The sequence below is a fragment of the Lepus europaeus genome, chromosome 10, assembly GCF_033115175.1.
Source record: "Lepus europaeus isolate LE1 chromosome 10, mLepTim1.pri, whole genome shotgun sequence".
NCBI classification, from domain to species: Eukaryota; Metazoa; Chordata; class Mammalia; order Lagomorpha; family Leporidae; genus Lepus; species Lepus europaeus.
The window spans coordinates 10,920,217-10,984,609 of record NC_084836.1 but is presented as its reverse complement, the minus strand read 5'-3'; the positions used below and the strand labels follow the sequence as shown (position 1 = coordinate 10,984,609).

The window sequence follows — 64,393 nt, the reverse complement described above, 5'->3', positions numbered from 1 at the left end:
TATTTTCTTCATCCATTCCTCTGTCCATGTCGATTTATATCCTAAAGAATAAATAGGGGCTTTCTAGCCGCAGAGTTGGCAAAAGTGGCGGACCACAGGGGACAGGTCAGACAAGGACACTGTGTCCCACGGCGTGGACAACCGATGAGGCACCCCATGCCGAGAGAACAGAAGACGGTGTGGGTGTCAGGAGCTGGGTCTCAAGGGTTGCACAGAATCCAGGCTGGAAGGGAATACGGCACACTTGATAGGCTCGCTTGCTGCTACCATACACCAGAAGAAGGTTGTACGTGGGTCATGGGCACCAGGGAACAGCCCCATCCCCAGGGAATGCCCAAGGTTCACGCATCCCGGAGGCCAGCACCAGCATTCTCATTCACAAAGTAACCAACCCCTCTCCATCGCAGGCTGCCCAGGAGCCTTCTCATTTCTCTGCAAGCTTCAAGAATACAAAGACACGCCAGAGAATAGTCTTCCTTCCATCCAGGCCCCCAGGAGGGAGTAGAACCTGCTCAAGGAGCTGTGATCTCCTGGCTCCCAGCATCCACCGGCTTCCAGCTGAGCACCGCTGCGAAGTAGTCCTCACCAGAAAAGCCTGCCCCAACTGCTATTTTAAAGAAAAACCCCCTCTCGTCCTTACCCAATCTGGGACTCTCAGGTCCTCCTCCACCCCCACCCCTAGCATTGTCTTATCTTTCTCCACCACTGACCATCACCTACCAGAGTATCTATTTATTTTTCTGCCCTTTAATCCAACTGGAATGTAAGCACCAGAGGGTCAAGGACTCTGGATTTTGTTCACTGTTCTACCAGCAATGGCTAGAACAGTGCCTGACACTTGCTGTGTTTCTGACAAGTCTTTGTTCAATGAATGAATGCATGTGCAGTGACCCAAGACAAGCAAGCAGGTTACTGGAGTTTAAGATGAGCAAGAACTTCATCCTCACGTAGGACAAAAGAAGGATATTACAACAGGACTCATGAGGCATCAGGTCCAAGCTGGTGGTACCTTGGGTGGTCAGGGCAGCTACTGTTTCATCCATCACCCTCAGACAGCCACCCTGGTGCTCCCTGAGTCTACTTCAGTATACTTTTGGGGGTGAGAGGGTGACCTCACTTAGTTAGCACACCTATATCTTTGTTCATAGAAATGACTTTGTTTGGACACATGATCCAACGGCAGCAATACGCGTCAGCCTCATGACTTTTGCCAAAGCAAAAGTAAAAAGTAAGACCACCGGCCGGCGCCGTGGCTCAACAGGCTAATCCTCCGCCTTGCGGCGCCGGCACACCGGGTTCTAGTCCCTGTCGGGGCACCGATCCTGTCCCGGTTGCCCCTCTTCCAGGCCAGCTCTCTGCTGTGGCCAGGGAGTGCAGTGGAGGATGGCCCAAGTGCTTGGGCTCTGCACCCCATGGGAGACCAGGATAAGCACCTGGCTCCTGCCATCGGAACAGCTCGTTGCGCCGGCCGCAGCGCGCTACCACGGCGGCCATTGGAGGGTGAACCAACGGCAAAAGGAAGACCTTTCTCTCTGTCTCTCCCTCACTGTCCACTCGGCCTGTCAAAAATAAAAAAAAAAAAAAGTAAGACCACCATGCACTCCTGCCCACCCCCTCCACCCCACCAGGCGCACTGCTAGCAGCAAATATGATGGTTCCTGGGGCTGGTGGAGTCGTTACCTGATTCTGAGAATAAAGCCAGCAGAGGGAGATCAAGTGGCCAGCCAGAGTCCTTCCCGGGATCCATGCCTGAAGGTGCTGGACATTTCAATAATGCAAGCCAACACATTCCCCTTCACTGATGAACTATTTTGAACGAGGTTTCTGTCTCTGACAACTGAAAACACCCTGACCAGTAGATTGGAGGTATAGAAGAACAAAAAAAGAAACACATCCCCACAGCTCTTAAACACCTCAAAGCAAAGACCAGCTTCAGGCGACGCCATCTAGAAATGCAATCTAACACCTTTTGGTGAAACCCATTGCCTGTCACCTTGGCACATAGGACAGAGGCCAAGGAGAAGGATATTAGTTATTTATTTTTACTTTTTATTTGTTTATTTATTTATCTTGGGAGGCAGAGAGGTAGAGAGAGCTCCCATCCCCTGGATCACTCCCCAAATGCCCACAACAGCCCCCCGCCCCTAGGAGCCAGGAACTCAGTGTAGGCATCCCACGTGGATGGCAGAGCCTCTACTACTTGAGCCATGCCGCATCAGCTGCAAGCTGGAACTGGGAGGAGCCAGCATTGGAGCCCGGCTACTCTCCCGCAGCACATGGGCACCCCAGGTGGCGTCTTCACTACGGTGCCAAACTCCTGGGCCACTCATTTCATTTATTTATATATTGTTTGAATTTACATTTTGGGAATACGCTCAGCAACCCTGTCTCAGGTACCTTAACATCTCAGCATCTCACCACTGTAGGAGCAGCGATGAAACAGAATTTAATCTACTCGGCAAAGAAGGAAAGAGAAGGTGACGTGGCTAAAGGAGCCCTGAACCAGGAGTCCGGGAATCTGGCTTCGCATCGTTAGCACGCACTAGCACATCACCCTGCCTCTCTTGGCCTCCTGACTACACCGTTCTCAAGCACCCACTGCAGTATGGAACAGAAAGCCCACTAACACAGGGTCCTCTATCTCCGCAGGGGCCCAGGCCCCCAGAAAAATACACCTGTGCACAGACACACGATTCTGCATGGAGTTTAGAAGTGCAGGAGCCAGTCTGTATCTCTAACCTCCCTGCTCTACAGTAACCAGGACATCATTTTCTGTTCTGTGACAGGGAGCTCACTCTCACTTGCAGCCCATTTTACTACACTGAGCTGTGCAAGCAACATCAGCACTTCTCCATCTCAAACCAAGTTCTGCACACCATCATCTCCACCCACTGGCCCAACTTCCCCACAGCAAATCGGGAAGTCCAGCTCTCTCCTGTATGTAACTCTTCATCTCACTCAAGATTGAGTCTTTTTTTTTTTTTTAAGAATTATTTTATTTATTTGAAAGACAGAGTTACAGAGAGAAGTAGAGCCAGAGAGAGGTTTTCCATTCTGCTGGTTCACTCCCCAAATGACCGCAACAGCCAGAGCTGAGCCAATCCAAAGCCAGGAGCCAGGAGTTTCTTCCAGGTCTCCCATGTGGGCACAGGAGCCCAGGGACTTGGGCCATCCTCTACTGCTTTCCCAGGCTATAGGCGAGAACTGGATAGGAAGTGGAGCAGCCGGGACTCGAACAGGCGCCCATATGGGATGCCAGCGCTGCACGCTGGGGCTTTATAGGAAGGAACATGGATGATTAGCAATGCAAATTGCTATTTCACAGTGCTCTGTTACAAAGATAAGTTGGTCCACTTCACTCCAGGTATGCCAAACATCCAAATACAGATGCTAGAATTCCAAAGAGGCACCACGACTATTAATCTGCATGGATCAGGGCTTGCAAAGGGGGGTTACCGCTGCATTAAAATATCTTGAAAGAAACCGCATAGGCTTTTGGGAAAAGAACTGCATTGAGTATCAGAGCAGTACCCTGCCTCCCATTCCAACTACCTGGGCATTGCTAGAAAAGTCACTCAACCGCTCTGAGCCTGTTTGTCTGCTGCACAACGCGACAGAACCGATCTCACGGGGGTGCACTGAAGACCAAACGGTATACTGTTCGTGATTCCAGCCCTAGCCTGGCACAGGGCACATTCTCAGTGACTACCAGCTTCCAGCTCTGCGAGCTCCGAGTTTCATTCGATGCGCTCGGCGCTCTTGCTCGAGCGGGATTCCCCCGGAGCCGGAGTCTGCGCTCTGGGCTCGACTGAGGCTCCCTGGCTGCTCGCGCTTTTCTCTCCTTGTCCAAGATGGCGGTGGTCGGCGGCGCTGAGGCGGGATCCGAGCGAGCCCAGTGAAGGTAGCGGCGAGCGGAGCCCCCACGAGGGCGGGCCGGGCGCCCACCCCGAGGCCACAGCGGCCCCGCCCTGTCGCCACCCGCCGCCCTGGGCCCGCGACACCGCCGCGGGGGCGCCCCAGGCCCGTCGAGGCCTAGCCCAAGGGCCGAGCCGGGGACTGGAGTAGCGGCCGCGGCCGCCCCGGGGAGGGGGCTGGAGCGGGCCGAAGGAGGACGGCGGGCGGGAGCTGTTCAAACGGGGAAGGCGGGAAAGCCGCGGGGCCGGGAGGGGGCGTGCGGCCGCCCCGGGGGCTGCGGGCCGGGCCGCCCCTCCCCCTGCGCGGGCCGTCTCCGCCCTCGGGGGCGCGGGGAGGCCGCCGGGGCCGCGGGAGCCCGCGCCGGGGCCCGACTGCGGCCCGGGGGCGGGCGGCGGGGGTCCCCGGGGCCGTCAGGTGGCCGGGGCGCCGGGGCGGCGGGAGGGCTGGGTCCTCGGCTGGCAGGAGAGGATGCGAGGCGCTGTCTTCTTTTCCTCTTCGCAGAGCTTTGTTGAACTAGCTGTCGCTGCAAAACCTGCCGGGAGAGTCCCGTTGGTTTGCCGTGGGGCCCGCAAAAAAAAAAAAAAAAAAAAAAACCACGGTGGTCCCGGGGGCTGTTGGTCTTATCACCCGGTGTTGCGTGTGTCCCGTGCGTGCGGCCGCTACGATCGCGCCTCCGTAGGGGCAGTCTCCTCCACACAGGCCCATTTTCCCTCCACAACTACTTGTAGATTCACTGCAATTTTTTTTTTTTTTTACTATTATGCAAAAGAAAAAGATCTGCCTCCCTCCCCTTTCTGTTGGCTGAGTTGGTGGCTCCTAGCAGAATAAGTAAAAAAAATAAATAAAAATAAAAGCTGACTCGAGATCGGACATAGAGCCTGTTGATCGGAGGAGGCTTGTGAGTAATCGGCACTGCTGGTGTGTGGTCAGCGTGCGGTGACCGCCATGGGAGGATTCAGTGCCCATCCCAGGCTGCCGGCATCCCTGCTGCTTCCAGAGCTGGCAGGGGCTGTGAGTGCTGCATAGGTAGGTCCTTGGACAAGGTGGGGGGGGCCCAGAATTCGGAGTCGATGTGTTGGGACCTTGGAGGGAACATGAAAAGCAGAAGACATCAGCTGCTCGGATCCTAGGAGTGACAGCAGCAGAACTTCAGAAACTGGCCAGCGCTGGAAGCGCGTCTGCCTTTGCCTGCCTCGTCTGAGTCCTTCAAGGCACGTGGGGAGGAGAGAGCCTGGGAGCTGGGGCGAGGCGCCCTCACCCTGGACCGCACTGCTTCTGGGGGTTTCACTGGCTGCGGCTGTACATGGCTTCCCCTGAATCGTCTTTGTCAGTGCTCATTTATATTCTGGGATGAAGATGGTTAGAGATGCCTGGGGCTCATCGCACCTCAAAACTCACCTCCAAAGCTTCTCCAGTATTTGTGGCTTGAGTTTCCGGGATAACAGGACACCACATCTGATGATTTGACCTTTTTCCCTCGTTCCATTGGCCATGCTGAAAGCCCGTGCTGGATGTAGCCTGTATCATCTACAAGTGGAAGAGCGCCTTGGCTGCCCTTGTTCACATCCTAAAGAAAATCCCAGGAGAGCGGTTTAGTCGTGAGCAGATTTCACCAGTGTGCGTGTTTTTGGTTTTTTTTTTTTTTTTTTTTATCATGGCTTGTGTCTTCCATAAGCAATATTAAAGAACGAACTTATGTTGTCATTTCTTAGCACACCAAGACAAGCAAAATTGTAAAATCCATCCCCTCCTTGAAGTTGACAGCATGGAAATTTATAAGCTCCAAAAGTACAGAGTTCAGGAGAATGGATTTTAACACCTGTTTTACACTTGCCAACATTTAATGTAATTATGACCTGTTTTCTAATGTGGAAATCAAACCTAGTATTTTTCTGTTTCATTAATTCTCGCAATCTGCTGCCTGTCCCTGAACACTGATTTTTATCACGAATAATACTCAAGACCTGGAAGGAACACGAGGGGTTCATCTGATCTTACGTAAATGTTGCCTAAACTCTGCCTTTCTTTCCTCCTGTTGCATGAGACTTCCTTATCTGGCATCATCTCTCTTCTATGAGTCAACAACCAAACCTAATCTCTGAGCTGCAACACTGCCTTGATCTTAAAGAACCTAGAGACGCAGGGCCCATCAGTCCGCCAAAGCTGTGCGTGGTAGAGTCCGTCACATTTGGTTTTTCAAGCTCTTGGCTACCCCAGCTCTTGGTGAATTGGACTTCATGTCAGGCCCCATTCATTCTTCCCTACAGCTTACCTAACCCTATAATTTATAAAAAGTTCTTTGGTGGTACTAAGACAGTTTAAACAGCAGGCCTAATTCCGGTATACAGTACCAGCTGTGTGGGCCTCTGCCTCATTTTCCAAGGCGGCCGGTGATGGCACCACGAGTGTTTTCCCATGTCTAGTATGTCGGTGGAGTTCTCGTTCTGTCCTCAGAGGCACCCACTGCTGGGGTCAGATGGCGCAGCTCTGATGTGTGTTACTTTAGGTTTCTCCAGAGGGACAGCCTACTTACAAATCCCAGGGCCTGCCCCTGCTCAGCTCAGAACCGCGTTTTGTTGATGACAGATTGATGTCATTGCATAGTTCAGAGTTTCTTTGCCATTATTTCTCATTCTTCACCAGACTTTCACTTAGCATAAAAAGCATTTAATTGAATGCCTCAAGTGTGGTAGTTCTTGGCATCATCAACCCGTGAAAACAATGTGATCTATTTTTTAATAAACTCACTATTTGAGTGCCACCAAGAGGATGTGCTGTTTTCAGATAAAAGGGGCAATTCCCTGCGACCCTCCCTCTCCCCTGCCTTCACCCCTCTGGAGTCAGGACAACTGGGGTGGGAAGGAGAGGATAATGGTTTCTACTTAAGAAAGTTTCATACATAAATGCTGACTTGTGAAAAACTGGCAACATTATATATCTTGTCTCCTCACGTTTTCACGTGGGACCTGGCCTACTGTCCCCTTCATTTCCTGGGAAAAGGCCCTTGGAGCAAGTGGTTCTGCAGTTTCCCTTTAGAAGAAGCCAGTTATTTTAGTTTCTTCATTCCAACTGCTCTTACCTTGAGCACATCCACTCTTTTTTTAAAAAAAAAAAAAAGATTTTTTTATTTATTTGAAAGTCAGAGTTACACAGAGGAGAGGCAAAGAGAGAGAGAGAGGTCTTCTATCTGCTGGTTCACTCCCCAGATAGCCACAATGGCTGGAGCTGCACCAATCCAAAGCCAGGAGCTTCTGGGTCTCCTGTGGGCACAGGAGCCCAGGCACATGGGCCATCTTCCACTGCTTTCCCAGGCCATAGCAGAGAGCTGGATCGGAAGTGGAGCTGCCGGGTCTCAACCGGAGCCCATATGGGATGCCAGCACCCCAGGCCAGGGCGTTAACCCGCTTCATCACAGCACCGGCCTGCAAATCCACGCTTGATTTCACTTCTCAGGGAGGGGGAGAAATGCTTTTTTATGTGTTAATGTAACTGTGACTATGAAAGTTTCCTTTGTTGATCGGATTCAGTTTTCACAGAGGTGACATGTCTCAGGATTGCTGACATCTCTCTGAAGGGAGTTGTAATGTGTCATTAAAGTGGCCTTCAATATTTCTAAATCCCATTATTATAATAAAGGGAAATTAAAATTTAAATGAATGACCAGGCAGATCAACTGCTAAGCCTTTGGCTAACTGGAGAACACTTTAAAAATTTCCTGCAGGTTTTACCTGCAGGGCTTGTGACATTGCTTGCCCTTACGTATTTGAAAAGCTTCACCTTTCGGTGTGTATGGTAATGTCATCTTCCATGTCAAAGTGGGCATCTAGACTGGAATGCCAAGAAGAGTTTTGAAAGTTAAGTCTGCTGTTGGGAATGTCTAAAGCATTGTAACCCTTCTAATTCATGGAAAATCTTAATAGTCACGAAAATGTCATCACCAGTGAACAAGTGATAATTCTCCCTAATTTCCCCTAGCCTTTAAGAAAGACTTGTTGCTGTTGAAAACTGCTGTATGGCCAAGTAGTGTAAGAAGTGGACCTACTTCTGCAGTGTATGAATTTGAGCAAATTCATAGAGCCTACCAAAGTGCATAGAAAAATATTTTTTAAAAATCCTGTGCTCTTAAGAGCTTTAATATCCCTATCCTGCTACCATCTTTTCTGTTTAAATTGCAATGCAATGGATTTTACCATTTCACCTGTCCAGTGGGTAGGGTTTTGTGGTCTTCAAATATCTGTCTTTCTCTGCATCTTGCTTTATCTGTGTATTTTGCAACCATGATTGAATCTTCTCCTCTGACTTAATGTCAGTTTTTACCCTGTCTTGGTGTTGTCAGTCCTGTTGGCAATTCATAAATTCAGTAATTTTGGAAGTCTTTTTAATATAGGGAGTATTTCATATACTTCCCCAAATGACAGCCGTAATTCAGGAATCCGGTCTAATTAAGCCCAGCACGCTTCCTGCAGTTTCGAGCCCGGTATGTTCACAGAGAGAACGAGGAGGTGACGAGACACTCCTGATTTCTTGCCGCCCTCCCAGGCAGCCCTGGATCACTGCACGTTCCGTCTGGAAGGTTGCTTCTCCACAGTGATTGCGCATTACAGGAAGGTTTTCCTTCTTTGTTTCTCAGACCTGGTCCTGTAGACGGGAAGGCGCCTGGACACAGTGACACATTCTCAAAGGCCCTGCAGGACCGCCATGGCTTATGATGACTCCGTGAAGAAAGAAGGTATGACCCCTTTTCTGAGAAGCATTCCAAAGGGGGTATCCTCTTCAGTCCCTGCAGCCCGTGGATCTAGAGCCTGCCGGGTGACAGTCCAGAGCTCTGTTAGGACACTCGGCCTCCACGTCATCCCCAGCCGGGCCCAAGGAAACGAAAACCGAGGCAGGGCTTCCAGCCGCAGAGTCTCAGTTCACTGGGGCGAGCCCCTGCAGCACTCCTGGTCCTTGCCAGCTCCAGTGTGCAGGAGTCTGGGATAGGAATCGCACACTGGACTCCCGCAGCGCAGTTCAGCGCAGCACATGAATCCTTATCCTGTCAGCCTTACCTCAGCAGTCTGTCCACCTGCCACATCGGAGCTGAGAACCCAGGTCTGAGGGTGCACACTGGGCCTTTGCGTGGCTTGGAAGTGTTGTATCTTCAGGTTTGGTTCTTGGGTCTGCAGCCAGGTCATCAAGAAATACTGTTTGTCCGCAGGGTCTCGCCCTGCGTCCCAGGGGACTCTGTGTGACATTCTTTTGATATGAAAATAAAGGGACCATTGCATCACAAGCGTGGTAACTTGCTCGCTACTTATTTGACTTTCTATTTCCTTTCCCACATGAACCTATGCCTCTCAGATTGCTTCGATGGTGACCACAGCTTTGAGGACATAGGACTCGCAGCCGGCCGAAGCCAACGAGAAAAGAAACGTTCTTACAAAGACTTCTTAAGGGAAGAGGAAGAAATTGCTGCTCAGGTCAGGAATTCTTCCAAGAAGAAGTTAAAGGTAGGTTCTAAGCATTGACTTAGGGAAGCTTTAAGCTACTTCTTGACCATATTTCCTAATATTGGAAGAGGGAAGTGTCTTTTTGAAAACTTTAGAAAAGAAAAATAAAGGGGCCGGTGCTGTGGCTCACTTGGTTAACCCTCTGCCTGTGGTGCTGGTATCCCATGTGGGTGCCGGGTTCTAGTCCCGGTTGCTCCTCTTCCAGGCCAGCTCTCTGCTGTGGCCCGGGAGGGCAGTGGAGGATGGCCCAAGTGCTTAGGCCCCTGCACCTGCATGGGAGACCGGGAGGAGGCACCTGGCTCCTGGCTTTGGATCGGCGCAGCACCAGCCATGGCAGCCATTTGGGGAGTGAACCAAAGGAAGGAAGACCTTTCCCTCTGTCTCTCTCTCTCATTGTCTATAACTCTACCTGTCAAATAAATTTAAAAAAAGAAAAGAAAAATCAAATGTTCACACCTATTATTATTTCCTGTATTTTTTCCCCAAAGTCAAAGATCATTAAAGGACAAGAGTAGTTCCACACTGCGCTTGCCTCCTCATCTTCCTAGAGGTCAGCTCTTCCTCCTTCCTTTCAGGACAGCGAACTCTACTTCTTGGGGACGGACACGCACAAGAAGAAGAGGAAGCACTCTGATGACTACTACTATGGAGGTGAGGATGGGGAAGGGCAGCAGGCGGGATGCACACATCGCCGGTTCTTGGAGTCGGGGTAGGGGATGAGGGATCCAGATGTTGCTGACTCAGTGGCCTATTTAACAGGACAGTGGTTCTTGTTCTGAGTGCCGATAAACCAGTGTGAAGGAGGAGAGAGGTGGAGGGCTGGTATTTTGGAGGATTCAGCATAGAAGAACAGTCTTCATTTGTGATACACCAGGTACCAGGTCCCTTCTCCCCCCAATCATCCACTTATCTTGTGCCCATTGTTATCTGGCATCCCTTTTGTCATTTGTAGTCCTTGGACCCTCTGGCCTGCACCTGGGGTCACCTCTCAACCAGTGTGTATCCACTCACAAAACCACTTTTCTTAGCTATGGTATAAGCATAGCTGACAAGACTAACCTTTTACCAGAGTGGGTTTGTCCTGAACGCAGAAACAGATACTATACTCTGCCTGTAACCTAATCTAAATTGTAACTACCCTTAATCCCACAGCTGTAGTCCACCCTTCTGGCTATGTTCTCATTGGTTGCTCGTGAAGACTCAGTGAAGACAAACAACTTTAGTGGCAAGAACTGTCTCCAGGGTCAGAGGCAGACTCTACCAAGCCAAGAAGCACCTGGGCCTCATCTCTGACTGTTAGGAATCAGTAAAGGGTCTCCGCAGATCATTCTGTTAGCCTCTCCTGCGTGTTAGCTGGCTGCTTTTGGTGAAGGAGGACGCTTGTTAGAAGTTGCTTCCTGTCATATTGACAGCACTTCTCTTGATTATTTCCAGACATTCCGTCTTTGGAATCGTCACAGAAGAAAAAGAAAAAGTCCAGCCCGCAGTCTGCCGATAGCGCCATGGACCTGCTGAAAGCTATAACTTCCCCATTGGCGGCAGGCTCCAAGCCCTCCAAAAAGTCAGGGGAGAAATCTTCCAGCTCTTCCAGTCACTCGGAGAGCAAAAAGGAACACCATAGGAAGAAATTCAGTGGGAGCAGTGGGGAGCTGTCCCTGGAAGATGGGGGCTCCCACAAACCCAAAAAGATGAAGCCTCTCTATGTGAACACAGAGACACTCACCCTTCGCGAGCCTGATGGTTTAAAGATGAAACTTATTCTCTCACCAAAGGAGAAAGGAAGCAGCTCAGTTGATGAGGAGTCTTTCCAGTACCCCTCTCAACAAGCAACTGTGAAAAAACCCTCAAAGAAGTCAGCTCGGGACGAGCAAGGTGCTTTACTCCTGGGACACGAGTTACAGAGTTTTCTGAAAACAGCCCGGAAGAAGCACAAGTCCTCCTCGGACCCGCATTCATCTCCCGGCCCAGAAGGCTGTGGCTCGGACGCCTCCCAGTTCCCAGAATCCCACAGTGCTAATCTGGATCTTTCGGGGCTTGAACCTATTCTAGTAGAATCAGACTCCTCCTCCGGTGGGGAGCTAGAGGCCGGGGAGTTGGTGATAGATGATTCTTACCGGGAAGTCAAGAAGAAAAAGAAGTCCAAGAAGAGCAAAAAGAAGAAGGACAAGGAGAAGCACAGGGAGAAGCGTCACTCCAAGTCCAGGAGGAGCTCGGGACTTCCGGCTGCCGTGGTGGGCGAGGTCCCTGTGGCGCCTGGCCCTCCTCCCAGCACCCCGTACCCTGCAGCTGCTGCCACACCCCCACCACTTCCTGGCCTCCACACAGACGGGCATAGTGAGAAAAAAAAGAAAAGAGAAGAGAAGGAGAGAGAAAGGGAGAGAGGAGAAAAGGTAAAACGTTTTAAAGCGTGCTGGGCGGTCAGGGTAAGGCAGGTTCCTCCTGGGTGGTGAGAGGGCGTGGAGTTCAGGCCGAGGGGAAGCACGGGCGTGTCGCAGGGTCGGAAGAACCTGTTGGAAGGATAAAGGGCATGAAGCAGTGCCATGGTGCAGAAGCAGGAGCAGTCCTGAGTATTCATGGGTCGTAATGGAGTTAGTCTCCCATCGTGCTGTGCGTGGCTGTAGGAATGCCGTGGCTTATTCCACTGGTTCTAGAATCCATCAAAGGCATTTCAGTTTCCAGTTTGTTTCCCGTCCAGCACTGTCTCCCCATGGCAGTTGAGAGATAGGGAAAGGTATTCTTTTAGTTCATTTTGAAAAATAGGTGGGCAAAATTAGAATGAGCTAATGGCTTTCCATTCACTGATGTTGACTACTTTCTGGTACTCTTTTTAATGCTAAATGTGTTCTTTCACCATTTGAGTGCTACTATGTGCCAAGGTCAATGTTACAGATGGTGCCAAAAGATGGAAAGATGAACAGGATGTAGGGAGATAGGAATAATAACTCAGTCACCTCCATTTGATTTCTTTTCTCAAAACTCGAGAAACTTTCTAACAGTTGTTCCTTGGGCCTCATGATTGTGTTCTTTAGGTTTCCTTTAAAACATACACTTTTTGTCCCTGTTATCAGAATGACATTTTTGTAGAAATTTTTAAACTCAGAATAGCAGAAAAGAATCACTATTTTGCAACTTAAAGACAACTATTCTCTCCCTCTGTTTATAGTTCTACAAAATGAAGTTTCGGGTAGATCTGAAAGAAAAGCTACTAAGGAAAAGAAAATCAAATGTATTAAGAACCTGAGAATGAGAATTCTGTTTCCATCTGTGAGGTGCAGGTTATTTTTCCCATTACACGAGGTGTGTGAGGCAAAAATCAATGTGAACTTAAAGACCTGGATATTTAAACACTAAGATTGTATTCATTTGTTTATTTGAACTTTTCTTCATGATGGTATATGTTCTATGTAAAACTCTTTATCCTAAGAATGTCATCCTGGTCATTTTTTTTCTTTTAATTTTATTTATTTTATTTTATTTTATTTTTTTATTTTTGACAGGCAGAGTGGATAGTGAGAGAGAGAGAGACAGAGAGAAAGGTCTTCCTTTTTGCTGTTGGTTCACCCTCCAATGGCCACCGCGGCCAGCGCGCTGCAGCCAGCGCAGCGCGCTGATCTGAAGGCAGGAGCCAGGTGCTTCTCCTGGTCTCCCATGTGGGTGCAGAGCCCAAGGACTTGGGCCATCCTCCACTGCGCTCCCGGGCCATAGCAGAGAACTGGCCTGGAAGAGGGACAACCGGGACAGAATCCGGTGCCCCAACCGGGACTAGAACCCGGTGTGCCGGCGCCACTAGGCAGAGGATTAACCTGTTGAGCCACTGCACCGGCCCATCCTGGTCATTATATAATAATGCCATAAAGTCATCATACAGCACTGACCGTGAGAGGACAGGTGGTCAGGGAACACACAAGAGGAGAAAGGACGTGAGTGGAAGAGAACATGTGGAAGCAGAAGGATGTTCGGGAAGTGGCTGAACCCTGGTCCTGTGTTTCCAGGTGGTGTAGAAAAGTGGTTGAACCCTGGTCCAGTGTTTCCAGCCACCTGGTGAATGTTTCTGTTTGGGAGCCTCTGGCACTTCAAACTTTGTATCACTAATTGAGCTCATCATCCAGGGCCCCAAACCCACATCTGTTCCTCAGTCTCTTTTTCTACTCCCCCAGATTCGAAACTGTGTGCTCTTTTTCTCAGCATTTTATTATGGGATTTTTAAAACAAAAAGAAGGTTTGAAAAAGGAGTCTAAGTTAATATTTTATTGTTCGCTTGGTCATATTTCTATCCATCCATGAGTTCATATGACTTTTTTTTTTTAAGATTTATTTATTTATTCTAAAGGAAGAGTTGCAGAGAGAGAGAGAGAGAGAGAGAGAGAGAGGTCTTCCATCCTCTGGTTCACTCCCCAAATGGCCACAGTGGCCGGAGCTGAACAAATCCGAAACCAGGAGCCAGGAGCTTCTTCTGGTCTCCCATGCGGGTGCAGGGGCCCAAGGACTTGGACCATCTTCCACTGCTTTCCCAGGCCATAGCAGAGAGCTGGATTGGAAGAGGGGCAGCTGGGACTCGAACCGGCACCCGAATGAGATGCCAGCACTGCAGGCGATGGCTTTACCTGCTACGCCACAGTACCGGCCCCTCATGACTTTTTAAAAATGTGTTTCAAAATAAGTTGCACTTACTTCACCCCTAAACGCTTTAGCTCACATGTCATTAAATAGAGTTTAGTATTTGTTTTCAGGAATTATTTAAATAAAATTTACATATAGTGAAATGCATAGATACTAAGTGTATCACTTTATAAGTTAGGTTTTTTTGTTGTTTTTTTTTAACTTGAGAGTCTGAGAAAGAGCTCCAAACCACTTCAGTTTCCATATGCCCACAACAGCCGGGGGTCTGAAGCCAGGAGCCAGAGATTCAAAGTAAGTTTCCCATGTCGGTGGCAAGAACCCAAGTACTCAGGTGATCACTGGTGCTTACCAGGGTCTGCACTGGCAGGAAGCAGGGTCAGGAGCTAGAACTGGGAGGGAAACCCGGTACACTGATGTGGGGTGCAGGGTGCAGGGGTCTTAACCCCTAGGCGAAATGCCATTGCCCCGTTTGATGACTGCCTGTGTGACCAAGCCTCTGTCGTGACACAGACGTCAGGGAGGGTGTTTGGCATAGCAGAGGAGACACGGGTCCTGGATGACCCACAGATAGTGACATAAGGCTCTGAGGTACCCAAGGCATCCAAACAAGTACCCACCAGGCTGCTGGAAGTACAGGACCAGGGTTCAGTTAATTTTTGGCACTACTTCCACTTGTGACATCTGCATTGTGGATTTGAGAGCCTGCTCTGCTCTGGATTCCAGCTTCCTATTGAGGTGCACCTTGGGAAGCAGCAGGGGATGGTTCAAGTACGCGGGTCCCTGCCACCCACGTGGGAGACTTGAATTGAATTCCTCTCCTGGCTTGTGCTTGGCCCAGCCCCAGCTATCGTGGCCATTTGTGGCATGAACCAGTGGATGAGAGAGATCTTCTCTCTTTATTTTTCTCTTTCTCAGATAAGATAAATAAATAAAAATTATATGTAAAAAAAAGACAATGATATTACAGTGATCCAGAAAGCTCTCTCATAATACTTCCCAGTCAAATCCCTCCCCTAGAGCCATCCACTATTCAATTTTTTTCCAGCCACTGCCTCTATCTTGGACCTCATTCCTCCATAGACATAATGTTGTAAATGGCTTCCTTTCCATGTCTTCCATCATGCAATTAATCTTACGTGTTGATTCCCGATGACTTTGAGTACCACTTTGAGGGTGACAGCCCTCTTCAGCATCTCCATAGGTCCTTACTGCCTTTATGTTATTAGACAGTAAGCTCAAAGGGAACTGGGCGTGTGTGTCTCTTGTCTCCGCTGGGTCCCTGCTGCTTAACCCGCGACCTGGCCTGTTGTAGTTAGTCAGTAAATACTTGTTGGTTGAGTAAATATCAAGATCCGAGCCATGGCCAGGTATTCATAATTGTCTGAATTTAGCCCCAAACCTCCCCTTTCAGCTCTACCTCATATGCTTCTGCTTTATTTGTAGACTGTGTGTAAACCAAACTTGCTTCCCCTGCATCATTACCGCCCTTCCCTTGCTTATTGTTTGTAGTGAACTTCCCCTTCTCACACACTCTTACCTTTGCTTATGACTGAACCAAGGGACTGGTGCTGTGGCTTAGGTTAAACCTCATCCTACAGTCCCGGCATCCCGTGTGGGTGCCAGTTCAAGTCCCGGTTGCTCTACTTCGATGCAGCCCCCTGCTAATGCACCTGGGAAAGCAATGGAAGGTGCCCCAAGTCCCTGAGCCCATTAACCCATGTGGGAGACCCAGAAGAAGCTCCTGGCTCCTGGTATCAACCTGGCACAGCCCTAGCTGTTGCAGCCATTTGGGGGAATAAACCAGTGGATGGGAGATCTCTCTCTTTTTAAATTTTTATTTATTTTTATAAATTTTTTTTTAATTTGAAAGAGTTACATAGAGAGCTTCCATCCACTGGTTCACTCTCCAAATGGCCAGAGTTGGGAGCCAGAAGTTTCTTCCAGGTCTCTCATGTGGATGCAGGGGCCCAAACACTTGGGCCAACTTTATTTATTAGCAGGGAGCTGGATCAGAAATGGAGCAGCCAGACTGAAACCGGTGCCCATATGGGATGCCAGCACCACAGACAGCAGCTCAACCTGCTATGCAGCAGCACCAGCCCCCTCCCCCCCCTTTTTAAAGATTTATTTATGTATTTGAAAGGCAGAGTTACAGAGGAAGAGACAGATCTTCCATCCACTGGTTCACTCCCCAAATGGCCAAAACAGCTGGAGCTGGGCCAGTCTGAAGCCAGGAGCTTCCTCTGTGACTCCTACATGGGTGCAGAGGCCCAAGCACTTGGGCCGTCCTCCACTGCTTTCCCAGGAGCATCAGCAGGGAGCTAGATCAGAAGTGAAGCAGCAGGGACTCGAACTGGTGCCCATATTGGATGCTGGCCTTGCAGGCAGTGGTTCTATCTGCTACACCACAGCCCCGGCCCTGTGGAGAATCTTAAATACCAAGATAAGGGACTTTGTAGTGGGCACTTTGAGTTTATGAGCAAGGTTTCGGTATAATCTAAATAATAAAAATAAGGGACTTGGTAGTGGGTACTTTGTGGTTTATAAGTAAGGCTTCAATGCAGTCCAAGTAATAATTTAAGAATAAAATGAGGGGCTGGCACTGTGGCGCAGCAGGTTAAAGCCTGAAGTGCTGGCATCCCATATGGGCACCGGTTCTAGTGCCGGCTGCTCTACTTCCGATCCAGCTCTCTGCTGTGGCCTGGGAAAGCAGTAGAAGATGGCCCAAGTCCCTGGGCCCCTGCACCCATGTGGGAGACCTGGAAGAAGCTCCTGGTTTCAGATTGGCGCAGCTCTGGCCGCTGTTGCCATCTAGGGAGTGAACCAGTGGGTGGAAAACCTCTCTGTCTCTATCTCTCTCTGCAACTCTTTCAAATAAATAAAATAAATCTTTAAAAAAATAAAATAAAATGATAGAGGTATACAGGGTGAATTAGACTGAGGAGAGACTCATTTGACAAACTGCTCAGGAAGTCAGTAATAGAAGCCTAAAATAAAGCTGAAGAGACTGATCCAGGAGAAACTCGAAGGAAAAACAGACTTTTGGCAGCTGGCTTCCACGTGGGAAGCCAAAGTGAGTATAGGGATGTCCCTTACAGTGTTGAAAGAGGGTACCTTAGGGACAGCATCATTTTTTTTTAAGATTTATTTATTTGAAAGACAGTTAGAGAGAGGGAGAGACAGAGAGAGAGGTCTTCCAATTCACTGGTTCACTCCCCAGATGGCCGCAACAGCTGGAGCTGCAGCCATCCAAAGCTAAGAGCCAGAAGCTTCTTCCGGGTCTCCCACATGGGTGCAGGACTTGGGCCATCTTCTACTGCTTTCCCAGGCCAGAGCAGCCAGGACTAGAACCGGTGCCCATATGGGATGCTGGTACTGCAGGCAGCGGCTTTACCCGCTATGCCACCATGCCGGCCCCCATACTTTAGAATTTAAGCTTTTTTTTTTTTTTTTTTTTTGACAGAGTTAGACAGTGAGAGAGAGAGAGACAGAGAGAAAGTCTTCCTTCTGTTGGTTCACCCCCCAAATGGCTGCTATGGCCAGGATCCAGGTGCTTCTCCTGGTCTCCCATGCGGGTGCAGGGCCCAAGAACTTGGGCCATCCTCCACTGCCTTCCCAGGCTACAGCAGAGAGCTGGACTGGAAGAGGAGCAACTGGGACAGAATCCGGCGCCCCAACTGGGACTAGAACCCAGGGTGCTGGCGCCACAGGTGGAGGATTAGCCTAGTGAGCCACGGTGCTGGCCTAATTTAAGCATTTATTTATTCAGCAAATATTTTTGTTGCATATACTGTGGGGGTTTTCGTTTATTTTTGGTTTGTTTTGAAAGGCAGAGTCAGAGAGCCCTTCCATCTGCTGGTTCCCTCCCCCAATGGCTAAAATGGCCGGAACTGGGCCAGGCCAAAGCCAAGAACCTGGAACTTCGTCTGGGTCTCCCACACGAGTGGCAGGGGCCCAAGCACTTGGACTGTCTGATGCTTTCCCAGGTGCATTAGCAGGGAGCTGGATCAGAAGTGGAGTAGATGGGACTGGAACCAGTATCCCTATGGAATGCAGGTGTCGCAGGTAGCAGCTTAACCCACTGTGTGTGCCACAGCGCCAGCTCCTATATTATGTTTTGTACACCTGACCCTGGGAATAAAAATTTCCTATGAACCTTAAAGAAACAACTTTCCCTCGGTTTTGTTTCAGTATTTAAAAGAACTGCCTAAAAATCAGGGACAGAATCTACCTGGAGATAGCAAGGAATGCTCTAGGTATAGTGTTCCCTCCCCCAGCTGTGAGCAGAGACTGGGGAACCAACATGTAGATAGGAGCCAAGTAGGAAATATAAGCACAACTCACAACTCAGAGAGAAGTAGAGGAGGTGAGAAGAATTGCTGGTTTGGGAAAAGAGGTAAGTTAGATTTAATTCTGAAGAGTGAGCACCAGGTTTTCAGCATGCTAAGTGGTAGAGAGTACAGACTGTGGAGCCAGACCACCTAGGTCCAAATCCTGCCTCTTCCCTACCACAGTTATGTGATGTTGGACAAGTTGCATAATGTCTCTCTTTCTGTTGAGGATGATAACAGGGTCGTTGAGGATTAAGAATGAGGTAAAAAGGGTAAAAGTGTTTAGGGCTTCAGTGTGCCTAGGCTCTCTGAGAGCCTCATCAACTCACCAGGCACTACCAGATATTTAAACTTTCAAGAGAAACAGCAGTACTTGACATTTGTCAAATATCTCATGAGCTATTGGCTCAGTACTAATCAACATATAATGTTGCATCGCTTTAGATGGTGCTGTGTCTTTGTTAAGCTGGGTCGTCTGATTGCCGTGATTAAAAAAGCGAGCATGGCGTGAAGACCCACATGGGCACTGCAGTGAGCCAAGGAAGTTTGGGCACTTTTGTCTTTGCACAATGCTGAGCTCCTTAGTGAGCTTTTGGTAGTATTAACTGTCATAGTCATCATCTCCGTGGGAATTTCCAGAGAACAATTGGAACTAGGATTAACAATTTAAAGCTAGGTGTTCATGAGTATGGATGTGTGAACAAATAAGGAAATTGAGCCCAGGATCTTGGAGAACACTTACGTTGGGCACTATTGGAGAAGATGGGGCAGAGTTGTGTTGGAAGGGAAACATGGAAAGTGGCAGGCTGGCAAGCCCAGGTGTTCAAGTGCATCGGGGAAGAATGGAGCCCTGTCACTTGACAGGGATGGGAGGAGGGGCCTGACGTGGAAGTGAGTGCAGTGGGGTGCACTCTGGGAAATTTTGATAGACACGAAGAAGGGAAATTGGACTACCTCCTTGCCGAAAGGTAGCCTCTAGGTGTGAAGTTGTGTCTTAGGGGTGGTTTTTGGTTTCTGTGGGCTAGTTTTGGTCCTGCTTTTTAAAGAAGAGTATAGAAATCGTATGTAGCATCTTGATAGTTTCCCACCCATAGCTCATCCCTTTGGAGTGGAAGGTTGTTTTTTTTTTTTTTTTTTTTTTTTTTTTTTTTTTTTTTACAGGCAGAGTGGATAGTGAGAGAGAGAGACAGAGAGAAAGGTCTTCCTTTTTGCCGTTGGTTCACCCTCCAATGGCCGCTGCGGCCGGCGCATCGCGCTGATCCGAAACCAGGAGCCAGGTGCTTCTCCTGATTCCCATGCGGGTGCAGGGCCCAAGGACTTGGGCCATCCTCCACTGCCTTCCCGGGCCATAGCAGAGAGCTGGCCTGGAAGAGGGGCAACCGGGACAGAATCCAGCGCCCCGACCAGGACTAGAACCCGGTGTGCCAGCGCCGCAAGGCAGAGGATTAGCCTGTTAAGCCACGGCGCTGGCCGGAGTGGAAGGTTTTTTATTATATGGGCACCGGTTTGAGTCCTGGCTGCTCCACTTCCATCCAGCTCCCTGCTAATGCACCTGGGAAAGCAGTAGAAGATGGCCCAAGTCCTTGGGTCCCTGCACCCACGTGAGAGACCCAGAAGAAACTCCTGGCTTCAGATTGGCCCAGCTCCGGCCGTTGCAGCCATTTGGGGAGGAACCAGTGGCTGGAAGACTTCTCTCTCCCTAACCCTGCCTTTCAAATAAATAAATAAAATTTTAAAGATTTATTTATTTATTTGAAAGGCAGAGTTACAGAGAGGCAGAGGCAGGAGCTTCTTCCGGTCTCCTACGCGGGTTCAGGGGCCCAAGCACTTGGGCCATCTTCCACTGCTTTCCCAGGCATAAGCAGAGAGCTAAGTCGGAAGAGGAGCAGCCAGGACAAGAACCGGTGCCCATGTGGGATGCCGGCACCGCAGGCAAAGGCCTAGCCTACTACCCCACAGCATTGGCCCCTGTTCTGCACTTCCCTGTGCTTGGCACTTGCCAGGTGCTAAGAGGATGAAGAGGAGTAACGTACATTGTCTGCTCTCAGAGTATCCAGTATGTTGAACCTCAGGAAAGCCTGGGAATGACAGGGTTCCTGGGACAGGTATCTGATCCAGATCTCAAGGCCACGCCAGTGTTCTCAGTGGAAAAGAGCAATAGGGCTTTCCTCGGTGGATGAGAGCGCCAGGTGAAGGCTCGACATGAGAGAACGCAGGGTGTTCGGAGCACCTGAGCTCCGCGTTCTGAAGGGCAGCACAGTAGGTCGCAGGTCACCATCCTGAGAGAGGAAGAGGAGCCGCTGCCGGAGCTGCCTTCTGGAAGGGGCAGAAGCACGGAGTGGGAATCAGCGGTCAGACCGCTGGGTGCGGAGCTCTGTTAATGTGTCTTACACTCACTGCGTTCTGTGTGGTTGGCCATGGGACTGTATCTCACTTCACAGAACTGAAGCAGCCTGCCCGGGACGCACACCTGCGAGTGGCAGAGCAGGGCTTTGAGCTGCTGTTCTTCTGCTGCAGGACCGTGCCCTTTCTGCTGTATACAAAGTATTTAAATTACCATCAGTGGTGTGTCATGAGAGATAGTGGATGTGTAGAGTACATGCTAGAAAGATTTCCATTCAAAATGGTTAAAAAAGCTTTAGTATGGAAACCTTACCCATCTGGTAGCCTTTTCTTTAGCCAGTTCACATTTGAGCATCTTAATCAAGTTGAGCATCTTAATCAAAAAGAGCGTCAGGGGGCTGGCACTGTGGCGTGGCAGGTGAAGCCGCTGCCTGCAGTTGCCAGCATCCCCTATGAGCGCCAGTTCAAGTCCCGGCTGCTCCACTTCTGATCCAGCTCTCTGCTGTGGCCTGGAAAAGTAGTGGAGGATGGCCCGAGTGCTTGGGTCTCTGCACCCTCATGGGAGACCCAGAGGAGGCTCCTGGCTCCTGGCTTCAGATGGATGCAGCTCTGGCCATTGTGGCCAGTTAGGGAGTGAACCAACAGATGGAAGACCTCTCTCTCTCTGCCTCTCCTTCTCTCTCTCTGTAACTCTTTCAAAATAAATAAATAAATCCTAAAAAAAAAAAAAAAAAAAGCATCAGGTAGTCTAATGCTTAGGTCTCAGCCCCAAAGGCAGCCTGCTTGTGCCCTGCTGGACCTGCACTGCCTGGGTTTACTATTGTGGGTCTTGCTTTCCTCCTGGTTACCTCGGCAGCAATGATGGAACTTACCTCCTAGGATAGTTACAAGATTATAGCTCTTAGAACAATGTCTCCTATGTGATGTTAACATCATGTATCATAGGGGTGCAATTATTAGCAATTTATATTGGGGAAATTGAAGGACTGGGTTTCTGTCATTAGCCCAAGAAAACCAAATTTTATTTTCAAGATTCATAAGTGTATTGGTCCTTAACCCCTGGATGTTTTATCCTTTGAAACAGGATCTTGAACCAGAGTTAGGAAGAGGGATTTTCATGAGATTGCCAGAGTTTTGTTACCCAAAAAAGCTGAATAGGACTGCTTTATACAGAACATTAAGAAGGAACATTGAAAACATCTTGATTTTGTGACATAGCTCATGAAGCATTTAAGAGGAGATTCTGGCTGTAAAGTTACATCCTGAGTCACATTTATTAAGTGGAATGACTGAGTGCAGTGATTTGCTACTAACACGTATCCGAGTTTTCAAAATATTAATGCTTTATTAAGTTAAAGCATACTCTGTGTATTCCAGGTGTGATTCCCTGGCTGTCCTGTGTGTTCTTGCTTAGAAAGTATACGGTGGAATGACTGGAATTACTGGAAATGATTGAAATTATTGGAAATCTCTACTCTTTGTATATTTCTCTACTCATTTAGAAAAATGGTGTGTACCCTGGAAAATTTTTAACCCTTATGTTTAAAATCTGAACTTTAGGTCCACAGACCATAGGCTGGCGTTGTATCTTCCACAGTGGTTAGATTCTAAGGTCAGCACATAAAGTGAAGATAGTTTCCCCAGAAAATGTCCTAGAAGGGCTCCTGTTGCAGGCTGACATGTTCTCTGTCCAGCAGGATGTCCCTCCAGAGCTACATTTTCTTTCTCTTCACACCAAATGAGGGAAGTCATCGACATGTAATCAGGAACCATAATTTTCTTAAAGAATTGTAACTGCAGATGTCAGAATCACACTGAGTGAGTTGTCCACATGGAGAGAGACACACAGAAACTATTTGGGGAAAGCAAATTTAGATATCATGTCACATTACCCCAAGGTGTGTGTCCTTAGAGTGGGATAAATGGCAGGTGGAATCACCCAGAATAATCCAAATATAAAATACAATTTAACTGTGTGTGTGTGTGTGTAATGCTGCTCCATTGTATCTTGGGCACAATAAAGGATTTGTAAAGAAGTATCTTAATTAAGACATCGTAGGATGTAAAGCTGCTACTAAATTAATAAAGGAGAATTAGCACCCAGCGCTCACTTCTACAACAGCTCTAAACAGATCTTGCTTTACCAAAAGAATGTTAAAACTGCTCATAGGACCTTTACTATTTAAATGAAAAATTTTATCATGAGTGCTTGCTGGCATTTTCTTTGTTATGGAAAGTTTCAGTCAGGGCCAGCATTGTGGCGTAACAGGTTGAGCTGCCACCTGCAATGCCAGTATCCTATTTGGGTGCCGGTTCGAGTCCCAGCTGCTCCACTTTCATTGCAGCTCCCTGCTAATGCACCTGGGAAAATGGTCCAAGTCCTTGGGTCCCTGTACCCATGTGGGACCCAGATGAAGCCCCTGATTCCTGGCTTCAGCTTGGCCCAGCCCCAGCTGTTGCAGCCATTTAGGGAGTGAACCAGTGGATGGAAGATCTCTCTCAGTCTCTCTTTCAGTACCTGCTTCTCTCTCTCTCTCTCTCTCTCTGTCTTTCAAATAAGATAAATGTAAAAGAAAAACGAAAGTTTTATTCTATCCTTTGCCATAATTTCTATTTTTAAAAAAATTTAGTATTGGCTTTTGGGGTACCGCAACTTCTGTTTTAAGAAATTAAGAGTAGAAAAGAGCTCATATTAGTTTTTCATTGTGGAGTAACAAATTGTCACAAACTTAGTTGTTTAAAACAACATCCATTTATTATTTCACAGTTCTGTAAGGCTTACCCAGGTTCTCTGCTCAGGGTCTACTTTAATGTGGTTTCTCTTACATCTGAAATTTTTGGGAGAGAAATTTTAAGGCTTTATTTTTAGAGCAGTTTTAGATACATAGCAAACTTCAGAGAAAAATACAAAGACATTTCCCATATCCCCTTCCCAAGCCATCCCATGCATGGGTGGCCTGCCCCACTATCAGTATCCACCACCAGAGTGTAGGCTGTTAACAGCTGATGAACCTACCCTGACACATCACATCCTCCAAAGTCCACAGTTCACTCCAGGGCTCAGTCCTGGTGTCGGGCATTCTGTGGGTTTAGACAATGTTTAATGATCTGTGTCTCCTGCTAGAGTGTCACTGCCCTAAAGACCCTGTGTTCTACCTCTTTATGCTTCCCTTGGCAACCGCTGGTCTTTTTCCTTCTGCCACAGTTTCACCTTTTCCAGAATCCTGTGTGGTAGAATCATGTGACACATAGCCTTTCAGATTCGCTCTCACGAACAATATGTACTTCAGTTTCCTCCATGTCTTTTCATGACCTGATAACTCTGTTTTCCTTTAGTGCTAAGTACTATTTTATTACTGGATGTACCACACTTTGTCCATTCAGTGACTGCAGGACATCTGGGTTGCGTTCCAGTTCTGGCAGTTATGAGTAAAGCTGCCGTAAACATCCTTGTGTGGGTTTTTGTGTGGGCACAAGTTTCAGCTTCTTTGAGTAAATACCAAGGTGCACAACTGACACCTTACATGGTAAGAATTGGTTTGGTTTTACAAGAAACCACCATGGGGCCGGCGCCATGGCGCACTAGGTTAATCCTCCACCTGTGGCGCTGGCATCCCATGTGGGCGCCGGGTTCTGGTCCTGGTTGCTCCTCTTCCAGTCCAGCTCTCTGCTATGGTCTGGGAAGGCAGTGGAGGATGGCCCAAGTGCTTGGGCCCTGCACCTGCATGGGAGACCAGGAGGAAGCATCTGGCTCCTGGCTTCAGGTCGGCGCAGCACGCCGGCCGTAGCAGCCATTTGTGGGGTGAACCAATGGAAGGAAGACCTTTCTCTCTGTCTCTCTCTCACTGTCTAACTCTACCTGTCAAATAAATAAAAATCTTAAAAAAAAAAAAAAAGAAAGAAAGAAACCACCAAAGTGGCTGTGTCGTTTTGCTTTCTCACTAGCAGTGACGGAGTCCCTGTTACTGCACATCCTCGCCGGCATTTGGTGGTGTCAGTGTTCTGGACTTTGGCCATTCTGATAGGTGTACACTGGTATCTTAATGTTGTTTTGATTCGCATTTCTCTGATGACATACAATAATGTGGAACGTCTTTTCTTGTTTGCTTATCATCTGTATGTCCTCGATCAGCTGCCTTTCAAGGTCTTTGGTCCAGCTTTTCATTGGGTTGTTTCTTTTCTTACCTTATTCTAAGCTCTTTGAATATTTTGGATAACAATGCTTTATCAGCTATATCTCTTGCACATATTTTCTCCTGATCTGTGTATTGTCTTTTCACTCATCTAACAGTGTCTTTCACAGAGAAGAAGTTTTAATTTTTGTTTTGATTGTTTGTTTTTTGAATTTGGGAAGGAGTTGAGAATTTGAATGATGCCATTGGTTGTCTTTCTTTTTTATTTATTGGAAAGGCAAAAATTTCAGGGGATTGGGAAGAGACACAGAGAGGGAGAGAATTTTCAATTCTCTAGTTCACTTTACAAATGGCTACAACAGCCAGGGCTGGGCCAGGTGAAGCCAGGAGTCAGGAGCTCCATCTGGGTCTCCCATGTGGGTGGCAGGGGCCCAAGCACTTTCCACTCCTTTTCCCAGACACATTACCAAGAAAGCTGGATAGAAAGTGGAGCTGCTAGAACTCAGACCATTGCTCATGGCCTACAGGGGTCACAGGCAATGGCTTAACCTGATGCGCCACAGTTCTGGCCCCAGAAGTTTTAAACTTTTTTTTTTTTCCTAAAGATTTGTTTGTTTATTTGAAAGGTAGAGTTACAGAGAGGCAGAGGCAGAGGTAGAAAGAGGTCTTCCATCCAATGGTTGACTTCCCAGATGGCCGCAATGGCCGAAGCTGTGCCGATCCGGAGCCAGGAGCTTCTTCCAGGTCTCCCACGTGGGTGGAGGGGCCCAAGGACTCGGGCCATCTTCTACTGCTTTCCCAGGCCATAGCAGAGAGCTGGGTAGGAAATGGAGCAGCTGGGACTTGAACCGGTGCCCACTTGGGATGCTGGCACTGCAGGCAGCGGCTTTACCAGCTCAGTGCCAGCCCAGGGAAGTTTTAAACTCTCATAAAATCTAGTTTATCATTTTTTCCTAGGATGGATCGTCCTAAGGTGTCACCCAAAAAATGGTCATTGGTCTGGGTGTTGGACCTGACAGTAAAGATGCTCACTAGGATGCCTGCCTGCATCCCATATCAGAGTGCCTGGATTCAAGTCCTGGCTCTGCTCCTGACTCCAGCCTCCGACTAATGTACACCCTGGGAAGCAGCAGTGATGGCTCAAGCAATTGGGTCCCTGCCACCCACGTGGGAATTGAATTCCCAAGACCGGCTTCAGCCCATCCCAACCCAGCTGTCACAGGCATGTAGAGAGTAAACCAATGAACGGGAGCCTTCTGTGTCTCTCAATTTTTTTTTTTTAATTTTTTTATTTTTTTACAGGCAGAGTGGACAGTGAGAGAGAGAGACAGAGAGAAAGGTCTTCCTTTGCCGTTGGTTCACCCTCCAATGGCCGCTGCGGCCAGCGCACTGCGCTGATCCGAAGCCAGGAGCCAGGTGCTTCCTCCTGGTCTCCCATGCGGGTGTAGGGCCCAAGAACTTGGGCCATCCTCCACTGCACTCCCAAGCCACAGCAGAGAACTGGCCTGGAAGAGGGGCAACCAGGACAGAATCCGGTGCCCCGACCAGGACTAGAACCCCGGGGTGCCAGTGCTGCAAGCAGAGGATTAGCCTATTGAGCTGTGGCGCCAGCCCTTCTGTGTCTATCTCAATCTCTTGAGCTCTCTGATCATTTAAAAAAAAAAAAAAAAAAGTAATTACCAAACCCTAGGTCATCTAGATTTTTCTCCTGAGTTATCTTCTGTGAGTTTTAATAACTTTGTGTTCTGTTTAGGCTTCTGATTCATTTTGGATCAGTTTTTGTGCTGGGTGTAAGGTCTATGACTAGATTTTTTTTTTTTTCCGCATGTGGATGTCTAGTTGTTTTAGTGTCATTCCTTGAAAAGACTGTCTTTGTTCCATTGTGTTGCCTTGCTCCTTTGTCAGAGATAGCTGACTGTTTATGTGCGTGTGTTTTTAGGCTCCCTATTCTGTTCCATTTTTTCTTTTGCTAATACCACACTCTCTTGGTTACTGTAGATTTGTAGTAAGTGCAGAAGTAGGGTAGTGCCAGTTCTTCACCTTGTTACCTCTTCAGTACCGTGTTGGTTCTTTTGGGTCTTTTGCCTTTCCAGATATACTTTAGAATAGATTTATTGGTATCGAAAAAATAACTTTTACTGAGCTTCTTGTCTCTTTTTTAAAAAAAAATTATTTATTTGAATGGCTGAATGACAGAGGGGGAAACAGAGAAGGATCTTCCATCCACTGGTTCACTCCCCAAATGGCTGCAGTGGGTGGGACCAGTCCAGGCTGAAGGCAAGAGCCTGGAACTCCATCTGGGTTTCCCACATGGGTGGCTAGAACCCAAGTAATTGGGCCATCATCTGCTGCTTTCCCAGCTGCATTAGCGGGGAGGTGGATCACAACTGGCCACCTGAGGGGATGCTGACAGCAGCTTAACCTGCTATAGCACAGCGCCAGCCCTACTTCTTGTCAGGCCTCGTCTCACCTTTTGATTAATTCAACATCTGCAAAATCCCCTTTGCCATATAACACAATCCTGGGACTGATAACTCATCATGGTCACCAGGCTTGCCCACAGTTAAGGGGAGAGCAACTCAAAGGACATGTTCCCAGGGACCAGACATCTTGGGGGCCACCTTGAACTTTGCCCACCACTAAAATAACATGGTTTGTACTGCCAGACACCATTTGATTAATTTCTACCCTCCTGTTAAGTGGTCTTATCCCAGTCTACCTTGGAGTGAAACTAAGCTTCTCAGAAGTGCGGCAGTAGTAATTAGTATGCTCAGGGTTCTAACCCAGCTCTGTTGCTCTCCAAAGGCCAGGCTCTTCCATTCTGACACATTATTTCCGACAGGTAGGCCACTGCTCTCCCTTCCAATCTTTGCTTTTCTCTAGCAGCTGTCTTGGCTGCAGGCTGGCATCCCCTGCCCAGCGCTCCTGCAGCAGCTTCCTGGGTGGTCTTCCCCTACACTGTTCTCTGCAGTCCTGAAGGGCAGTTCTCCCTGTGTAACTTCCCACTGAGAATGCTGCTCCTTCCAGTCTGGCTCTAAAGTTCTACGGGGCCTATGTGTATGGGTCCTGCCTGCTTCTCTAACGTCATCTCTTACCTCTCTTCTTCTTCATTCCCTCTGCCTATAATACCCTTCACCTCTCTCCATCTGCCTGCTCCTCCCCACATTCAGGTGGAGATTCGTCGTCACCCTCCCTGACAGGTGAGGCACTCCTGTTATCTGTTGCCGTGGCACCCAGTACTTTCCCTGTGATAGCAGTGCGCTTTGCCATGATGTGTTGATCTGCCGTAGCTGTGCGATCACAGGTCTGGCTGTGTTCCCAGTGTCTGCCATGGTGAACACTCAGTGGATGCTTGTTAACAGACGAATGCCAGAGCACTTTAGGAAGGGGCTTTTTTTTTTTCTGTTACCCTTGAAATCTTTCCTTCTTTTTAGTCTCTACTCTTCCTTCTTGGCCGTTGAAATACTTTTAGTATCAAATGTCAGAAAAGCTATCTGCTTCTCGTGTGTTTTATTCAGTATCAAATAATTAGTATATGGGTTAGTTGGGACAAAATGGTGGCCCTTTAAACTTTGAATTTATGTGTTTTGTACTATTTTATGTTCTCCCAAAAAAATAAGATCTGAGCTCGAAAGTTCATCCTCATAGTTACTTATAATACTACCACCCAGTAAAGTTTCTCAACTAATGCTAGTTTATTTCCTATACATTTGAATAAAGTCCTTTGTAAGGGTTATGAGGGGACCCCTTTCTTCATTGTGTGAGTTTGGAACTGCTATATTGGCTAAGAAGTGTTAATAATTTTATACACGTCATTTTAATTTTATGTTTTCAGCTGTAGACAGCTTTGTGGAATAGGGACCATTAACCTTTGACTATATTGTGTTTGAGAAAACATTGTTAAAATACCTTCCTTGCAAGTTTTATGATGTGGCCAGATGAACTGTGAAAGCTCTCAAGCACATATTCTTTCTAATGCTGTCGATTGATTCTGCAGTTGGGAAAAACTGGACAATGTATAGACTTCCACATGTTATTCTTTCATTGTGTGCTCTAGTAAATGTCAGGCATATAGATAAGCCATTTTAAAAAGACTAATATTAAATTTTGAAGGTATATTTTTAATAAGCATGCCACAGTTTTTCAAATAAGTGCCATCTCGTTCAAAACATTTCCCTTGGAAGCTGTATAGGAATGTTTCCATTCCTCAAAATGATTTTAGAATTCCATTTGGCGTAAAAGAGCCATCACTCAATTCTTTCATTGTCACCAGTCCTTGGAAGGTAGTTGATAGAAACAACGGTCAGAACTAGGCAGAGAAACAAAGTGCACAATAACCTTCTTTAAAACAAGTGCAACTCTGAAGGTAGGTGGCAGGACTGTGTTCCTTGGTGTGGTTTTGTTCAAAAAATCTCACTCAAGGCAAGCAGAAGTTCCCGGGAGTGTTGAAAGTCCCGTGGGTTCCTACCATTGTAACAAAACCGGAGCGGAGATGGGAACTGATCATCACTGCTTACAGATGAGCTTGTGAGGAAAGTGGCACTGACAACATCTCTGGTTAAAAAGCAATAACCTTTTCTGAAGATTAAGTAATAGCTTTATCTTTAAGGACATTTTGTCTCTTTGGCCCATAATGCATTGCTCTGGGAGTCAGGACTTGTGGAAGTCAGGGTTGTAGTCATTGTGGTATTGCAAGTCACTTAGTTGTGGGACTCTTGACAACTCCCTATGTCTCTTAGTTTATTTTTTTTCATCCTCAAAATGAGAAATTTGGGCAGATAATGTCTAATGCCCCCTTCCAGGTAGCAAAACTTAACTTTTTTCCCTCGATCTATGGATAGTTACATATTAGAATGTATGGTAATATAATCTTTTATCAGATAGGTAGATAGATCGTTATATAATCTTTTATCAGATAGATAGTGATATAATCTTTTATCAGCTAGATAGATGCCTTTTATCAGCTAGATAGATCAATTGATCCATCGATCCCCTTTTGGACTGGCTTTTAAGTAGATTTGATTTTGTTTCTCAAAAATCGAACATTGCTTTTGGCATTGTCATAATACAGTGAAAAGCATGGCCTCAAGTAATGTGAACCTGTTTGTGGAGGTGAAAGTAGTCCATCTGACATTGACTGTCTAAGAATTATCTTCAGTTATTCATTTACTTCTCAACTTTAACCAGAAGAATGCAAATAGTAAAGTAATGATAATATACAACTGATAATAAAAATAGAAACAGGGAAATTATAAAACTAGAAATGAAAATTCCAGAAACAAAAGGACATAGATTTGGCTCTTGGGTGTCTGGCTCTAAATTTTTTAAAAAATATTTATTTATTGTTTATTTATTTGAAAGGTAGAGGTACAGAGATGGAAAGGCAGAGAGAGAGATTTTCCATCCATTGGTTCACTCCCCAAATGGCCACAACGGCCAGGACTGGGCCAGGCCGAAACCAAGAGCCAGAAGCTTTATCCGGCTCTCCCATGTGAGTGCAGGGGCCCAAGCACTTGGACCATCTTCTGCTGCTCTCCAGGCACATTAGCAGGGAGCTGGACCAGAAGTGGAGTAGCTGGGACCCCAACCAATACCCACATCGATGCTGGCACTGCAGACAGCAGCTTAACCCATTGCACCACAGCGCCAGTCCTGGGCCCTAAATTTTAAAAGGAAATTAAGTTACTCTAGTTTTCAAAGGTGAACAAAATATACACTTCAGAATATGTGGATTCTCTTAGCACTTAGTTCTTTTTAAATATATATATATTTATATATTTGTTTATCTGTTTGAAAGAGGAAGATCTTTCATCTGGGTCTCCCTCATGATTATGAGGGATTATGACAATGCAGGGGCCCAAACACTTGGGCCATCCTCTGCTGCTTTGCCCAGGCCATTAAGGAGCTGGATCAGAAGTGGAGCAGCCAGGAAATGAACCGGCACCCATAGAGGATGCCAACATCACAGGTGGTGGCTTTACTTGCTACACCACAATGTATTGCTGGCCCTATGAATGAGTGGATAGAAGAGCTCGCTCTCTCTCTCTCTCTCTCTCTCCCTCTCCCTCTCTCCCTCTCCCCCTCCCCCTCCTCCCTCCCTCCCCTCCCTCCCTCCTTCTCTCTCTGTAACTCTGACTTCCAAATAAATAAATAAAAATCTTTTAAAAATGAATAAATTTATAGTGTGGGGTTGCCTATAGAAGAATGAAACGCCATACTGCTTATGAGCCTATAGCTGCTATAACCTGAGAATTTTAAAAATAATTTAGCACATGGCTTTTACTTGATAAAAGTAGTATTCATTTCTGAGCTATAAGTAGCATGGAGGAAAAATTACCCTTTTTAGAAAAGATGGTTGGAACCCTTTCCTGGATGAAAAAAAGTATAGGTGTGCTTTCTGTTTTGTCACCATGGATTGAGGATTACTAATAGTAGCTTGGGTTCTAATCATGTCTTGCCCTGTTCTGTCTCCTCTGTGGCACTAGCCAAAAAAGAAGAACATGTCGGCCTACCAGGTGTTCTGTAAAGAGTATCGTGTAACCATTGTGGCTGACCACCCAGGTATAGGTAAGAACGTTTCTGATCTTCAGTTTTCTACTTTGCGTTCATCTTTCTGAAGCAGTGCAGTTTCAGTCAGCAGGAGATTTCTTCCCACAGTGTTGTAAAACAAATCTCCTTTCTTTGCTCAGTTCTGCAAATCATTTTGGATTTTCCCTTAGCTCACCATTGATGACAGAGATGAGCTGTCCGTACATGCTAAGTGAGAAACTGTGTAACATTCAGTGTTACAGAGCATGGTGCGTTTGTAAATGCACTTCAACATACATTCCCAAGAACCTACAGCTGACTGTTACAGCTGCCCTTGGGTATGCAGGTAGACTGAGATGACTTGTATCATATTATTTGTCTTCGTCTCCCTTTAGAAGTTAGATGAGAAAAACGTTAGACCGAAGACCCTGGACAAGTCACTTAACCTCTACAACTGTCATTTGCCCAGTGTGTGAAACAGCTGCTCTACCCACTGCACAAGGTTGCCATGGGGCACACATACGAATGTGCTTTGTAAAGTGTAAAACCGGGACTTGAATGGCAAGGGGGTGCTCCACATGGCTTCTGAGGGACTGTCACGAGGTGCTTCTTTGATTCTGGTTGCTCAGAAAGTTGGTAAAAACCTAGTGTCCTTTGTCAGATTGTTTATAGCATATTGTCGTTAACCTAAGTTGACAGATTTTATGTTGTGGAATCAAATAAAAAGAAAGATGCTTAAGGAAGAAACCCCTAGAGACCACAGATGGGAGGCTTTGAGCCCACCTCGTGACCACCAAAACATTTCGATTGCAATAGAGAAAAATCAGACAAGAAGTGATGGAGTTGGCTTTTGTTTTCTGAAAGAAGCTTGTGGTGTGTAAATCTGTTCTTCAAGACCCTTTTTCTAATTGTTGCTCCCATAAATCTTCTGTATTGTTGATAGTAGTTAACCCTTTACTGTATCGGGCTTTTTACTCTTTTATGCCAGATTTTGGGGAACTTAGTAAAAAACTGGCTGAGGTGTGGAAGCAACTGCCAGAAAAGGACAAACTGGTAAGTACACTCTACACACAGCTGTGTTTCCATTGTTTTTTGCCTTCCAAAATTTTCAATTTCCCATAGACCATGCAGCCAGACGATGCTAAAAACAGTGAAAAAAATTACAAATCACTGGAAAGTGGTTTAGCAGAGGGCATTAACACCACTGCTGTCTGTCGACTCTCAGCGAGGATTTGGCTGTGGGTAGGCCGTCTTTGCTAACTTTGTCTCATCTTTTTTCCAAAAAAGTGACTTTTGAGCCAAAATGTGCCCTAACTTGGACGATGATTAAAGTGTTAAAAGAGTCTGAACATGGACTCTTCAGCCCTGGCCTGAAAACCAGGGAACGCGTGTGGACGCGCGCACTGGCCAGGTCGTGTGCCCACTGCCCAGAAGATGAGACGGCAGCGGCAGATCTCATAGCCAGGTCCCTCACGGTCACTTCGCAGTTGGGTGGTAGGAGGTGGTGTCAGAGTCGCTGTCTTGCCTTAAGGCACAATTCATCTAGATGAAACAACAGTGTCTCACCCAGAACGTTGATCGGTGGTGTCTGTTTTCCCTGTCATCGCTATCCTGCTACTGGCATTGGGACAGTCTGTTGAGCCAGATGTTGGCTCGATGATTTCACATTTCAGTGATCTGAAAGTCAGAACTGAACTTGGCCATCAGCCCTGAGGAATGTTCCTCGTCCCCTGCTCAGAAGTCAATAGTCACCTGTCTGAGCTGACCCAGGGCCCGCGGCTTAGAGTGAGCATGGACCCTCTCTGCCCCCTCCTCACTGTCCTGCCACGACTGCCTTCCTTTGGCTCCTTTGTCCTCCTTGCCCACTGAGCACTAATGTGGTTACAGATTTGGAAGCAGAAAGCTCAGTATCTACAACACAAGCAGAACAAAGCGGAAGCTACAACTGTGAAGAGAAAAGCGTCCGGCTCCGAAGGGTCCGTGAAAGTGAAAGGTGACGACCACACTGCCCTGCTGCTCTGAGTTCTTTCTGGGAGGCACTGTGCGCTTTGCTTCCTTGGTAGGAAACTGGGAAAGCAGCTGCTCGTAGCAGCAGGCCTTGGTACCCAGGTATTATTACCAGAGTTACAGTCTGCAAAGAAAGATGTTCAGATTGAGAAATGTGAAGCAGGGGTCAGCACACTTTTTGTAAAAGTTCAGAGAGTGAATATTAGAGGCCTTGTTTGCCATTTGCTTTCTTTGTTTTCTCTACAACCATTTAAAAATTTAGAACTATTCTTAGCTAGCAGACCCCACAGAGGTCATGGGCTACATTTACCCCCAGGCTGTTGTTTTGCTAATGCCTGGTATAGTTCATAAAAGGGAAAATCAGAAAGAAAGTCTCTGTGGTGCTCAAGACTGTAGGCAAGTTTCTCAACTTCCCCTCTCTGCTCTCAGCTGCTTCTTCAGGAGTACTGTCACCCCAGAAGAAGTCCCCGCCCACCACCATGCTGCTACCAGCCTCGCCAGCCAAAGCCCCTGAGACCGAGCCCATTGATGTTGCTGCTCACCTGCAGCTCCTGGGCGAGTCCCTCAGCCTCATTGGCCACCGCCTGCAGGAGACAGAGGTGGGTACAGCAGTCAGCGGCATGGCTGCTCGCCTGTGTAATGGGATCCATTCACTCATTTCACACCCTTACATTGAGCAACTACGTTATGCTAAGTATTGCCAGGACCTAGGCTACAGTGGAAAAGACAGCATGGCACTAGAAACATCTCGAGATTTGGGTTTGACTTACGGGCTCTCAGACTTTACACTAATACCATCCTATTGAAACCATGCCACGAAAAGAAAGTAGAATGCCCTGTAGCTAATTTTTTTTAATTTATTTTAAAGGTTTATTTTATTTATTTGAAAGGCGGAGTTACAAAGACAGAGAGATCTTCCATCCGCTGGTTCACTCTCCAGTTGGCCGCCATGGCCGGAGCTGCACCAATCCGAAGCCAGGAGCCAGGAGCTTCTTCCGGGTCTCCCACATGGGTGTAGGAGACCATGCACCTAGGCCATTTTCTACCACTTTCCAAGGTGCATTAGCAAGGAGCTGGATTGGAGTGGAGCAGATGGAACTCAAACTGGCGCGCACATGGGATGCCAGCATCCCAGGAGGCGGCCCTTCCTTTTTTTTTTAAATGTAGTGTCGGGGCCGTACTGTGGCATAGCCGGTAAAGCTGCTGCCTGCAGTGCCAGGCGGCAAACTTTAGTTCTAATAAGACATTTCAGCAAAGAAATCAATCTAAGCTACTGAAGCCATTTTTAAGCTAAGAAATCAGTGTGGGAATATAAAACTAATCACTTGCTTCTCTGTGGAAGTTGAATTACTCACAAAATGCAGTTTAAAAGGCCACAAAAGAGGGACATGTGTCTTAACTACTTTGGCTAGTTTCTGAAAACCCAGCAGGTGTCAGAAGAACTTGTGTGTTTTTTGTATGGGCCCAGATAACTAAATGAATAAAGATAGTTTCAGAATAAAGTATTCGATGATGCTGAGTTATTTTTCATGTTTAATCATTCCTACTTTTCCTAAAAAGTTAAAAGCAAAAATGGTTTATTTTAAACTCTTTCATACTCCAGATTTTCAGAGATATTTCTGTTTGCTTTTGCAGATATGTGTTAGGTGCCTGGGCATTATTCTAAAAACTTGGGGAATAGAAACCTGAGTAGCACAGACAGTATTCTTGTCATGAGAAACAGCATAATAGAAGCAATAGAATATGTACATAACTAACGAACTGGAACAAGCCAGGTTCTGCGAGCAGTTGCTAAGAAAGAGTCGCACACATGTAGTCCAGTAGTCCCTTGTTGGCTCTGGGATTACCTTCCAAGACCTCCAGTGGATCCCAGAAGCCACAGATAGTGTGCAACACCATATACCAGCGCAGGGTAAAGGGATGGTTCATGTTCCAGGCAGGACAGAAAGAGCATCAATTGTTTACTTCTGAAATTTTCCATGTAATACTTTTGGACTGAGGTTGATTGTGGGTACCTGAACCTATAGAAAGGGGAACCATGGGCCAGCGCCGTGGCTCAACAGGCTAATCCTCCGCCTTGCGGCGCCGGCACACCGGGTTCTAGTCCCAGTCGGGGCACCGATCCTGTCCCGGTTGCCCCTCTTCCAGGCCAACTCTCTGCTGTGGCTAGGGAGTGCAGTGGAGGATGGCCCAAGTCCTTGGGTCCTGCACCCCATGGGAGACCAGGAGAAGCACCTGGCTCCTGCCATCGGAACAGCGCGGTGCGCCGGCCGCAGCGCGCTACCACGGCAGCCATTGGAGGGTGAACCAACGGCAAAAGGAAGACCTTTCTCTCTGTCTCTCTCTCTCACTGTCCACTCTGCCTGTCAAAAAAAAAAAAAAAAGAAAGGGGAACCATGGAGAGAGAGAGCTTTGCAGCTTCTCCAGTCTACTTACTGTAACACTCTCACTGAGATAGAATTTGCGTACTGTAAAGTTCCCCCTTGAAAATGCAGGATTGGTGGGTTTTAGTATACTCACAAAGCTGTGGGCCCACCACAACTGTCTCAGTTCTCAAACATTCTCATCACCCCTAAGGAAACCTCTTATGCTTTAGTAGCCATTGCCTGTCACCCTCTAGTCCGTGGCTTCAGTCCTTTGCATAGGGCTTCACAGTACTGCAGTTCCTGTGTACCATTTACTTACAGTTTTCTTTAAATAACTCTGTGCCTTTACAGTGATAGCCCTGATGTCCCATGGGTGATATTCCAACTTTTTTCTAAAGCACATCCTAATAGATATATAACTATCAGAATCATTCATGTTCACCTTAATCCACCTGAAATTACAAGCCACACCTTAAGGAACACTGATCTATTCAGCCGGCTCATTTAATGAAATTAAGTGAGGAAAACATTTGCACAGCTGTCGTGGTGGCTTCTCATCTTGTCACCCTTCCCAAGCGTAGCAGTTGGCATGCTACTGGAGGACACTGAGCTGGGGAGTCAGGAGAGGCCTGGTGAGAGGGAGGTGGCATTCACACCGCACTCTAGAGGAATCCTAGAACTGCGTCCTGGGCAATGTTGGAGAGAGACGTCCCACGCCAAGAAAGCGGCGTGCATCTGGTTCTCAGCCGCACAGTTTCCTGCAGAGAAAGATGACAGGAAGCCCAGGAGCGCTCTAAACTCTCACCCCAGCTTAACCACACCTCGGAACTGTTTCAGACATTGGCAAGGCCTGTGTCCCGTGTCAGAGCACCGGGGTTTGGTGCCCGGCTCCGTTCCTGCTCCAGCTTCCTGCCCCTGTGCACCCTGAGAGCCAGTGGTGATACTCAGGTGGTTGAGTCTCTGCCCCCATGTAAGAGCCTGGATTGAGTTTCTGGCTCCAAGTTTCAGCCTGGCCTGTCCCTGTCTGTTGTGGGCATTTAGGGAGGGAACCAACAGATAGGGTTGCTCACGCTTCCTCTCCCTTCCTCTCTCTTTCTCTATCACCCTGCCTCTCAAGTATCTTATTTTAAAAATGAACCATAGGTTTCATCATTTTAGCAGTAAAACTCAAACATGGAATGCATGCAATAGAAAATGAAGATAAGAACCCAAGTTACAGAGATTCTTCATGGACATTTTGCAGTGTTAATATTTTGCCATTCAAAACCATAAGGATTTTTTGGTTGGGGAGGGATGTAATCAGAGCTGTCCTTTGGTTTTCTCTAAGAACGTCTTCTATTTATATATTTAATTTTTTTTTAAGATGTATTTATTTATTTGAAAGGCAGTTACACAGAGAAAGGACAGGCAGAGAGAGAGAGAGAGGTCTTCCATCCGATGGTTCACTCCCCAGTTGCCACAATGGCTGGAGCTGTGCTGATCCAAAGCCAGGAGCCAGGAGCTTCTTCTGGGTCTCCCATGTGGGTACAGGGGCCCGAGGACTTGGGCCATCTTCTACTGCTTTCCCAGGCCATAGCAGAGAGCTAGGTTGGAAGAGGAGCAGCCAGGACTAGAACTGGCGCCCATAAGGGATGCTGGCACTGCAGGCCAGGACATTAACCCACTGCGCCACAGCACCGGCCCCAAGAATGTCTTCTATTTAAATTGGGCTAAGGCCAGTGCTGTGGCACAGTGGGTTAAGCCCCTGCCTGCGGCGCCTGCATCCCATATGGGTGCTGGTTTGAGTCCTGGGCCCTTGCACCCATGTGGGAGACCCGGCAGAGGCTCCTCTCTTGGCTTCAGACCGGCCCAGCTCCACAGCCATTTGGGGAGTGAACAGCGGATGGAAGACCTTTCTCTCTGTCTCTCCTCTCTGCCTGTGGCTCTACGTCTCATATAAATAAGTAAAATTTTTAGTAAAATAAAATAGATAAATTTGGAGTGGAAAGAGTCTAGAATTGGGGAGAGATTACAACAATAATCTGGTCTAGACCTGACAGATTTTTTTAATTCACAAACGCTTGTTGAAAGCTTACTCCGTTTCACCTGAGTAAATTCAAGTTTCCCCAGGGCCTCCCCTGGTTATAGTATGGAGAACATCATTACCAAGAGGATGCAACGAGGCGTCAGATATGCACCTGCCCTTAAGGAACTTAGGATCTACTGCAGAGCCAGACAGAAAATGTTAGCTGCAGTGGACTACAAGGCAAAAGTAATAGAATAATATTACTAACAGTTACTGGATACTTACAGTGCATTTTATGGATTATTTCATGTAATTTACATGCAGCTCTCTGAGACGGAATTTTTTCCCCCAATTTTACAAAAGTTTACTAAAGACTAGGGGACAGTTCTGTGATGTAGTAGGTAAAGCCTCCACCTGCAGCACCAGCATCCCATATGTGTGCTGGTTCGAGTCCTAGCTGCTCCACTTCTAATCCTGCTCCCTGCTGATAGCCTGGGAAAGCAGTGGAAGACGGCCCAAGTGCTTGGGCCCCTGTGCCCATGTGGGAGACCTGGGAGAGGATCCTGGTTCCTGGTTTCAGATCAGTCCAGCTCCAGCCATTGCAGGCATCTGGGGAGTGAACCAGTGGATGGAAGACCTCTCTCTCTCTCTCTCTCTCTCTCTCTCTCTCTGGCTCTACCTCTCTCTGTAACTCTTTCAAATAAATAAAATAAATCTTAAAAAAAAAAAATAGCTAGAAACTCAGAGAAGTTGTCACTTGCTCTAAAGTTCAGCCCCTGGGTGTTGAAGCAGAGACTTGAATTTGCAGTGTGGCCTCCAGGTCCGTGTTCTTAGCCACGTGCTGTGCTGCCCTCGGAAAATGCAGAGGGAAGACAGTGGGAAGGAGGAGGGGGGGGGAGGAGCCGAGGCTGGGAAGGAGGAGAGGGGCGGAGGAGCGAGGCTGGCCAAGGCTTTGAGACTGGGAAGCCGTGTTAATGTGGAGACGCAGGTTCGGAGGAGCGAGGTTCGGAGGTTCGGAGGAGAAGGTTCTTCCTCTTGCTGGCGTGTGGAGAGTGAAAATATCCTGGAGAAGACACCCAGCAGGCAGCCAGAAATGGGCGTTAGAAATGAAGTTGTTAGTACAGGAGTCACCACGGCCCCATCCAGACACTTTATTATCTCAGTCCTGTCCATGCTGCAGATGCTATTAGTGCTGTTTTACAGGTGCAGCCGAATCAGCAGCTTGCCCAGGTACAAAAACAGTGAGTGACAGCCAGGATCTGGGCCTGGACAGTCTTCTCCAGAGCTCATTCTTTTTTTTTTTTTTTTTTTTTTTTAAGATTTATCTATTTGAAAGTCAGAGTTACAGAGAAGGGAAGCAGAGAGAGAGAGGTCTTCCATCCACTGGCTCACCCCCTAAATGGCCACAACGGCCAGGGCTGGGCCAGGCCAAAGCCAAGAGCCAGGAGCTTCATCCAGGTCTTCCATGTGAGTACAGAGGCCAAAGCACCTGGGCTGTCTTCTGCTGTTTTCCCAGGCACATAAGCAGGGAGCTGGATCAGAAGTAGAGCAGCCGGGACTCGAACCGGTGCCCATACTGGATGCTGGCGTCGCAGGTGGTGGTTTTACCTGCTACGCCACAGTGCCAGCCCCAGATCTCATTCTTTTAAGGACTCTGCTGTGCTGCCTCCTAGGGTGACCCCTTGCAGTGCCTGTAGTTAAAGCAGGTTGTGCAAGAGCTGGGCAGGGGTATGTGCAGTATGCAAATTTCTTTCTCTTATCTCTTTGAATCACAATGTACAGACAATCTGAACTACATAGGAGGTTAAATTTTTTAAAATAATCCCAATTCACTTCTTTTTGGGAGTAAAAACCTCAGCCCAGCAAAATGGTGTCTTCAGCTGTCAAAAGCCACATAGTGGGAAAGTCCCTGTGTGTTTGTACTAAATGTGAATGTGAGGACTGGCGCTGTGGTGTAGCAGGTGAGGCTGCTGCCTGCAGTGCTGGCATCCCATGTCGGCACTGGGTTAGGTCCCGGCTGCTCTGCTTCCGATCCAGCTCTCTGCTGTGGCCTGGGGAAGCTGTGGAAGATGGCCCAAGTGCTTGGGCTCCTGTACCCATGTGGGAGACCTGGAGGAGGCTCCTGGCTTTGTATCAGCCCAGCTCCAGCCGTTGGCGGCCATTTGGGAGGTGAACCAGCGGATGGAAGACCTCAATCTCTCTGCTGCCTCTGCCTCTCTGTAACTCTGCCTTCCAAATTTAAAAAAAAAAAAAAATCTGGATGCGAAGGGTTGTGGAATTCTCAGAGCCGTCACACGTGAGCTCTGCCTGTCTCCGGTGTTCGTCACAGGTGAACGTTTGCACGTGGGACCTTGCAGCAGCCCCCTTCAATAGGAGTAGCACAGGCATTTTTCACTGTTGTGTTAAGGAAGGAGCAGTTAGTGGGAAGCAAGATAGGTTAGACATATACAAAGGAGCGTATCGTCTAAGTTTTCTTTTTAAACAATTTAGAGAGTAGTCCAAGTGGAGACCCTCCGTTTGTGCTGGAACTTTCCAGATTATAAGTGCGCGGGATTTACAGAACCAGGTGAGGCAGTCGGCCAGAACGTGAGAGCGCCTCAGATCGAGTCACAGTCTGCTCTCCTTCCAGGGCATGGTGGCTGTGTCTGGCAGCTTGTCAGTGCTTCTGGATTCCATCATCTGCGCACTGGGCCCCTTGGCATGTCTGACCACACAACTGCCTGAATTGAATGGCTGTCCCAAACAGGTCTTGGTGAGTTTTCCCTGTTTTCCTTGGATTTTAAGGGCCAGACTTTCTTGGCACAGGGCTTCCTTCATCTGTCAGCCCCTGGGACACGTGTTGATCCTGTTTTATTAAATGCATGCTGTTTCCCAAAGCAGTGCTTTGGAGAGAAGCATTCTAGCCCTGGGGTCCTATAACTCCTGCATCTCCTGTTTGCTCTTCTACACAGAGACAATGCAGGGATTTTCTGCTGCTTGTTACTGGGATTAATGGGAGAAGTCAGCAGAAAAGCTCCTAGCATAACAGACAACAGGATGCCATCTTCATTCTCATCTGTTTTCTCTAACTCCACCTCTTCCTTCTCATCTCCTTCCCCTGAACAAAGTACCGTGTCTCAGGAAACCAAGACCAATTGAACCGTTTTTCCTTGTTTTGCAGTCAAACACACTAGACAACATTGCTTACATCATGCCTGGACTGTGACAGCAAAGCATCCTGGGACAGAAACCTTGTCCTATCCCCTTGCTGGTTTGTGTATATATAACTGTTCCAGACCCCTCCGCTGGCCTCTGGGTGTAGGTTTTAAATTTTTATATATCTATACACACATATATATATAATGTACAATATATACATAAGACTGTAACTATGTTGCTTTTAATAATTTGATGAAATGACAAAGGTTTAGCCAAGAGGAAACTTTGGCTTGAATGTGGGCTTGGGATTCTTTTTTTCTCCTATGGTGGACAAATCTGCCTTAAAAATCAGTGTAACCTGGGGGCTGGGGGCTTGTCTGGGTGCCAAGTGCATCTCTATACGGACAGCTAAAATTTTCTTTCCAAGCTCAGCTACACCTCCAGACTCATCACTGACCATTTGCCTTACCTGTCTTACAGTTAGAAACGTGATAGAAAAGATTATGGGAGGAGGCCAATTGACTAAAGTACAAAACCTTTCAACCTGAGGTGACCTAGGTGGAAGGTGACAAAACCATTCCCATTGTAGTTATTAAGATGGCTTGGGTGAACTGAGTAGGGGTTCATTCCAGTTCCTACAATACAGGCGTCCATGTCTCCAATCTTATTGTAATCTTATTGTAATCATTGGTACCATTGGTGGCCTCAGTAGAGGCCGCAGAGTGAATTTGAGCCCTGGCAGCAAAAACTACCTTAGAAAGGACAAAGCTGCTGGTGCCACCAGTTGAGCCTGCACGTGCTCTGAGCTGACCCAGAGTGTCTGGTGTGCACAGCTAAGAGCTGGTGTCTCATTGGCAGCAGTAGGTTGGCCACAAAGTCCTTGCAAGGTCTGCTCTGCCCAGCAGTTGTGGAAGGTAAACCTGCCCGGCGTGATTCCTGGGCCCCTCTTACTCGTCCCGCTCGTGGGCAGGTGCAGTCTGTTCTGCATTCCACATGGAAGTGAACTGCAAAAAAGTGTGCTCACGTGGGTTTATTTATATGTGTGTGTGAATGTGTATTTTAATTATGTGTATTTAACTCTTTAAAATCTCTCAGACCTTAATTTATCCTGTAAATTTCTGTGTTGTATATATAATTTAATAACAAAGCCTCCACCAGCAACAGCATGTGGAAGACACAAATTTATCTTTTCTCCCTTTCTTCCTCCCCCGATCTGTTCCAAAACTCCCAAGTCGTCTGTATTTTAAGGTATTGTACCTCAAAAAGGAGTCATTATGTTGGGATTCTGATTCTTTATGAAGAACTTCATGGCCTCCAATTATGTCAGGAAAGTGGAAGAAAAAGGCCTGTGACCGTTCCCAGCTGCCCTGCCCTCCCGAGACCAGGCTGGGCTTCCTAGTGGCTGAGAGAGAGCTGACCACTGCAGGGTTGACGCTGCCTCTGAGACCGAGTGGGGAGGTCACCGTGCTTCCCTCCGGCCCGGGTGGAGTTCCACAGCATCCAGGTGAATCCGGGGTGCGGTGCAGCCGGCCTGCCTCCTCCTCCCCAGGCGAATCCGGGGTGCGGTGCAGCCGGCCTGCCTCCTCCTCCCCACAGTGGTATCACCGGGCTGTGCTTCTTGAAAGAATTGTGGCTGCTGAATTGCTCTCTCGCCCATAGCGCATTGGGGTTTAGTGAGGGGAGCAGGAAGAGAGGGATGTTCAAGAACCAAAATCAGGGACAGAAGTCAGCTGGATCGCATCTGTCAGGGCCGTAATACTCGGGTCAGGTTCCTGTTTGACACAAGGTGATGGGGCAGGGAGTGGGGGCTGGAACAAACCGGTCCTGCCGCTGTCATATGTGTGCGTTGATGAAATCCTGGGGAGGACCTGCTTTTTGTTGTTTGTTTTCCTTTGAAACCCAGCCCTATTGTATTTGTATTTAAAATTTGTACACATTTGTATAATAATCTGTACCTTGTGGTATTTGGTACTATTAGAGGAAAATCTTTGGATTCAGACCTTCTTGCAGTTTTTATATCATTGTTTTATTTTGTTTTTTAAATAAATTCTAGTGGTTTGATCCAAATCCCATTATGGTTGTATAAAGAAATAAGATTTTGTACTTATATTATTAAAAACCACATTTTTAATATTTGTAGTCCAGTCTCGACTATCTTTTCCCTAATCATGCTAATCATGTTTGCTACAAAGTTATAAAACCAGTTTTCACATTTCATGCTAAATAAACAAACCTAGAGCAGAGGTCAAGTTCCCAATCTCAGCCATTTTCCTAACACCTAACTCTGTTTTCTATTAGTTTTTTTTAAAAATATATATTTGTTTATTTGAAAGGCAGAGAGAGAGGGAGAGATACAGAGATCTTCCATCTGCTAGTTCATTCCCCAACTGGCCACAACAGCCGGGGCTGGGCCAGACCGAAGCCAGGAGCCAGGAGCTTCACGGGCCCAAGATTGGGCCATCTTCCTCTGCTTTCCCAAGTGCATTCAGGGAGCTGGATCGGCAGTGGAGCAGCTGGGACTCCAACCAGTGCCCATATGGGATGCCGGTGTTGCGGGCGGCAGCTCAACCCATTACACCAACGCACCAGAATCTCTGTATGAGTTTTGCTGTTGTAGAAAATTTCATTCTCTTTTGCAAACTGGAAATCCAGTGAATTTAATATTTAATTCTATCAGCAAGTGAAACTATATGTTGTGGTGTTAGCCTGAATAAAGATGTCACTTGGGGCCAGTGCTGTGGCACAGTGGGTAAAGCCAATACCTGCAACACCAGCATCCCATCTGGGCACCGGTTCAAGACGCGGTTGCTGTACTTCCAATCCAGCTCCCTGCTAATACACTCGGAAATCAACAGAAGATGGCCCAAGTGCTTGGCCCCCTGCACCCACGTGGAAGACTTGGAAGAAGCTCCTGGCTTTGGATCTGCCCAGCTCCAGCTGTTGTGGCCATTTGGAGAGTGAGTTGTGTGTCTGTCTCTCTGTAACTCTGCCTTTCAAATAAATAAATCAGTCCTCCCCCAAAATGAAACCAAGATGTGAGTCCTGTGTAAGGGTGGCACCTGAACGCTGTGGTCCATTCCACGCTGTGCAGCACTGCCCTGGCTCAGTTAGTGATGCCGGACAAGCCATGTGACCAGCTCGATGGGCTTCCAGAGTCCCCTCTGTAGAACTGTCCGTGTCACTGCCCTGGCTCCAGGCCGCCAGCCAGCCAGCCTACGTGCACATTTCATCATATCATGGACCTGGGGTAGATGGAGATTTGACCTTTCAAAGTAAAAATTCGGTACATAGAGTGACAAAAGTCATAAATAGTGAAATAGTATGTCTGATTAGAAGGCTGATTTCTTATGGAGAGGAAGCTGAAAAGACTGCCGTATTATACCACTGAGAGACTATTAGAGAGTGAGTGATTGGCATACCTTAATCTTACTTCGTCCCCAAGAACCTGACGAATATCATCCCGCTCGCGCTGGAGATGTGTTTGCACAGCGAGGACACAGCAAAGCCGGGATAAGAACACTGGTCCATCTGACCCCAGACCCTGGGCTTTTTTTTTTTTTTTTTTTTTTTTTTTGACGATTTATTTATTTATTTGAAAGTTGGTTAGAGAGAGAGAGGAGAGAGAGAGAAAGAGAGGTCTTCCATCTGCTCACTCCCCAATTGGCCGCAACAGCCAGAGCTGCACCGATCTGGAGCCAGGAGCCAGGAGCCAGGAGCTTCTTCCGGGTCTCCCACGTGATGCAAGGGCCCAAGGAGTTGGACCATCTTCCACTGCTTTCCCAGCCTCTCTTTACCCTGAGCTACTTCCACATTTAAGTCATGTGTGTAATTCATCTGAATCCTCCTCCACGATCTACAGTCCTTACACATGTGATTATAGGAAGGCTGTGGAGATCTTTCCCATGGTTCAAGTGTCCAGCCGGCTTTCACTTTAGTTCTAGAAGCAGCATATCTTGATTTGTGCCTGACAGTGCGTAAGGGGAGCTGGCATTATGGTGCAGCAGGTAAGTGGCTGCTTGGAATGCCTGCATCCATATCAGAGTGTCTGGGGCCCGGTGCCACCTCCACTTCCCATCCAGCTTCCTGCTCCCGCACCTGGGAGGTGCAGAGTACTTAAGCCCCTGCTATTCCCACACTAGGGAGACTGATGGAGTTCCTGGCCCAGCCCCAGCTGCTGCAGGCGTTTGGGGAGTGAACCAGCAGATGGAAGTGTGTGTGTGTGTGTGTGTGTGTGTGTGAGAGAGATTCTGCCTTTCCAATACAGTGCTTAAGAAATACAGGACACATTTATGCAGTGTGACACTCTTCAAGGAGGTAAACGTTTTTATTCAGTAATGCATATTAATATTGCTAAAACACTTAAAAGGAAAAATAAGATGGCCCAAGTCCTTGGTTCCCTGCACTCAACGTGGGAGACCTCGAAGAAGCTCCTGGTTCCTGGCTTTGCATCAGCGCAGCTCCAGCTGTTGCAGCCAGCTGGGGAGTGAACCAGTAGATGGAATACTCTCTCTCTCTCTGTGTAACTCTGACTTTCAAATAAATAAATAAATATTTCAAAAAAAAAAAAGCTTACAAGAACTCAGGAAATCACCACCCAACATAGGGATATTACAGGTTGCTAATGGGAGGGTGCAAAAGAAGTCCCTGTTACAGGTCCTCCATACAACACAACCAAGTTGTGCCTAAATGAGGAAAGATAGGAAAGTAGTAGACACGGTCATCTGAAATGTACATCCTCCTCCCCATAGTCCAAATACCTGAAAGGTAGAGTGGTCTCTTAAATCTTCATACGCTAGTCAGCATGTTAGACAACAGCGACCAGGAAAACAGCGCGCATCCCAGCCCTGGAGCTTCTCGCCTGGTAGGGAAAGGGCAGTTATTTATAAGCGGGTCTCCGGAACTTTCTGGAAGGTGGTTTTGCATTGTCAAGATGTCAGACCCCGTATGTTCAAACAAGTGAACGTACAGAAGCAATTTAGGTTTTCCAAGTTCAGATTTAAACATCACACCAGGATCAGTGGCCCAAGCGCCCAGGATAGCGTCGGGAATCCACAGACGGGGTCTGTAAGGTGCAGGTGGCGTCTCACACATGGTACACAGCCGGGGACACGAGAAGATACTGGATCACAAGGCTAGGCGAGGCCTTGGAGATTCCTAACTTGGAGGCCACCCTGTGCTACAGGGACCCCAGTAATAATGAGGTTACCAGCAAAACTGAGCCCACTGCCTTTTTTTCTTCAGAAAGTCTTGTGGCTTTCATCAAATTCCCAGAGGAGCCTGTGACCTAAAAAAAAAAAAAGTGCCAAGTCCTTGATCTAATTCCAGGATCCAGAGGAAATGCAGCTCGCTGTTTGGATCTCACAGATGGACGGCAGGGCTGTACCCTGCCCGCGACTGCATCTGTGAGCTCGCGGCCGTGCTGGGCCCTGGACTCTGTCTGCAGGGGACACACACCCCTGCCCCTGGCCTCCTCCTGGGTTGGGGCCGCAAGAGCAGGGGCACCTCGACGTCAAACGGGAAGAGCCAGGGCAGGGAGGCAGCAGGCACGCAGGGTGGTCCCAGGGTCCACGGGCTGAGACGCCAGGAGCGACACTGAGCGCCTGACCTATGTAACCACACCCAGGTCCTGTCCCCGAAGTGCAGACCTGCCGGCCACGCCCCAAAACCTTAACTGACAGCCGGGGGCGTGGCCTAGAGGCCCGGGCTTCCAAGCCCCGCCCCCGGCCCGCCGGAGAGCGAGGCGCCTGCCGGGCCCGAGTCAGAGGCCACGAGGTCAGCGCCCTCCGCCGCGGGGCGTCGGCCTCTCGCGCGCCGGGGCGGGGCCTGAGGCCGAGCGCCGGGCTCCCTTGGCCCCGCCCCCACGGCCCCGCCCCGAGGGCGTTCCGGCGCGTCACGTGACAGGTTGGCGGCGCTGGCGGTTGCTGTCAGCTGATTCTTCGGGGTGGTAGCAGCGGCAGCCGCGGCGATGGACTTTCTCCTGGGGAACCCGTTCAGCTCTCCGGTGGGACAGCGCATCGGTGAGCCCATGGAGCCCCACACGGCCCCGCCCCAGCGCGCCGCAGCCGGCCTCGGTCCCCCGGGAGCCTTCAGGTCTCCAGTCACCGACTCCCCGAGGCTGGCGTGTCGCTCCCCGGAGCCGGCCCCGCCTACTCTCCCGCCCACCTCTGATTGACGGGAACGTGGGCCATTAGGAGTCCTCGGCTCGTGATGGGTGCTTACCGCAGCCAATAGATGACTAGGGAGGGCGGGTCCTGGCGGAGGCTCGGCCAATGTGCATCTGCCGGGGTCCCGGGTGGAGGGAGAAAGTTTTCGGGGTTAAAGGGACTGCGCGGTGGTGTAGTGGTTGGGTCGCGGTCGATCTTCCCCGCGTTTCCCACCGCGTCTTCCTTGGCCAGGGTCCCCGCCGCCAGGCTTCTGGGCCCGGACACCTGAGAAGGGCTGGACGTCCTGCCCCCCGGACCGCGTAGACCGGGGCTTGGCGTCTGGGGGCGACCTGCGGGGGGCGGGGCCGGGCGCCCCACTTCCCCCGGGGCCCCGAGCGCCTGCAGGCCGGGGTCGTAGACCCAGCTGTCAGCGGCGTGTGCCGCGGCGCCTCTCACCGGCCAGCCCCAGCCGGACCCGAGAGCCGAAGCGACCTCGGAGCCGCCGAGCGCGGACAGCCCTGGAGACCGGAGCCTCATCGCGCTGGGACGCAGCCGCCGGCCCGAGGTCGCCTCGCCGGTGAGGCCTGTGTCCGTGGGCTCGGAGATGAGAGTCGCTAACCAGTGCGAGGCCTGCGCTGTGTGACAGCAAGCCCGGCCAGGTGGGGGGCGCCGAGCAGCCCGGCGCTGAGTCCCCGTGAGTCCCCGCCGGCGGGGGCCGAGCCCGGGCAGCGCGGTGAGAGGCTCTGTTGGTCCCTTTGATGGCTTTCAGCCTTCAGGCCGGAGTGGGGAAATTGGATCTTTTAGATAAGACGTTGTTTTCCGTGCTCACTGTCTGGGAAGCCGGCTCCTGTCTCCGCCCAGGCTGGAATGGCCATCGCAGCCCCTGTGGCTCTCTCTCTAGTGGTTTTGGTTGGTTTTGTTTGTTTGTTTGGTTCTGGCAGTCTGGGGTGCACACGGGCCTGGGTGGGGGGCGTGGTCTCAGAGGCCCAGCGCCCTGGCTTCCCGCAGCTCAGAGGGCCAGCACACACGCCCCACCGTGAGTCATTGTTTTGGAGATGAAAAGCTCCAGCAGCTCCCGGCTCACTCCTGGGCCCCTACCGCGGAGTGTCTGACCTGGGAGGGCACGGTGGAACCCCAGGGTCTGCATTCGGGAGGCCACATCTTGGAAAACTCAGTTCTAGCCCAGCCCAGCTCCCTCCCTTCACATGGGAGTAGCCTCCCCCCCCCCCATGATAGCAGAGCTGAGCCCCCCACCCACCCAGAGCCGCTAGAATTTCACCCAAAACTGCAGAGGCTCTCCAGCCGAGTGAAATGGACACACACCACTGAGGTCACGCCCTCCGTGTCCTATGTGCTTCTTTTAGAAAGAGACAGGGGTGCTGCCCGTCAGCTGTGAGGATGGATGACCTGGTAGGAGCTACTTGTATTTCTGGAAGCCAGGCTCATCCTGCAAAGTGCAGGACATCGACACCTCCTCCCTGAAGCCCTCCCGGATCCCGTCAGACCCGCTGTTGCTTTCTTGCTCTCCCAAGCGCCCAGCTCCCCAGGCCGCTGGCTTCCTCCCCTGGAGAATGTGGCAGGCTGGTCCCCGCAGGGTGCCTGGCACTGTGCGCGTGGGCAGTACACGTTCGCTCTTGCTGTCATCGGCCTCCCCACTTTTATTTCCACTATCACACACTGAGCCACTGCTGTGCCTGTCTGTCTCCTCGTGCCCGCCGAATGGCACTTCCGGAGAGTGGGAGCTGCGCCGTGGGTATGGACCCTCAGTCCCTGGCATGGGGCCTGGCGGGGGAGGAAGCTGGTGTTTCTGAGCCAGGGCTGTGCCCCTGATGCTGTGCTGAGACCCGGGGTGTTGTCCGCAGGTTTTGCTGTTTTTCCCCATTGCCCCGAAAGTCAGCCTGAGGCAGAGAGCACTGGGCACCCGGGGTCTCTCCACTGTTCAGGGTCTTCCCTTGGCGCCCTCAGCACACTGCCCCGGGGTGCCCAGTGCTGCTGTGGGGTGAGCAGCCCCCAACCCCTCCGAGATCGAGGCTGGGGGCCACGCCCTCGGTGCCCTGTGCTGTGGCAGGAGTTCAGACCTCCTCCGGGTCTTCTTGAGGACTCTCAAGGGCTGTGTTTGATAGACAGATGCCAGAAGTCAGCCATGTCTGGTGCTTTGAGTCCGAGCCCCAGCTGATGGGTGAAACTGAGCTGCAGACCACAGGGACGGCCGTGTGGGCTGCCCGGCAGGTGGAGGGTGGGGATGGTGGCTGGCTGTGCCCAGACAAGAGCTCAGAGCCTCTTGACTGAATGCTGAGATGGAAGGGGGGGGGGGGGGGAGGAGAGGCAGGGACAGCCGCCCTCGGATCCACCGGGGCCCAGCCAGGGGAGCCACAGAAAGGACTCCTAGGAGACCACCTCAGGCCCTGGGGGGCCGGTGTGGGAGCCATGGGCTGGAAGCTGACGTGGACCCTCACGCACGGTCGTGGCGGGGTCACCAGGCTGCTCCTGGGTCACGCTGCCTCTCCCCCCATCTCCTACTGGAAGTGGGGGTGCCCCAGTCTCCCTGGGTGGGGAAGAAGGCAGCGATGGCGGGGAGGGACCTGACAGCAGGGAGGAGGAGAGGTGCCTCTGACTGCACCAGGCTCCAGGAGCGGAAATGTTGCGGGAGGAAGAGCTGGGGCCGGCTGAGGAAGATGCCACCTGAGTAGTGAGCTCCCCACCGGCAGTGGGAAGGCAGCGGCCGGAGGAGGGAGGCCATGAAGAGGACGCCGCACTGGCCGGATCGAAATCCTAGCAGCCAGCACAGAGCTGGGCGGATGGGTGTGGCTCTGCGCCCCCAGAGCTGCACTTAGACGGGCCCTGAGATTAGAATTTCGCGTGATTTCCACATGCCATGAGACGTTACGCTCCTTTGGCTTTTGTCCCAAGCCTCTGACAGCGTGAAGACCTTCCCCAGGCCGCAGACCTCCAGAAACAGGCTGAATTCGGCACGTGGGCTCGTCGGGCGGGCGCTGCCTGTCAGAGCGTGGCGGAGGCGGGGCAGAGAGAGGGGCCCAGGGCCCTGGGGAGCGAGTGCAGGAGCCAGATGGGCGCTCAGGTGTCCATCTCGAGGGTGATGGGGTCGTGTGGACAGAAGGCTTCGCATCAGCCGTGTGCCCAGCAGGAAGGCCCGGGGCCAGCGCGAGGAGGACCACGGGGTCCTCACCCACTTGGGCCCCAGGAGCAGGCAGCTCAACCTCTGTTCTGCAGGCTCCTCACGTGACAGAGGATGATAGCGCCCCCTCCCGTGGGTTGCGGGCTGCTGTGGTGTGGGCGCCTGGCCCAGGGCCTGCCACTGGGGGGAAGGTGTCCTTTCGGGGCCACCGTGTGAGCGGGTAGCGGCCGAGCTAAGGTGCCAGGCCAGGGCACTGAATGCCAGGCAGCCTCTGTGTGAGTCTGTGTCCCTGGCGAGGGAGCAGTCACAGGTCAGGTTTCAGGCTGGGGGGAGCCCGGTGTCACTTGGGGATTAGGGCCTTTGGATTGGGATCCTGAATAGGTTTTGTTTCCTCAATGAACTCAAATTCCAGTCTTCTGGTTTTAGAGAAAAAAAAAATACAAAACCCCTCAGTGTTGTCTTCTCACTAGCTTGGGGCAGGAGTCAGGCCAAGTTAACTCTTTCCGTCCTTGCCAGGGAGGTCCGATGGGGGCGGGTGCTCTCGGAAGGCCTCTGTGCTGTGGCCATCTGCCCTGCCCCGCCCCCCTCCTGCTACCTTCGCCACTGTCCCGTGGTGTTTGTATCTAGCTGGCTCACCTGCTGTAAGCTGACCCACCGTGTGTAACTCTAGCCGCGGAATCACGGCTTCCATGGGCTGCTTCGGGTTTTGCTCCCGCTGCACATGAAGATAAAGACGGAACTCTGAAGCCGCCCCCACGTTTGCCTGTGAGTCCCCTAGCAGCTCCTGGTGGCCCATTTGGATCTCTTGCATACAAGCAGCTTGGAACTTAGCCTGGGTGTGGGTTCAGGTGCCGGCTCCATCCCCTCCTTTCTGGGTACCCCCCGCCCCGAGTCGGGGTGACAGACCTGAGGAGGGGCCTGGGCTCTGCTCCCTACGGAGAAAGGAAGGAAGGGGCCAGTGGAGGGAGGAAGCAGCCAGGCCACGTGGCCCAGAGTCACGGAGAATTTAGACAGAGGCGCTCGCTGTTCGATTCGAGCTTGTTTGTACGAGTGCAGGGTAAACCCTGCGGCGGTTAGCTGAGTGGCAGCTGTACTGGGCCACAGTCCCCAAGTATTTGGTCAGGCAGCGTGCTGAATGTCTCTGATTTAAATCAGTCTACTCCACCAAAGCAGTGTGGGTGGGCCTCACCCAAGCAGTCGAAGGCCTGACCAGAAAAAGACCAGCCTCCCATGAAGTCCCTGTTCTTGAACTGTTTCTGTGCCCTGGAGCCCTAGCCAGCCTGCCCTATGGGCTTTGTACTTGCCAGGCCTCTACAGTCACCTGAGCCAATCCTTAAAATAAACCTCCATCGCATGCTCTCTCCCTTGCTCTTCTCTTTTGGTCCCGTTTCTCTGGGGAGCCCTGACTGATAGAAACCCCTTCTCCTCGCCACTGCTAGCTTGTCAGTAATATCTTTCATACTCACAAGTGGGAGGACATCATGGTAGGGGCAGGCATTTGGCTCAGTGGCTAAGTCGCTGCTTGGGACACCTGCGTCCCCTGTCAGAGCGCCTGGGTTCAAATCCAGGCTCCCCCGACTCCAGCGTTCTGCTGATGTACCCTGGGAGGCGGCTGGGAGATCCGGGTGTTTTCCAGGCTCCTGGCTTTGGGCCAGCCCAGCCCCAACTGTTGGAGCATTTGCGGGGTGAACTGGTAGATGGAAGAGCTCTTGCTCTCTCTGTCTCTGTCTCTCTCTCTCTGCCTTTCACATAAATACAAATTATTTGAAAAAATAAAAATGAAAAATGCCATCTCCACCTCGGCCTTCACAGCCCTGCTGCCTCTCACTGGGCGGGGCGGGGCAACCCTCCTGCACCCCACAAGCGCGGTCTTCGGCTAGGGGCCAGAGTTTCCCCCATCAGCTTTCACGTCGTGGGCTGCAGAAGTAATGCCCTCCCTAGGGTATTTCAGGGCTGCTCTTGTGGCCTGTGGTTAAAAATGACAGGGGAGAGGCAGCCAGGGTTTTAAGGAAGGGCGGCTCAGCTGCTTGGGAAGCTACTGGAAGTTTCCATGCCAGGGCTGGGAAGAGCTGTCCACTTGGCAAACAGGCTTCAAGACAAGCTGCTGGCTCTGCTTCCGGGATAGAGCGCTAACAATTGTTTCAAGTTTCTAGGTATTTATTTTGAGACTCAAAGAAAGAGACAGAAACTGACAGATTGAGAGAGAGTTCTGTCTGCTGGTTCCCTCTCCAGTACTCAGACTGGCCAGGGCAGGGCTGGGCTGAAGCAGAAGCCAAGGCCTGGGAACCCTACCCAGGTCTCCCACGTAGGCGGCAGGCGCCTCCCCGGGTGCAGTTGGCAGGGAGCTAGTCCGAGGAGGGAAGCCGGGACCGGAACCCAGGCCCTGCCGCGTGGTCATGCCTATCTTGGCTGGCATCTTAACCACTGGAATTTCTGAGCAGGCCTTTCATGGTTGATATTTTCGTGGAGGATGACGTCAGTTTTGTGCCGGGTGGCTGCCACGTGCTTCAAGACACGTGCTCTTGTCTCCACACAGCCCTGGCCAGCGAGAGCTCAGTGGTCCCCATTCTGTAGAGGAGGAACCGGAGCACAGAGAGGCCAAGGAGCTCGCCCAGCGTCACACAGCTGCGGGGTGCTTGGGGCAGGCCTCGAGCTGGGTTCACAGCCGTGTGCTCGTATCCCGTGCTCCTAACTCACCCCACGCTGCCCCTCAGAATTGAAGGGATCCTTGGAGTGGAAACCTCACTGTCTGTCCAGAGTGAGCTTGTGGGGGGTGGCTTTTTCCATAGTCCTGCCTCCCGCCCCCACGGATATCGGTTTCGTCCTGATGCTCTGCCTGTGTCCCTGTGAGCAGGAGCAAACCCTTCCCAGGAGCTGCCCCGCAGACCTCCTCCTGTGTCTCCAGGGCCAGGAGTGACTCCCGGGGCCTGGTGGGGCCTGGAGGAGCCAGTGGCGAGGGCCTCTCCCAGTGGCAAGCTGTCGGAGGGGGCTCCCTGCGGTGGGACAGGGCAGAAGCCTGTGCAAACTCCCGTGCATCCAGAGAGACGCAGCGTGCGGTGAGGGGAGGTCCGAGCAGCCGAGGCCCTGGTGGCGTGGTCGAAGGCGCTGAGGATGCTGGGCGGGGACAGGGAGACAGATCCCGGAGGGACACAGCACTCTGTAAAAATGTCCCAGGACTGTCCACTGGGAGAAAGACCGGGACGTCCATGTGGCAGCTCCAACCGGATCGCGAGTGGCAGGGGTGACAGTGGGTCATGGAAACCCAAGTGTTACAAAGCTTGACTGTGCAGTGTTGGCGGCCTCGTCCCTCATTCAGTCATTCCACAAACAGGTAGTACAGGTTTATCACGGGCCAGCTCCGCTCTGCTGGAGAGAACTGGGCGGCTCCGGGAGAGAGAGAGACATGGAAACGAAGGAATCAGGAGAGTCATGCGCAGAGCTCATACTGTGGTCCGCACAGAGTGCTGTGGGGCCGAGGAGGCAGGACAGGCTCCAGGAGCACACCTGACCTTGGAGCGGGGCCTGGGGGCAGGCGTTCAGGTGGGAGGAGGACAGCTGGACAGCTGTTGGGTCTGGGCCTTCGTCATCCTGAGCCCAGCAGGCCCTCGGGAAAGCCGGGGCAGCTGGCGCTCTGGGCACACAGTGGGGAAACAACACCCCACCAGCAGTGGCTGGAGCTGCTGCCACGTGCGCTGTAGTCACTAGAAGTTTGGGGCCAGGGCGCTGTGGTGCAGCGGGTAAAGCCACCACCTGCAACACCAGCACCCCACATGGGCGCCAGTTCAAGTCCTGGCTGCGCCACTTCTCAACGAGCTCCTGCTAATGCGCCTGGAAACACAGTGGAAAATGGCACCCACACGGGAGACCCAGATGGAGGTCCTGGCTCCCGGCTTTGGCCTGGCTCAGCCCCATCCATTGCAGCCATGGAGGGGAGTGAACCAGCAGATGGAAGACCTCTCCCTCCCCTTCCCCCCCCCCTCCCGGGCAGTCTGGAGGCTCAGCTGTTGTCCCACAAAACTCTGATGACTCCCTCCGCTCTTTCCCGCCCTAAGCAGGTGGAGTCATCCTTGGGGGGAGGGGGTGCAGAGCAGAGTGGAGCGCGCAGGTTTAGAGGCGCACAGGCTGGCTTTGCATCCCAGGCCTGGGGTGAGTCCCTAACCTCTGGGTGGGGGGTGGTGACGCCACAGGAGGCGCACCCCACATCGCACACGTGTGCAGTCATGGTGCGGGGTGACGCTGGCCGAGGGGAGGGACCAGGCAGGTCCTGAGCTCCACCCAGCCAGCTGGGCCAGGACTGCCTCGGCCTGGTCTCTTTTGTCTCGGGGCCTCCCACTGGCCAGGGCAGCTCCTGCGGGCAGGGTCGAGGCTGTTGGAGAGGCTCATCACGCTGTGATGGTCAAGAATCTGACCTCTACTCCGCAGCCAGCAAACTGTGGCCCCGGGCAAGTGACCGGCTGCTCTGTGCCCCTCGATTTTTCCCACCTCTGTGCCCTGGCTGTGTTGAGGGGCCCCTGAGAGTGAGAAGTGTTTCAGGCCCGGTGCTCACGGAGTGTCGGGCAGCACGTGTATGAACCGGGACCTGGCTGAATGAAGGGTGAATGAAGGCTGGCTTTCCAGGCTGAGCCCAGAGCCATGAAGAACGAGCGCTGTGAGGGTTAAGCTGCCACCTGCAGCGCCGGCATCCCATACGGGCACTGATTCAAGTCCTGGCTGCTCCACTTCTTACCCACTCCCTGCGAATGTGCCTGGGAAAGCAGCAGAAGATGGCCCAAGTGCTTGGACCACTGCACCCATGTGGGAGACCTGGATGAAGCTCCTGGCTCCTGGCTTTGGCCTGGCTTGGCCCTGGCTGTTGCAGCCATTTGAGGAGTGAACCAGCAGATGGAAGACTCTCTCTGTCTCTGTCTGTCTATCTCTCTGTCTCTCCCTCTCTGTCACTCTGCCTTTCAAATAAATAAAAATAAATCTTCAAAAAATGGAAAAGCTCAGGTTCTGTACCCTTGGGCAGTGGGGCTCCTGGGTAATTTTTTTACAGAACAGAGCAGTTCTTGGTTTATCCCAGGGTCGCTGAGAAACGTGCTGAGATGGCAATGTGGGGGGGGGAGGGAGAAGCCAGCATGGCAGCAGGGGGTCCGTGTGGCCTGCACCCGTGGAACTGCCCATGGCTGCCCCGAGCACCCACAGAAATGGCCACCTGCAGAGCTGCAGTGGGAACAGGGCTGCCCCCGGATCATGAGGGCGGCTGTCTGGCCTGGGGTCCAAAGCCAGGCCCAAGAACGGGCAGGCTGGCACCAGGGCCTGACTGGCAGGAACACGGCGAAGGGTAACAGTCCTTGGTGAGCGCTCCTCTCTAGGCCCCAGCCGCCATGGTCTCCCACGCGGGTGCAGGGGCCCAAGGACCTGGGCCATCTGCTACTGCTTTCCCAGGCCATAGCAGAGAGCTGGTTCAGAAGTGGAGCAGCCAGGATTTGAACCGGCGCCCATATGGGATGCTGGCATTGCAGGCAGCAGCTTTACCCACTAAGCCACAGCGCCAGCCCCCCTTTTCAACTCTTGACACTGTCTCCCAAGGGAAGAGGGGTGACCCTCATATTGGGGGCCACCAGGGGGCATCAGGGGATCCGTGGGGGACACTGTAGGCCCAGGTGCCTTGGAGGGACACCTCCAGGACCGTGCAGCGTGAGCAGGCATCAGCTGCCTCCCCACCCTCGCCACCGTGTGGCCTTCTCAAGCCACTGACCTCCCTCTGCCTCCTTTCTTCATTGGTTGGGTGAGGCAATGCTGTGAATCTCCTCCCTTCTGGAACAGCCAGCGTTGCTTGGGAGCTGCATGGTGGCATGGGGGGCACGTAGGCCAGGGGAGGATGAGGGAGTCTCAGGTTGGGGGCACGGGAGGGACCTGGTCCCTTTCACGTTCCAGAGCATCCTGTCAGGGCCAGCGCAGGGCTCGGTGAAGTCAGAGGCGGCGTGGAGGACAAGGCAGTGGTGGGCGGAGACTGCTGGGGGCCTGCGGCAGTGGCAGAGGGGACATCAAGAGTGGCTCTCATGGGGCCGGCATTCTGGTATAATGGGTTAAGCTGCCGCCTGCAACACCAGCATCCCATGTGAGCACAAGTTCGAATCCCAGCTGCTCCACTTCCGATCCAGCTTCCTGCTGATGCACCTGAGAAAGTAGTGGAAGATGGCCAGAGTCCTTGGGCCCCTGCACCCACGTGGGAGACCTGGAAGAAGCGCCTGGCTCCTGGCTGGCCCAGCCCCAGCCTTTGTAGCCATCTGGGGAGTGAAGCAGCAGATGAAAGGTATCTGTCTCTCTCCCTCATATCTCCTCTCTCTCTCTCTCTCTCTCTCTCTCACTCTGTCTTCTCTGTCTTTCAAATAGATAAGTCAGAGAGAGAAGGCATGGCTACAATGAGAGAGCTTCAGGCACTGGCTTAGCATTTCACAAGGCAGCATTCACTGTAGGCTGAGTCGGGGCGTCCACACCCTTCTGTCCGTGTGACAGGTTGGCTGGCTGTGGCCTCTGAAGCAGGAGCAGGTCCTGTGTGCTCAGCCCCGCCCCCACCCTCCTCTCAGAGCACCGCTCACCCAGCTGGCCCTGGTTCACCCCAGTCTGTCCAGGTGACTCAGCCTGTGGCTCCTCAAGACACAGAGAAACCACACTCAGTAAACATCATTGAGGGGAAGGAGAGTGTGTGTTTGAACCCTTCCCCCTTTTTTTTTTTTTTTTAATTTATTTATTTTTGACAGGCAGAGTTAGACAGTGAGAGAGAGAGACAGAGAGAAAGGTCTTCCTTTTTGCCGGTGGTTCACCCCCAAAATGGCCGCTACGGCCAGCGCGCTGCACCGATCTGAAGCCAGGAGCCAGGTGCTTCTCCTGGTCTCCCATGCGGGTGCAGGGTCCAAACACTTGGGCCATCCTCCACTGCCTTCCCGGGCCACAGCAGAGAGCTGGCCTGGAAGAGGGGTAACCGGGACAGAATCCGGCACCCCAACCGGGACTAGAACCCGGGGTGCTAGCGCCGTAGGCGGAGGATTAACCAAGTGAGCCACAGCACTGGCCGAACCCTTCCCTTTTTAAAATGATTTACCTGAAAGGCAGAGTTACAGAGAGAGAGAAAGAGATCCTCTGTCTGCTGGTTCACTCCCCAAATGTATGCAAAGGCCGGGACTGGTCCAGGCAGAGGCCAGGAGCCAGGAGCTGCATCCGGATCTCCCATGCGGAGGCAGGGCCCCAGCACCTGGGCCATCTTCTGCTGCCTTCCTGGGTGCATTAACAGGAAGCTGCATCGGAAGCGGGGAAGCCCCCAACCAGCACTCCTATGGGATGCAGTGTCTCAGACAGTGGCTTAACCTGCAGGGCCACAATGCTGGCCCTTGTCTTTGAGCCTTTGTTCCTCTTGTCCTCCAGGCCATAATCCAGGGAGACCGACCAGCCCATCTGCCTCAGCCCCTGGTGTGTGTCCCGGGCCACCCTGGCATCCACGTGGCTTCCAGGACCTGAGGGTAGAAGTGGGGTCAGGCCAGTTCATGGCCAGTGTCTCGGGTGCCGCAGTTTTAGAGCTGGCTGTGCGGGCTCAGCCTGGCCCCATATTCCCTCAGGATGGGCTCGCCTGCCCAGGCACACGGAGACTGCCCTCCTCTGTCCTCCAGCAGCCCTGGGTTGAGGACCTGCTTTATCCTCTGGGGCACCCTAGGGCGGCGTGGTCTTGCCCACCACTGCATCTCGTGCCTGGAGCAGGCCTGGCTTGTACGTAGCCTTGTGGTAAGAGTACGGGAAAGGCATGGTGCTTCTCTTAAAGAACGTTGGTGAAGGCGTCGGCTTCTGTCTGCTCCCTGGCCCATCATAGGCAGGTGCCCTGGGCGCCTCTCTTTTTTTTTTTGACAGGCAGAGTGGATAGTGAGAGACAGAGACAGAGAGAAAGGTCTTCCTTTTTGCCGTTGGTTCACCCTCCAATGGCCGCTGCGGCTGGCGCATCTCGCTGGTCCAAAGCCAGGAGCCAGGTGCTTCTCCTGGTCTCCCATGCAGGCGCAGGGCCCAAGGACTTGGGCCATCCTCACTGCCTTCCTGGGCCATAGCAGAGAGCTGGCCTGGAAGAGGGGCAACCGGGATGGAATCCGGCACCCCAACCGGGACTAGAACCCTGTGTGCCGGCACCGCAAGGCGGAGGATTAGCCTGTTAAGCCACTCCTGGGCGCCTCTCAACACTGGAGCTCACGAAAGGCGGCCAGCCCAGTGCTCGTCCCCCAGCGGATCCCCAGCAGATGGCCACGCGCACGGCTTATTTATTTGACAGGCAGAGTGACAGAGAAAGAGAGAGCGAGAGATGAGAGAGATTTTTTTTTTTTTTTTTTTTGACAGGCAGAGTGGACAGTGAGAGAGAGAGACAGAGAGAAAGGTCTTCCTTTTGCCGTTGGTTCACCCTCCAATGGCCGCCACGGTAGCGCGCTGCGGCCGGCGCACCGCGCTGTTCCGATGGCAGGAGCCAGGTGCTTCTCCTGGTCTCCCATGGGGTGCAGGACCCAAGGACTTGGGCCATCCTCCACTGCACTCCCTAGCCACAGCAGAGAGCTGGCCTGGAAGAGGGGCAACCGGGACAGGATCGGTGCCCCGACCGGGACTAGAACCCGGTGTGCTGGTGCCGCAAGGCGGAGGATTAGCCTAGTGAGCCGCGGCGCCGGCTGAGAGAGATCTTCCATCCACTGGTTCACTCCCCAAATGGCTGGGCCAGTCTGAAGCCAGGAGCCAGGAGCTCCTTCTGGGTCTCCCACGAGGGTGCAGGGGCCCAAGCACTTGGGCCATCCTCCGCTGCTTTCCCAGGCACATCAGCAGGGAGCTGGATTGGAAGTGGAGCAGCCAGGATTTGAACTGGTGTCCAGACGGGATGCTGACGCTGCAGGGAGCTGCTTTACTTGCTGTAACATAGCCATGACCCCCTGGCTGGGAACTTTGACCCTAAAGAGTTCCATAACATGAGTATTGTGCAGCTGGTGGGGGTGGGGAAGGTCCAGCCTATGGCTGTATAAGGCACACAGAATCCTTTGGTGTGGCCGTGCCAAGGCAGCCACAGGCAGTACTGGAAATAGGGTATGTCTACTGCAGGCTGATTTTTAAGTTGATCGTTGTGTGTGGCCCTGGCAGCATAAAGGCTCCCACCCCCAATAGAGAATGGTTCGTGTGTCTTCTGTGACTTTTATCTACAAAGAAAGAATTGCCACCCCCTGTGTTATGCAAACCGTGGGCTGCTGCCTCTTAGGGAGGTGGGGGGGTGGGTTGTCAGAAGCTTGGCCTTAACCCAATCCGTGGATGGAAACCAACTCAAAGGGCCTGGGGAAGGGCAGGTTGCCTGCTGGGGACAGAGCCTTTGCCTCTGGGTGGTGACTGTCCCTAGAACACAACAGAGGAAGCTGGTACAGCAGGTGCCCTGGCGAGTGGGGGAGGGGCAGGGCAGAGGTTGGTTTACCCTCTGCTGTGCAACTCAAACACTGAAGTCAAAGGGATCACCTGACACACGGCAAGGAGCAGCCGCCACGTTGTCGGCTGGGTCCTGTCCCCACTCACCCACTTCCGGGGAGAGTGAGCCTCCTTTTTCTTGGCTCTGGAAGGACAGGGTCACCCCCGGCCACCCATGGCTGCTTTGGGAATCAGGAATCAGGGAGCAAGTGGGAGCGTGTGTGTGAGAGGCACATCATAGGAACACAGGGGCGTCCACCGCCTGCCCTCCCCTCCCCCCTCCACGCCTCCCCCCTCCTCTGTGTAGTTGGCTCACGCAGGCCCAGACAGCCCTTTGTGACTGTGTTTTCTTGTCCTCAGAGAAAGCTACCGATGGCTCCCTGCAGAGCGAGGACTGGGCCCTCAACATGGAGATCTGTGACATCATCAACGAGACTGAGGAAGGGTAAGGCGCTCAAAGGCGGGGTAAAGGCGGGGTGGGGCCCAGACAGGGTTGGCATAGACTCACCCTGGGCCCCTTGCCACAGAGCCCCTGCCCCACCCCTCACTCTCTGACCATGACCACAGGCCAACCTCTCCGTGGCCCTGGATGCCAGCAAGGGCTACAGAGTTCCTCTGGGCCCCAGGTCCCCGAGCCCTACCTGGCAGGAATGAGCATTTCAGACATTCTACAACCACGATTCGGGTCCAGAGATGTGAAGGTCAAGGTCAAGGCGGGTGTGCCGCGTGCCCCACTAAGCAGCAGCGTGTGTGCAGCCGCTCCCTCAGACAGGCAGAGCTGGAGACTCCGCCCCTGGGAGGTGGCGCCGGGCGTGGTTCTGCACTCTGGGCAGGAACCGCATCAGGGACTCCCTCCTGCTGTCTGGGGGCAAGAACGGACTCCATCTCCCTACGGTTTGAAACCGGGGGCCGCGGGAGGGCGTGAACGTGAAGCAGGATGGAAAGGCCGGTCGGTCGTGCGGGCGTCTCCGGTGCGGGTCAGGACGTTGTCCAGCTCAGAGCCAGGGAGGTCTGGGGGCATGGCTTCGGATCTCTGACCCGGTGTCACTGACCCATTGTGGCCGTGGACAAGTCACTTCGCTTCTCCAAAGCTCTGTGAGGCCCTTCCACCCGTAGCCCAGGTCCCTGGTGGGAGCTGAAAGGGGATGTGCGGTGGTCATCGTCTCAGCACAGCCCGGGAGAGGTGGTGGGGGAGGGTGGCAGTGCCAGAGCAAGTGCTGCTGGGAGGTGAGGGTCAACAATCGGCGAGGACCTCATCCCCACTCCATACCTCACTGGGATAACCCACTTCCCCGCCTCCACCTGTCCCTCTCAGGCAGGTGAGGACCCAGGCAGAAGAGGGCCAAGGAGGGCAGGCACCTTCCAGCATTTTCCTCAGCCGCTCTCCGGGCTGGCCCTGGAGCTGGGGGGGGGGGCACTCACACCCACGTCTGGACTCATCAGCTGAGGGTAGGGATGGGCGTGGTGGGCAGAGGGCAGCGCCCCCACAACTGAAGGTGGCAGCAGGAAGGGCTGGGAGCCTCACGGAGGCCACAGCAGGAGGTAACACATAGTAGGGAGTGCAGGACACATAGTAGGCCCACAGCAGCAGCCCCCGGGCCAGGCCTGGCTCCACGGGGAGTGTGGCCCTTTCCTCCAGGTCCCTCTGCAAGAAGTGGGAACGCACCCCCATAGAACACCGAAGCACCCCCGGGCCGGCCGTCAGGCCAAGAGCAGAAAGTTGCTCCAGAGTGCACTGGACTAGAAACTTCTCTCACGCTCTGGGCCTGGCTGCCGCCTGCGTGGAACAGGATCCCCTGCCCTGCCCTGGCTCTCCACGGCAGCCCTGACCAGGCTCATGGCTCTGACCCCACTGCGGGATCCACTCCTGCCAGGGGCCGGGCCAGCCTCCAGACGCCCCTGACTAAGCCCGTGGTGGCAGAAGCAGGACGGCCCCCACGGCCACTCACCTGCCCGGGGAAGTGGGCACCACAGGGGAGGTGTCCAAGGAGGCTGCCCTCCCGGAAGCTCCACATACCTGGCCGTGCTCACGGCCGTACACCCGAGGGACGCTGGGAACCTGGGGCAGCACCGCGGAGGGTGGATTTCAGCTGGGCCCCAGCCAGTGGGCGTGGGCGTGAGGAGCCTTTGTGGTGAGGGTGAGGGTGTGAGCAAAGGCCGTTAGGCGGGCAAGCATCCCTGGTCATACCTGTGCAGGGTGGGGGTAGAGGTGGCGGTGGAGTTACAGAAGGGACAGAGAGCAGGTGGCCTCTCACTGCCCTTACGTGAATCCACCTTCCCTCCCCTCCCCCCACTCAGTCCAAGGCACTAAGCTCCTCCCGCCCCAGGGCCTTGGCCCCTGCTCTTACCCTCCCCCACTGCTCCATCACCTCACACGGGATCCGCCACTGCGGAGGTCTCCCCCGGCCCCTCCTGCCCCGGCACCTGGGTCTCCCCAGAACACAAGATCCCTGGAAGTGGCGCACTTGGTGCTATTCGTGCCCCCACACCTAGTGTGCTGCCCTGAACACGGGGGAGCTTAAGCCGAGTGGAGGCCAGGCAGGTGGGCGGACAGAGCACGGGAGGACGGGCCAGCGGGGCCAGCGCAGCCAGGCAGGGCCTCCTGCGAGGCTCCGCCCTAAGCCGTCCGTCCGTCCTGTCCTTCTCAGCCCCAAGGATGCCTTCCGAGCAGTGAAAAAGAGAATCGTGGGCAATAAGAACTTCCACGAAGTGATGCTGGCTCTCACGGTGAGTGCCCCATCCGTCTGTCCATCTGTCCGTTCATCCCGAGCCAGGACCTCAGGCCTGGGGGGTCTCCTGCCCGCCCAGGGCTGGGAAGGAAATGTCCACAGGCAAAGCACTCTCCTGTGAGCAGTGCAGGTGCACGCGGATGACGAGAGAGGACTCAACGGGAGCACTGAGGCCACTGGGCCACCTGCCCGTGACGGAGCAGCCCGGTACACCAGGCTTCCCGGGACACAAAGCCAGGCAGGCCACCCTGGGTGCTGCTCGGCTCTTGGACACCATGGAAAAGTGAACGTGAAACAAATGCCAGTGGCTGAGAACAGCCTTGCCCACAGCACCGAAGCAGTCCAGGGTGCCAAGTGGGCCAGGCGTGCCCGGCATCCTGGCTTCAGGATGGGCCTGGCTGGGGCGGGGCGAGGGGAGCACTCTGTCCCCGTGGCTCTGGCTGCAGGGAACAGCCCCAGCAGCTCCTGCCGGGAAGTGGGGGCAGAGAGTGGAGAAGGACTTTAGCCTGCTTGTCCTCGGGCCTCAGTGTCGCCAGGTGACAGATAGCTCAGGTGCCCTTTGATTTCCTCCTGGAGAGCCACTTTGCCTTCACCATGTTCAGCTGGGAGAGGCATCAAGATGTTGCTGACACCAGTGTGTTCCAGGCAGCAACCCCCTCTACTCCTCCCCTCTGCGGCCACACCCAGAAAGGAAACCCCCACATCCCAGCGTTGTCCCCAGTTCTGCACGTTGTAGGACTTCGTTGTAGGAAGTCCCACCTCCTCTGCTCCTGTGGCGCGGGGTAGGAGCTGGGAGGGTGCAGGGCCTGGGCCCCCCCACGGTCTGGGGTGCTCACTGGCACCCTGCGACCCTCCAGGTCCTGGAAACCTGCGTCAAGAACTGTGGGCACCGCTTCCACGTGCTGGTGGCCAGCCAGGACTTCGTGGAGGGCGTGCTGGTGCGCACCATCCTGCCCAAGAACAATCCCCCCACCATTGTGCACGACAAGGTGCTCAACCTCATCCAGGTGAGTGCCAGCGCAAGGTGGGCGGGGCGGGGGGGGGGCAGCCAGAGAGGAAGGTGCTCCTGCCATGTGTTTGCCGTGGGCTGTGGTTCTCACCTTTGGGCATCCCAGCCATTAGCCGATGTGCGTGGGGCGTGGGCTGGGCAAAGGTGGGGCCAGCATGTCTGGGAAGAAAGTTCTTGTGCCAGGGCAGGCAGGCTGGCAGGGGAGAAAGCGAGCAGTGGTTACCGGCCGTGTCCCCTTGTCCCCTCTCAGTCCTGGGCTGACGCGTTCCGCAGCTCGCCCGATTTGACAGGTGTCGTTGCCGTGTACGAGGACCTGCGCAGGAAGGGCCTGGAGTTTCCCATGACCGACCTGGACATGCTATCGCCCATCCACACGCCGCAGAGGGTGAGCAGCCAGCCCGCAGGGCTCTGCAGCTCCTTCGCTGACCCTGACCTTGCCCGGAGGCCTCGCTGACTCTGCTTCTCACCCTCTAGACCGTGTTCAACTCCGAGTCGCCATCAGGACAGAGTTCTGCCGGCTCTGATGCTGGTCAGCGAGGGGACTCGAGCCAGCCCATGGCCACTCTGCACACCCTGGCTGAACTCCCCGGCGACTCACCCATAGTGCCCACCCCTGAGCAGGTGAGCGGACTGGGCTGAGGCAGGTACCAGCGAGGGCCCCCGGCAGCATGCACCTGTCTATCTGAGGAACAAACTCTGCTCCATCCTCACTGTAGCCCATCTCAGACACGGCTCGGGGGTCAGTGCGCTTGCCCAGGGCACGCAGCTCACCAGAGACAGCCAGGGTTCCAGCTCAACTCCCACGACTCCGAGCAGGCCCTGTCCCGCACCACAGCTGTGCCCAGGAGGTAGCCCCACCTCAGCCAGAGCAGCTCCACTGTGTCTGTGTGGCTGCTCCTGTGCTCACCAAGGCTTTCCTTTAACCTGGGGTCTGGCTGAAAACAGCCAACACCAGCGTATGAATCAACACATCACATTGCCCGGAGATGCTGCCCACAAATCCCCAACAGGAAGATTGAGGCTTAGAGGGCAGGTTTTCCCAGGGCTCTGC

At 51.7% G+C, this 64,393-nt stretch overlaps 2 protein-coding genes across 8 annotated transcripts in view; both read left to right on the top strand.

Moving 5' to 3' along the window:
- Nucleotides 1-3,822: 3,822 nt before the first annotated feature.
- On the top strand, nucleotides 3,823-42,970 carry HMGXB4 (HMG-box containing 4). Of its 6 annotated transcripts, XM_062202935.1 has the most exons (12): nucleotides 3,823-3,901; nucleotides 4,417-5,532; nucleotides 8,546-8,644; nucleotides 9,256-9,404; nucleotides 9,980-10,055; nucleotides 10,839-11,794; nucleotides 31,317-31,398; nucleotides 32,348-32,412; nucleotides 33,247-33,352; nucleotides 33,796-33,965; nucleotides 40,367-40,489; nucleotides 40,898-42,970. In XM_062202935.1, exons 3-12 carry the CDS (start codon nucleotides 8,614-8,616, stop codon nucleotides 40,940-40,942), a joined length of 1,803 nt encoding a protein of 600 aa, XP_062058919.1. In that variant the 5' UTR covers nucleotides 3,823-3,901; nucleotides 4,417-5,532; nucleotides 8,546-8,613; the 3' UTR covers nucleotides 40,943-42,970. The 6 variants fall into 6 exon arrangements, with proteins under 6 accessions (XP_062058919.1, XP_062058920.1, XP_062058924.1 ...); XM_062202936.1 differs by lacking the exon at nucleotides 4,417-5,532 and having other exon boundaries at nucleotides 3,832-3,901; XM_062202940.1 differs by lacking the exons at nucleotides 4,417-5,532; nucleotides 8,546-8,644 and having other exon boundaries at nucleotides 3,838-3,901.
- A 3,797-nt stretch (nucleotides 42,971-46,767) lies between these two features.
- Nucleotides 46,768-64,393, top strand: part of TOM1 (target of myb1 membrane trafficking protein) — a 34,508-nt gene continuing 16,882 nt past the window's right edge. For both annotated transcript variants that reach the window (XM_062202934.1, XM_062202933.1), the window contains exons 1-6: nucleotides 46,768-46,892; nucleotides 59,965-60,049; nucleotides 62,253-62,331; nucleotides 63,191-63,340; nucleotides 63,593-63,727; nucleotides 63,817-63,963. In XM_062202934.1, coding sequence (XP_062058918.1) covers nucleotides 46,841-46,892; nucleotides 59,965-60,049; nucleotides 62,253-62,331; nucleotides 63,191-63,340; nucleotides 63,593-63,727; nucleotides 63,817-63,963 — 648 coding nt within the window. In that variant the 5' untranslated portion in view covers nucleotides 46,768-46,840. The remainder of the gene's footprint in view (nucleotides 46,893-59,964; nucleotides 60,050-62,252; nucleotides 62,332-63,190; nucleotides 63,341-63,592; nucleotides 63,728-63,816; nucleotides 63,964-64,393) is intronic.

Bases quoted from the DNA above. Each gene is read 5' to 3' on its own strand.
- HMGXB4 (XM_062202935.1), top strand. From the start codon at position 8,614: ATGGCTTATGATGACTCCGTGAAGAAAGAAG. The intron at 31,399-32,347 runs GTAAGAACGTTT...CTTTTATGCCAG, and splicing joins GGCTGACCACCCAGGTATAG to ATTTTGGGGAACTTAGTAAA. The intron at 33,353-33,795 runs GTGACGACCACA...CTCTGCTCTCAG, and splicing joins AGGGTCCGTGAAAGTGAAAG to CTGCTTCTTCAGGAGTACTG.